This window comes from Pleuronectes platessa, chromosome 12 (assembly GCF_947347685.1).
Source record: "Pleuronectes platessa chromosome 12, fPlePla1.1, whole genome shotgun sequence".
NCBI classification, from domain to species: domain Eukaryota; kingdom Metazoa; phylum Chordata; class Actinopteri; order Pleuronectiformes; family Pleuronectidae; genus Pleuronectes; species Pleuronectes platessa.
The window spans coordinates 25,759,464-25,825,418 of record NC_070637.1 but is presented as its reverse complement, the minus strand read 5'-3'; the positions used below and the strand labels follow the sequence as shown (position 1 = coordinate 25,825,418).

At 45.0% G+C, this 65,955-nt stretch overlaps 4 protein-coding genes across 6 annotated transcripts in view; 3 read left to right on the top strand and 1 right to left on the bottom strand.

The window, feature by feature from the left end:
• Window positions 1–5,676: 5,676 nt before the first annotated feature.
• On the top strand, window positions 5,677–35,160 carry LOC128453063 (sodium/calcium exchanger 1; the record flags this gene model as incomplete). The annotated part of the gene is given in 7 exon segments (XM_053435703.1): window positions 5,677–5,786; window positions 15,046–15,194; window positions 17,592–17,691; window positions 24,075–24,260; window positions 24,561–24,650; window positions 28,348–28,451; window positions 28,573–35,160. Coding segments are annotated over 7 exon segments (1,012 nt in total), but the record flags the coding sequence as incomplete, so codon positions are not given.
• A 6,060-nt stretch (window positions 35,161–41,220) lies between these two features.
• Window positions 41,221–43,460, bottom strand: LOC128453059 (uncharacterized). The gene is made up of 4 exons (XM_053435700.1): window positions 43,246–43,460; window positions 43,009–43,158; window positions 42,006–42,178; window positions 41,221–41,929 (listed from the first exon to the last, which is right to left on the bottom strand). Exons 1-4 carry the CDS (start codon window positions 43,437–43,439, stop codon window positions 41,493–41,495), a joined length of 954 nt encoding a protein of 317 aa, XP_053291675.1. The 5' UTR covers window positions 43,440–43,460; the 3' UTR covers window positions 41,221–41,492.
• Window positions 43,461–50,801: 7,341 nt separating this feature from the next.
• Window positions 50,802–56,759, top strand: thumpd2 (THUMP domain containing 2). 2 transcript variants are annotated; one of them, XM_053435695.1, is made up of 11 exons: window positions 50,802–50,979; window positions 51,834–51,972; window positions 52,279–52,806; window positions 52,904–53,040; window positions 53,530–53,607; window positions 53,689–53,741; window positions 54,043–54,130; window positions 54,472–54,543; window positions 54,835–54,949; window positions 55,687–55,807; window positions 56,318–56,759. In XM_053435695.1, the coding sequence occupies exons 1-11, from the start codon at window positions 50,869–50,871 to the stop codon at window positions 56,634–56,636; spliced, it is 1,761 nt and encodes a 586-aa protein (XP_053291670.1). In that variant the 5' UTR covers window positions 50,802–50,868; the 3' UTR covers window positions 56,637–56,759. The 2 variants fall into 2 exon arrangements, with proteins under 2 accessions (XP_053291670.1, XP_053291671.1); XM_053435696.1 differs by having other exon boundaries at window positions 50,806–50,979; window positions 52,910–53,040; window positions 56,318–56,750.
• Window positions 56,760–57,837: 1,078 nt separating this feature from the next.
• The window catches only part of map4k3a (mitogen-activated protein kinase kinase kinase kinase 3a), a 34,229-nt gene continuing 26,111 nt past the window's right edge, over window positions 57,838–65,955 (top strand). For both annotated transcript variants that reach the window (XM_053435691.1, XM_053435690.1), the window contains exon 1: window positions 57,838–58,059. In XM_053435691.1, coding sequence (XP_053291666.1) covers window positions 57,964–58,059 — 96 coding nt within the window. In that variant the 5' untranslated portion in view covers window positions 57,838–57,963. The remainder of the gene's footprint in view (window positions 58,060–65,955) is intronic.

Here is a 65,955-nt window from a genome sequence, read left to right as displayed (position 1 = left end):
TTCCCAAACTTACATTTTCCAATCCAAATACGTCTCTAAGGCAGAGGAGTGACCGGCTGCTTCCTGTGTGTGTGTGTGTGTGTGTGTGTGTGTGTGTCTGTCATACCACTACACACTTTGTAACTATGTTTCTCTGCTGGACACTAGAAACAGAACACGTTCAAACAGATAAAGAACAAATTCAAATGACCAACAGAAAAAACAATCATTCAAAGAGACTTTTATTCTGAAATTCTCTCACAGCTGCAGTTGATTTAAGACTAAGAAAATAAGGAAGCTAAAGACGTTTATTTCTGGAGGCAATATGTTTTCAAATGCACAACAAAATTATTTAAAATTTGGGGAATTTTTGTATTTTGAGGTGCGTGGTCAATTTTTTTGGGGGGGGCCTCTTGAACATGATTTATCAAATCTGTCTTTATGGAATTTCTTCAAAATGATGCAGGAGGAGTGAGATGGAGGAGTGAGATGGAGGAGTGAGGTTGATGAGTGAGATGGAGGACTGAGAGGAAGGAGTGAGATGGAGGAGTGAGGTGGAGGACTGAGATGGAGGAGTGAGATGGAGGAGTGAGATGGAGGAGTGAGGTGGAGGAGTGAGATGAAGGAGTGAGATGAAGGAGTGAGATGGAGGAGTGAGATGGAGGAGTGAGATGGAGGAGTGAGGTGGAGGAGTGAGATGAAGGAGTGAGATGAAGGAGTGAGATGGAGGAGTGAGATGGAGGAGTGAGATGGAGGAGTGAGGTGGAGGAGTGAGATGAAGGAGTGAGATGAAGGAGTGAGATGAAGGAGTGAGGTGGAGGAGTGAGATGGAGGAGTGAGATGAAGGACTGAGATGGAGGAGTGAGATGAAGGAGTGAGATGAAGGAGTGAGGTGGAGGAGTGAGATGGAGGAGTGAGATGAAGGACTGAGATGGAGGAGTGAGATGAAGGAGTGAGGTGGAGGAGTGAGATGAAGGAGTGAGATGAAGGAGTGAGATGGAGGAGTGAGATGAAGGAGTGAGATGGAGGAGTGAGATGAAGGAGTGAGATGGAGGAGTGAGATGAAGGAGTGAGATGGAGGAGTGAGATGAAGGAGTGAGATGGAGGAGTGAGATGAAGGAGTGAGATGGAGGAGTGAGATGAAGGAGTGAGATGGAGGAGTGAGATGAAGGAGTGAGATGGAGGAGTGAGATGAAGGAGTGAGATGGAGGAGTGAGATGAAGGAGTGAGATGGAGGAGTGAGATGAAGGAGTGAGATGGAGGAGTGAGATGGAGGAGTGAGATGAAGGAGTGAGATGGAGGAGTGAGATGGAGGAGTGAGATGAAGGAGTGAGATGGAGGAGTGAGACGGAGGAGTGAGATGGAGGAGTGAGACGGAGGAGTGAGATGGAGGAGTGAGACGGAGGAGTGAGATGGAGGAGTGACAGCAGCAGATCTGTCACAGCTGCTCAGACTCACTTGTTTTTTACTCTTCAGCTCTAAGTCAGATGGAGGACATCTCTGTGGAGACAGATGAACACACACTGTGTGTGTGTGTGTGTGTGTGTGTGTGTGTGTGTGTGTGTGTGTGTGTGTGTGTGGGCGTGAGAGCGTGCTAGTGCGATACACTTGTGAACGCTGCCACGCAAGTGTGATACCACTTCTGTCTGGGCAGGTGTGTGCGGAGGTGTTTCCATCCCTGTGAGGACCGGGTCGACTTTCCTACAGGATTAATAAATAGAAAGGTCCTCACGAGTATAGGTGAACAAACACGCATGTGTAAATTTCACATTCAATGTGTCGCTGTCACATGTCAGACTGTGTGTGTGTGTATGTGTGTGTGTGTGTGTGTGTGTGTGTGTGTGTGCACGCAGTATATTAACATGTAATCTAACACAGACACACAAAGAGCCAACGCTTACTGCAAACAATGTAAGCTACTGTCTACACACAGACACACACACACCTACACACACAATTCATTAAAGTGTGTGTGCAGTATGTGAACCTTTACTCAAATACACACACACACACACACACACACACACACACACACACACACACACACATTGATCATTGGTCTGGAAACAATCTTCCGTGTTGGTGAACCCAAACATTGTGTTGCCGTGGCACCCGGAACGGCGCACTGTACAGCCAACATGTTTGTCATGTGGAGGGAAGTGTGTGTGTGTGTGTGTGTGTCTGTGTGTGTGTCTGTGTGTGTGTGTGTGTATTTGAGTAAAGGTTCACATACTGCACACACACTTTAATGAATTGTGTGTGTAGGTGTGTGTGTGTCTGTGTGTGTGTCTGTGTGTGTGTCTGTGTGTGTGTGTGTGTGTGCGTGTGCAGAGAGATGAGGGTTGAAACAAAGATGATGAATCCAGTTCATCATGGATAAATAATCTCTTCATCGTGGCACCGTCTGGAAAAGCGTGTTTGACGAGTGTGTGAAACTATGTGTGTGTGTGTGGTGTGTGTGTGTGTTGTGTGTGTTTTTCCAGCGAGTTGGTCATCTGTGGTGTTGGCCAGCTTTAACAGAGGAGTCATCATTCCTGAACTCAGGGAGAGGAAAGACCAACGAGCAGTTTCTATTCTCTTGCTTTGACAGGTTATTCATCTGGAGTCACACTCTCATGTTCAACCTGAAAACTCTAAAACAAACCTTCTTATCCTCGATACAAATATATTAATTTGTTTACTGGAGAATTAGGTCAGAGTTCAACTTGACCTGCGATATTCACGATGTGTGATTGTGGAAATACTCAAAATATATCTTTCATTATATGAAACTTGATTTTCTTTGGTGGCAGATTCAACTAAATGATGAATCAGGTTAACGCCCCTGAACCTTTGTTCTGAAACTGGTTTCCTGGATTTGTTTGAAGGGGAACTGGTCCCACAGCCGGACTGACATGTTGCTCCGGGTGCTTCTGTGATTTCTGCCGTGTGGTCGGACTCCTGCTAAACGATCGGTCACCTGAAGGTATCCGTGTCGTGGACGAGCTTCTGGTGTTTGTGTCTTTCGCAGCTCAGTTTCCTGTCATCAGCCTGAAGCTCCTCGGTTCAGGCTGATGGAGGCTGCAGTGGATTCTTAATGAGAGCTCGTGTGGGAGTGAAGAGCTGCAGGTAGCGACTCAGCATGAAGAGAAGCAGCCAATCAGCAGCTTGGTAAATATGAGACACAGACTTTGTTTATCTCGAACAAGTCGATAATTCAGAAGCTCTCAAATGTCCCTGCGTCCTCATTTCACACTGTGCGTGTACTCGAGTGTAGGCGTAGCCGTCCTCACCGTCTTATTAAAATAAACTCCATCAGCTGGGAGGATCCGCACTTTGCTCAAGGGCTCCACCACGAGGCAGGGGAGGGTTTCTCTCCGTCAGTTGTCGTGCTGCAGTGGGAGTTCACTGACAGTCTGTTGGTCGTTAGCGTCCTCAGGCCAGAGGGTGAAGCTCGTCTCCATCTGCTCTTATGAGTCACTGATAAATGGGCTAATCCCTGTAATGAGTTAACCCCTGATATGAACGTGTGTTCCACAAATTAATGGTTTCATCTCTACTGTGTGTGTGTTGTGCAGATTAACCTGTGATTCTCTGGTGTATCATTACATCATTAGCAGGCTGCTGTGTGCTGTGGCTCAATCTGTTTGTGTGTGTTTGTGGTGGAAAGTACAAATCCAGATTTACTCAAAAACAACTGAAATATAATTGTTACACTTTTTATAGCGACAAAAACGTATTTGAACCGTTTGGCATAATCTGTATTTATACATTTGACTCAATATATAGTCAATATTCAGCCATGTTTTCTACTTATGATACAAAAATGATACTTGTCCGTCCTAATCGTTTTTTTAAACTCGAAGTAACGTAAAATTTGGAGGAGAAGGGGGCGGAGCCTGACACATGATGTGTTGAAGAAGACTTGAAATAACAGAGTGAGACGATAAACTTGTTAGGAAAATGTTTACTGACGTTAAAAATAAGTAATTTTCTCAGAGACTTCTGTAGAAACTAAGCTATTAGTTAGAGTCGCCCTCCGCTGGTCGTTCAAGAGACTGCAGGTTTCAGGCTCTTCCACGTTGGCTTCACTTTCCGGATCCGTCCATTTACGTAAACAGTAGATTCATGATATAAGATATCTGATGATTCAATGCAGGTTGCAGGCCTGTGATTAGAGATAATGGTTTGTGTGTGTGTGTGTGTGTGTGTGTGTGTGTGTGTGTGTGTGTGTGTGTGTGTGTGTCTGTGTGTGTGTGTGTACTTCCCAGCCTCTAGGCCAGATTATGAGTTTTCTCTCTGCAGCTGTCTTTGCGATTGCCTGTAGTGGATTTGGATCAGAAATTGGGTTTTGTTCCAGACTGGGATCACAAGATAAACAGACACACGCACACACATGTGCACATATCCTTGGGCACTGACACACAAACACAAACACACACACACACACACACACACACACACACCATATCCCGCTCCATCGCCCTGTGACCTCAAATAGTAGCTTTCCTGCCAAATATGACAAAGGCCAACTGTGACAACAATCACACACACACACAAACACACACACACACACACACACACACACCCTTACTGGAGGATTAGTTTCTGTCTCTACACCTCATGGGTTTGGTTGTTGGTGAAAACTCTGCTTCAGATAAAGAAGTTGTTTTGTTCCATCGTCAGTTTAGTGTCTTGCTGATTATTCATATTTCATATTTCATATTTCACTGGGCTCTGAGGGTCGAGCTGTTATGTGTTGTTTCTCATGGAGCTGATTTCAGACCAGTTTCTCTCGGGCTGACCCACAAACCAGAGCTGGTTACGTGAATTTCTTCTCTGCGTCCGGTTGAGAGCGATGATTTGCTGCGGTTATTAATTATTGCAGCAGCAGATTTCATCGAGAGTCACTTCTTCCTTCATTCTTATTTCCATTGCTTCCGGTGTGGACTGATTTATTTTCCTTCTCAGATTCCTGACTTCTCTGTTTGCTGATCTTTTCAACAGTGTGTTCAGTTCATGGTCAATTCAGCCAAAATGTTAAACAAGACACAGTTTATGAGCTTTATTAAAACTGGATTCTTGGATTGGCTGAATTGACGATGAATTGTCCTGGTTTCCCACAAGACCAAAGAAACATGTTCTCCTCCAGTGAACGAGTGAAACCTGTTTTTTAATGTGACCTGATAACCAGACATTCAATCTGGAAAGAGGAGAACGTGTTGTGGGACAACCAGCTGCTGCTCTTCTCTTGTTTCCTCTTGATTTCCTGTCCGTCCTGTCCTCACTTTCTTCTCTTCTTCCCTTTTCCTCTTCCCCTTCTGCTCCTCCTCCTCCTCCTCCTCTTCCTCCTCCTCAGTAAAACCATCAAGGTGAGGGTCATCGACGACGAGGAGTACGAGAAGAACAAAACCTTCTACATAGAGATCGGAGAGCCGCGCCTGGTGGACGGCAACGACACCAAAGGTCAGGAGGCTGCATGCTCTGGACACCAGGGGGCGCTCAGGAGGACAGGATCTCTTTCTCCTGCTCCTCCTGACGTCTCCTTGAACATGCAGCAGCTTGTGGATCACCTCATCTCACCACGCCCGCCCCTCCACTTCCTGTGTGTGTGTGTGTGTGTGTGTTTTTTGTGGACATAATGCTGTGTTGTTTTGTTTACCATTGCATGCATTTACCACCCCCCTCTGTGTGTGTGTGTGTGTGTGTCCCATACAGGAAGACCCTAAGCGTTAGGATCTTAGACCGGGAGGTGTACAATAAGCAGTCCTCCTTCTACGTTCTGCTCGAAACCCCCCAATGGAGACGCAGCAGGAAGGAGCAGACAGGTGTGACAGCCAATCAGCACAGAGAACACACCCTAGTGATCCTGAGTCAACAGGCCGAGCCCAGAAATCACTGACACAACACATTCACCCTCACTGCAGCTCATGAAGTATTTAATCCTGGTTGATGCTGATGTGTATGTTCACGTATGCATCTGCATCTATAATTAATTATCATTCAGTATATATATATATATAATCTGTAGAAACAACTATCTCACCCATAATCCACAGCTCAAGATTTAATATTCATGGTCACAACACACAGAAAATAAGAACAGAACATTTAGGGTAAAAGTTTGTGGGTTTAAACATATAGATTATAGATTATAGATTGGAGATTATATATATTAGATTATAGATATTAGGTGTCAGTTAGGATGTAGAGAGCGACTGAAACACTGAAGGATGAAGTAAAGCATTAATATATAGAGAAGAGGGAGCGTGGACAGGTGGGTGAGATGCTGTGCTAACATGAATCATAATTTAATAAAACACCTGATAAGAAGCACAGGGCCTCGTCCACGAGGACACATCACACGTCTCAGGGGACACGACACAGAGCGTCTCAGGGGACACGACACAGAGCGTCTCCACAGGCCTGTTGATTCTGGATTCAGGAACACACCGGAGACTTTCTCCTTTCTCCACCTCTCTGGATTTCCTCCTTTGCTTCTCCTCAGACGTCTGCTCATTGGACTCACACCTGTCCTCTCCTGTCCTCTCCTTTCTTCTGCTCCGCCCTGTTCTCTCGTTTCCCCCTCGTCCTCTGATCTCTGCAGGTGAACATGTCTCTTCACGCTGTCCCCATGCAGCTGGAGGACGCTCACTGTGGGTGTGGCTGTGATCACTTCCTGCTAAAGAAACCTCGAAGCCCATAATACTAATGAGGAAGTAATAACCAGCAGCACAGAAATATCATTGTGTTGATGAAGAGTTTCAGGCAAATTGCATCACAGACATAATAAGAACTGAAGTGTTGTTACCCAGAGGCATCATCTGCTTCTGATTTGAATATAAAACCAAATTTCTGCTCAAATTAATCAAAACATGACTCGCAAATTAAATTTGTTAAGTTTAATTATAGTTCATAACTAAACAAAGAGTCGCTCAGGTTCAACGACTGGATGATTTGCAGATGAAAACTTGTGTCTCCTCTTTTTCCTCTTTCCTAAAAAACACCTCGAGCTCTAATCTCTGCTGATTCTCCCTGATGGACGATTATTAAAGAGCAGATTCAATTTAAAATGTGCTGATTAATTTATGATTTAAAAACCACTTCACAAACAATTCATAAAACCATAACAGACCATGAAACCCACCAATTATTACAGATCCTGGTTGTGTTGATAGTGTGTTAGTATCGGTCCAGATGTTGTGTGCAGCAGATTTACCCTCAAGTCTGTCTTCATCTTTCTTTAAACTGATTTTTACTTGTTTCTAATCTAAAAGATAAATACTCACATAGTGTCAGTGCATGATCAGGTTTAAATCTGTGTGTTTGAAAGGTTAAATGTGTGTGTGTGTGTGTGTGTGTGTGTGTCTGTGCATCAGTTTCCATTGTGTTTATCCATTATCTCGTTGGAGCCACTCATCCCCCTCCTCTTCTTCACGTGTGCATTTAGATCAATAACATAATAGTTTGGTACATTTTAAAGCAAATTGCCGTTTATGTTGAAAAAATGAATCAGAAAGGAAAACACTTTGATTTAAACTCTCACACACACACACACACACAAAAACACAAATACACACAAAGCCACACAGACACACACAGCAGTTTATATCTGCCAGCCATCAGCAGTGCTTTTAGTGATGAGGGGATGAGAGATAAGGACTGGACATCACATCATCACAGTCAGGAGATCAAACACACCTCCGGGAAACACAAACACACACAGACACACACACACACACAGTGTTGGGGCTAATGACTGGTTTATGAGCTGCTGTGGTGAGTCTCTCTCAGGTCGTAGCAGATCAGTCCAGCTTCAGATAAACACATGATATCAGATCTTATAGAAGCTCTCAAGTCTCGTTGTCTTTCCAAGTCCACGTCTCTGTCGTGTCTTCTTGTTTCCAGTGCTTGTCTGGGATCAGCTCTAATGACTCTGGTTCTACGTTAGTGTTCTACTGACGCTGTGCTTTCAGTTAATCACACTCTTGTCACACAGACCTGACGCACAGAGAGAATCATTCATGTAGAATCGATTTCTTTCCCTGACACAAACCAACACATTTCAAATGGGCCTTCAGGATCCTGCCCCAGAGACGGCAGCTGGAAACCAAGCAGCCTCGTTCCCTCTCCGTTGATTCACGTCCCAGTTGTGATTCCAGAGAGAAGCTGATTCCAGAAAAGCACTTTAACGTCCAGGAAGCGTAGGAACGGAGAGAAGAGGGTCGGCTCCGTGAGCTCCTGTTTCATCTTCTATCAAACCAGGACCTCAGATGTTAGGGAGGTTCCTCCGAGCCAGGATGAAGCCTCATGTTCGGTTCCTGTCTTGTCCTTGTTCCATTCAGCTGTTTGGCTGTTGATCAATGTTCTGACCAACATGAGGAGTGACACATTGTGGAGTGAGATGGAAAAGAACATGAAGTGTGGATCAGTAATTTGTCTTGTAGCTTTTTGACGTGAACGAGAACCGGAAATATGTGAATTTAATTGATAGCAGACTGTTTCAAAAGGACAGCCCCCCCCCCCCCCTAAAGTGAGGCCAAAGTGTCTTGATCGCCCCCTGATGGCGAGCAGCAGTCATAGGCCATCCTGCGCCTCCTCCATGTTAGTGGATGGGCCACGGATCAACATTAAAACTCTAAGTTCATAGGTAATTCTCATTGCTCCATGTTACTGACATTTATATGTATACTGTTCTGTATAAAATATGGTAGATAAATAGATCAATGGATAGATTGATAGATAGATAGATAGATAGATAGATAGATTGATTGATAGATAGATAGATAGATAGATAGATAGATTGATTGATAGATAGATAGATAGATAGTAGATAGTAGATAGGTAGGTACGTAGGTAGGTCGGTCGGTAGATAGATAAACAGATAGATAGATAGATAGATAGATAGATAGATAGATAGATAGTAGATAGGTAGATAGATAGATAGTAGATAGATAGATAGATAGATAGATAGATAGATAGATAGATAGATAGATAGATAGTAGATAGGTAGATAGTAGATAGGTAGGTACGTAGGTAGGTAGGTCGGTAGATAGATAGATAGATAGATAGATAGATAGATAGATAGTAGATAGATAGATAGATAGATAGATAGATAGATAGATAGATAGATAGATAGTAGATAGGTAGGTACGTAGGTAGGTAGGTCGGTAGATAGATAGATAGATAGATAGATAGATAGATAGATAGATAGATAGATAGATAGATAGATAGATTGATAGTAGATATATTGATAGTAGATAGATTGATAGTAGATATATTGATAGTAGATATATTGATAGTAGATAGATAGATAGATAGATAGATAGATAGATAGATAGATAGATAGATAGATAGTAGATAGATAGATAGATAGATATATTGATAGTAGATATATTGATAGTAGATAGATAGATAGATAGATAGATAGATAGATAGATAGATAGTAGATAGATGGATAGTAGATATATTGATAGTAGATATATTGACAGTAGATAGATAGATAGATAGATAGATAGATAGATAGATAGATAGATAGATAGATAAGCTTCACTAATATAAAACCCATGGCAGTCTCCCTCCTCCCTCACAGAGGATCCCTGGTAGCACCGTTTGTGGGGAGAGAAGAAGAAGAAGCTTGTGATTTTCTTTTCCATTAACCTATTTCATTCATGCTCTTCTATTTCTGTCCGAGTTCTCGTCCATGTCCTAGAATGTCTTTCAGCAGCCTCCGGAGAGCAGGTGTGAACTTGCTCTGGTGTGTTTGCGCAGCTGAAGCCTGATATCTGGTATTTGCAGTTGGAGACAGATCCTCGGTCTTTGGGCGGTTGTTGTTGTTGTTGTTGTTGTTGCTGAGTCGATTTCTCTTCTTTTAAGAAACAGAGATGCATCTTGGACTCACTTCCCCGTTTGTAGAAGCTCCTGCCTGTTGCAGAGTTTGTGTGATGTTGGTGCAGAGGAGCCTCGGGGGTCAGGGGAGTTCACTCGCAGCCGGGGGGGCGGGGGGTGCAGCGTGAGGAAGGAACAGCGCTGAGAGGGAAAGCAGCTAAAAACACACGCGCCCTGCAGAGGGTGACGACCCCCGTGTGTCCTCACACGCAGGACGACAGTGTCCAACACGCAGAGGCACGTCAATACAGCAACACACATCACAAAATGTGAGCACACGCATGAACTAACGTATCTGTGTGTGACAGATACTGTCTGGCAGCAGTGTCCTCTCCTCTTTCCTTGTGTCCTCTCGCTGTCCTTTGTGTGTCTGTGTGTGTGTGTGTGTGTGTGTGTGTGTGTGTGTGTGTGTGTGTGTGTGTGTGTGTGTGTGTGTGTATCACTACATAAACATGTGTGTTGGTTATGTAACAGTACAAACCTGCTCATTAAAGCTGTCATTACCCACGACTGTTATTTAGAGACATTGTGTGTTCATCACTCCAACAGACGTCACCATGTTCACCTCCAGTCTCTGCATCAGCTCCTATACACTGTATATACTGTGTAAATATATACTGTGTGTATATATATACATGCATATACACATATACATGATTATACAAGAGTAAACAACATTAGTGACATGTTTTAAAGACGAGTTGTGTAATGGTATCATTAACTTTCCCATTAAGCAAATCACCAAACATTGTAAATTATTGTTTTTATTATAGGAATATGCAGATGTCAGCATCACATTAGTCATGACTCATGATCTTTGGGAGTTAATATCCCTGTTGAGTGATTTTAGCAGTAAATAAATACAAAGATGATGAGACAGAGGAAGATTAGATCAGTTTGGATAAGATAACTTTTTATTAGATTATGTTGTGTTTAGATTTTCTAGAGCTGAACCAACACAATTTCCAATCACCTTTGTTGATATGACAATAAAGAGCGGGAATCTTCTCCTCCTCGTCTCGTCCACCTTTCCTTCCTCTTCATCCCTCCCCCCTCTTACCTCTGCTCCTCTTCCTCTCTCTTCTTTACCTTATTATCTTCTTTCCCTTTACTCATCCACCCTTCATCCTCATCATCCCCTCCTCATGCACATCTTGAGTTTGTGTAAATATTTCCTCTCCTCTCATCTACTGCCTCTTCATTTCCTCTTCACTCGTTACCTAACATCTTCCCTCTCTTCTCTGTCCTCACCCCTTTGTCTTCATTACGCCATCCTCTCCTCTTCCTCTCCTCTTCCTCCCCTCCCCTCTCCTCTCGTCTCCTCCCCTCTGGAGGACAAATAGGACGAGTTAAAAACCTGTCAAGTCTTTAAAAGTTCCCCTTGTCCTCTCTCCTCTTCCTCCTGTGAGACAGTGTAACAGCAGCTTCTTCCTCTTCCTCTCGTCTCCTGCTGTCCTGTTTAATCCTGTCAAAGGTCAGGTCGTCTCCTGTCTCCCCCCCTGTCTTCTTCCTCCCTCCATCTGCTCATCACCTCCTCTACACAGGGCAGAGGTTTATCCCTCCGCTCCTCCTCTTCTCTTTATTCATTGGCAGGCTGCAGAGACCCCCCCCCCCCCCCCCCCCCCTCTCTCCTCCCTCCTCTGATGGAGCCTGAATCCATCTTACATGTACGAATCCTCTGCTCCGTCCTCGTCTCTTCTCTGTTGGTAGTTCGCCGTCTTTCCTTCCTTCCTCCTCACCCTTTGTCCTCCACCTATGTCCTCCCTCCCTCCCCTCGTCTTTCTGTCACCTTCCATCCCCTCTGTGGAAATGGGGACTTTATCAAAAGCATGACAAGGTGTGAAATACCACACACACACTCACACACATCTGTCAGCTCGTATTGAAAGATGTTGGAACAGACGGAGATAAAGAAACAGTTTCCTGCAAACTGAGACTTCAACAAGGGACGAGTTGGAAAGACGTCCTGGGAATGAGAGAGAGGACAAGATGAAATACTTAAAACATGTTCCTAATTGAATTAAAACTAATGACGACTAATGGAGGAGAGACGCTACAGGTGCTCCTCATGAACTCACTTCACAAAGAACCACGGAGAATTAAATTGACTTATTATGTTGTGAAGTGAATAAACACTGAGCTTCCTTTGTTGTTGTTTGCTCATTAGAGCTGAAAGTGAATCAGTGAATAAGTGAAGAGGAATATGAGTCAGAGATTTAAAGAAAGAGGTTGAAATGAAAGCAGATGAAAGAGAAAATAAAAGATTGATAAAGGTTATGATACAAAACAACATGTAAAAGGACAGTGCACAGATTTTCAAAATAAATGCAGGAAGAAGGTCCCTGATATAAAAGCAAATTCAATTCTCCTGTGATGTTGGATTCTCAGACTTCAGTGATATTTCTCTGGATGATGAGCGGAGCTGCAAAGGAGAGAAGTTCACCAGAAGCAATCAGGATGATAAATGGTTCAGGGACTGACGGGATCCAGCTTCTTCCATCGTGACATTAACCTCTGTCAGGTCCATTTACACACACACATATTCTTCAGCCCCGTGATGTAACATTAACCATCTCAACTAAAGGCCTCAGTCCGACCTTTACCCTTTGAAAAGGTGAGGTCTGTACGCGTGCACAGTTCTGAGACGGATGATTAAGAACGTTTCACATCCGCACGCGACCATCTTGTCCTTTTGGAGCCTGAGTCTGCAAAGTTGAAATCAGGGGATTGAACCCACGGTGTCGTCAGTCTCAGCTGTCGATGTTTCACCAGTTTTATAATATCAAATTCGTTATTAATTAAAACCAGATTTGAAACCACCTAAAGAGACAGAAATCATCTTTAACATGTCCATGTCCCGACCACTAACACGGATGAGTGGGGTTTATGACCAACACTGCAGGCAGCCACCAGGGGCCCATAGTAAACGTCCAACACACACATACACACACATATGTACACACACAGGGGGGGGGGGGGGGGTGTAGCTAACAAGCACACTGCAGGGTCGTCCTCTTCCCACGTGAGGTTTGGTGCAGGCTGTTAATGGAGTTCATTAAATCACAATTACATGGTGTGTAATGGGCTGGGTTGTACTGGTGTGTGAATCCCATTCAGTGTTAATTGGAGTGAGTGAACGAGAGTGTTGAAGGGCGAGTGATGTGCGATTCCCAGCAGTCGGTCCAAGTGAACATGTGTGTGAGGTTTGTAAAACACGCAACAGGAAGTAGCTGCTCACTGTGGTTTTATTAGTGAATGAGTGAACCAGTTCACCACAGTCACACCAGTAGCTCAGTGCTACTGGACCTGAAGCTTCATGGGAAAGATCTTCACTTCATGTGGAAAATTTACATCGAACTCTATATGTGAAGTATGATTTATATATTTATAATTTGGCTAAACCTTTGGGGAGCCATTAGTCGTCCATCTTTATTTACAGTGTATGGTTTGATAATATTAGTTTGTATGTTAAAATACAAACATTACTTCAATAGAGGCTGTAGAAGGAAAAAACCTGCTATTAAATATCAGCTGGAGTTATTATCGACTCGTCTTAACAACGTCTCACCTACATGACGTTTGTCTCTGCTGCTGCAGCCTCTGGTGCTTTGTGTGTGTGTCTGTGTGTGTGTGTGTGTGTATGTGTGTGTGTGTGTGTGTGTGTGTGTGTGTGTGTGTGTGTGTGTGTGTGTGTGTGTGTGTGTGTGTGTGTGTGTGTGTGTGTGTGTGTGTGTGACCCATAAGCTCCACAAAGTAACTCAACTGAGGGGAACAAATGACCAATGAGCTGGTGCAGACCCACAATGCACTGCACTGTAATGAAAGGCAATAGCATGGATAACCATACCCCCCCCCCATGGATATTTTGATCTCGGCCTTTCTCCCTCTCACTCTCTCTCTCTTTGATCCCAGCAGTGAGTTCACACTCGACAGTGAATTTCAATCATGGACTCACACACACACACACACACAGACACACACACCATAAAGAAATGGAGAGAAGATGAGAAGAGGAGGGGAGGGGGGGTGGCTGTGGCAGATAGAGGGATATGAGGTGATGGAGGAACTGGAAGTATATTTTATTATAACACATATTAATACTCGTGGAAATGATTGAACTGTGTAAACTGAATTTAAGTAAATTGACAGATTAATTCACCAAGTGCCAAACGTCAGATTTACAAATATCTTCTTTTACTTTTACATTTCATCGTTTCATTTTTTAACCAGAGACTTTACTTAAAGATGTCAGATCTTCAAAAGTGAATCCAAAGCGTGTTGATCGCCACCTGGTGGCTGGCTGCAGTACAGGATCTAAACCCCGCCTCCACCGTGTTAGTGGACGTAGAATTTAGGTTTACTGTTATTTAAGGTGGTTCTTATCACAGGTGTCTTGTTTCTGGTAAGTTTGGTTTTAATTAGTTATTTTATACAAAAGAAACAGTGTGAAACGTGTTGATTGACAGCCGAGACTGAGTTACGATTGGTCGAACGCGTGTGTGGGCGGGACTTTGCTGAGGCTCCACCCCCTGATCAGACACGGCGTCTGTCTTTATAAACAAACTCTGCTTGACATGATTCTAATTAATCTGTTCACTTTAATAATCCACTGTGTTGACGTCCAAATACAATCAGACAAAATCTGGTGTGTTAAACACCAGTGGTTGGTTTAAAGAAAGGGGGGGGGGGGTCCCAGCACTGTAATACTAAGGTTATGAAACTACAGTGGGCAGATGGGAAACTGTCACTACACATAAAAATTAAAAATGAACCCACACTGCTGGGTCCACAGCACTCGACTCAAATTGACAGTTACTGTCCCAGCAGGACGGATGTCGTCTCCACATTTAGAACAAAGTCCCACCAGTCGGATTTTAATCAAATTTAACAAGACGACACACACACACACACACACACACACACACACACACACACTAACACACAGTGTGAGTGTGGCAGGAGATGTCTGCATGGTTTTCTCTGCTCTCACTGATCACTTCCACTGAACTAGCCTCAGTTTGCTCTGTCAGCTTCTCACACTTCATCCTCTGACGTTAAATCCCTCAAAGAAGCTGCAGCTCTGGAAACACTGAAGGTTTCTCTGCTGGAGCTTCAGTCCAATCAGATCTCAAACCTTCACCTGGCCCTGCCCGTCCGGCCGCTCTCCCCTGGTGACGCCGCTGCTTGTTGTGTTTTCAGAAGACAAGCCGAAGGAGGAGGAGGAGGAGGAGGAAGAAGCGCTGACAGGAAAAGACGATGAAGAGCGGCGCATCGCTGAGATGGGCCGGCCGATGCTGGGAGACCACGTGAAGCTGGAGATCATCATCGAGGAGTCGTACGAGTTCAAGGTGAGAGACCAGTTGAGCTGAGGAGGATCCACCAGGACAGATTGTTGTGCAGTCGAATTCATGTTAAAGTCGTATTGTTTATGTATTTTAATGACACTTTTACACCTTCATTACTGTGGATATTTAATTTCCCTAATGATCTCCATTTGAGTGGCTTCAAACTGTGTGTGTGTGTGTGTGTGTGTGTGTGTGTGTGTGTGTGTGTGTTGACGAGATCATTAGTGTGAACAGGAACTTATTAACGCTCCTGAAACACTGAATGAAGAACGACTCGACAAAAGGACGAATTCTCTCCCAAAACAAAATCAGCTCTCACTGATAATAAGCTTTAATTTGCATGTTACTGATGCAGAAATTAAAACAACACAACGACACAAAACCACCTCCTATCACACATTACACACTCGCAGGCTTTCTGATACATGATTGTGTAATTGTTGTGTGTCGTCTCCTCGCTTTTCCCCTCTCCCACGCAGTCTCTTAAGATCAGCGTGTACAGTAATTACCATCACTGCTACATTGTGTGTGTGTGTGTGTGTGTGTGTTTGTGTGTTAATGCATGTTCCTGGCTGCCACTCCACCTACACACTCACTGTAGACAGACAGTTAATAACACCCAGTAATAGCTCGCCACTTGACAGGACGCTGCACTTTGTCAAGTAGTTTTGTTCAATAAAGTTGGTGTGTGTGTGTGTGTGTATGTTTCTGTGTGTGTGTGTGTGTGTGTGTAGCGCTGTGAGAGTCTGATATAACAGATTGAGGGAGAAACAGAAAAGTATATTAAATTCATAAATGTGGCACTTTGAAGTTGAATCTTTTCCTTTCAAATTAAAATGAAAACACAAGTCAGTTCCTCTGAATGAAAGCAGACAGATGTGGAAACAGAAGAGAAGAGTGTGTGTGTGTGTGTGTGTGTGTGTGTGTGTGTGTGTCTGTTGGAGTCGAGTTGTAACGCCTCATTTTCATCTCACACGTTCACGTCTTCGCTCCAGTTCACGCGTCTCAGGGTCAATTCTCCTCAATCAGCGTCTTTCCACCGACTTAGAAAAGCTCTGCTTCTAAAATTCACCTCCCATTAGGTCTGAATACACCAGAGGGTTATAAGACAGACACACACAGACACACAGAGACACACACAGACACACACAGACACACACAGAAAGGAGTTATACGTCGATCACTGTCTCTGTCAGTGATGAAGTCAAAGAAACAGATTCTCCTCTGACTACGACACATGTATTAGACGTTGTGAGATTCTTAAGTTGTTATTTATCATTATGTATCTGTGTGTAAGAAGTGATGTTGACAGAACGAGCGTCTGTTCCCCACTCACACCTGATGTTTACGTCCTGATTGACCCACACTGTAAAAACAACACAATTTGAGCTTCACAAACAAAAAGGAGGATCATCTGCTGATGGAGCAGAGACGTGGGAGGGAGGTGTGTCCTCGGAGGAGATGTCACTCGAGTGAGAAAGATGGTTCCAGTGGAGGGAGAGAAGGAGATTTATCTTGGTGCATTGGATTATGGGTATTTATAGGGTCTGTGGCCCTCAGCCTGGGAACTATAGCACCACATACTGGTTGTACTGCAGAAACACGCCCACACCAGTCCATCTGAGTCTGAAGGGATGAACTCAGGGAGAAGAGGAGAGTTAACTAAACACTCCACGTTCAGGAGACAGTGTTTACACCCCCGAGCTCCACTCAACACAATTAGACCCAGTTCCCTCTGAAGTGGAGAGAAGACGAGGAGCAATCCCCCCCGCTTCACTAATTACACAGTGTGTGTGTGTGTGTGTGTGAATGTGAGTGTGTGTTCACGACTGAGTGTGTGTGTTATCTCAATCTTCATCGTTTCTTTTGAAGAAAACAACAAAGACTCTCAAATACTGGGAATGAAGGAGACAGGAAAGGAAACGAGGAATGAGGATTTGAGGTATCAGCGAGGGAGTTTAGGATGAAACCTCCAGAAGATGAATGGAACTGTCCTTCATTCATTCTGTAAAGTTATTTTATATTCACACACCTTATGATCAATTCTTTGCAGCCAAACATTCAAAACAGTTTGTGGAGATTGATAAGTTTCTGGATGGATTCTGGGAAATGCATATAAATGACTTTGATAGAATGGTTCAGTCATGAATTATAATGTAATTGAATATTTCAGTCAAATAGTTTCAGAGATGAGTTGGACCTGTGTGTGTGTGTGTGTGTGTGTGTGTGTGTGTGTGTGTGACTCTGAGTGGAACAAGATGCATTTCACCTACAATGTCATGTGAAGGGGGTTTTGTATTTGTCATTATTAAAGGTGACGTTATTAAACCATATTACATCTTGTTGTGAATAAACCGATGTCTCATATTTAACTGTTCTGATCCGTGTGTGTTTCGTCAGAACACCGTGGACAAGCTGATCAAGAAGACCAACCTGGCTCTGCTGGTGGGAACCAACAGCTGGAGAGACCAGTTCATAGAGGCCATCACTGTGAGCGCAGGTAAGGCCAGTGTGTGTCTGTGTGTGTGTGTCTGTGTGTGTGTGTTTACCCGAACGCATACTGGTTTGGTTTGATGCAGACCAATACTGACCAGATGTGATATTATATTGAAGGTGACTGTGTGTGTGTGTGTGTGGTTTGCTCAGCAACCACGTGACAAACAGGAGGTTTGGAAGAAGTGCTGATTATTAACTATTACAGAAAACTGTGTCTGGCTTATTTCTCACAGCTCATCAGAATATTAAGGACACTGTCATGAATCTCTCATGCAGGTGAAACGTTATAATCACCATTAAATCAGGACAAAAATGTTTGTTTGAATGGAAATAGAGAAGCAGATATTAATTATTAATTATTACCTGGACAAACAAAGTCTCCTCATTTGCTGCTGCTACCGTCTTTGAAACTGTATTTCTGTTAGAGCACTGTTTGTCTGTGGTCCGCTCAAACACTGCACCTTCATGTAACTTCATCCTGTGTGTGTCTGTGTGGGTGTGTGTACAGTGTGTGTGTCTGTTTGTGCTTCATCCTGTCAGCCAGCCTTTGTTGGCGAGCCGATGCCGTTAATGAAAAGGCCCGTCTCCACTCTCTTATCTGGGATTAGCTTGTCGAGGCTGACAGAGTGGTGTGTGTGTGTGTTTTTGTTTGTGTATGTGTGTGTGTGTGTGTGTGTGTGTGTGTGTGTGCGTGTGGTTAAAACGCAGAGTGTACAACTTCCACTGAAGAATAAGGTTTTATTGTAAGACACACTCTCAGTGATTGGAGGCTTACACATCCTGGTTGTTAGAAGAAGAAGGAGAGACGATGTTCCCCCCCCCCCACACACACACACACACACACACACACACACACACACACACACACACACTACTCCTTTAAGCTGCATTCACAAAGATAATGTTTATTAAATGAAAGACTCCACTATTCTCTCAACCTTGGTCCTTTCACTTTCTTTACTCTCTTTCACTCTGCCATTTATCGCACTAACTCGTTTTCTCCCACACAAACACACACACACACACACACACACACACACACACACACACACACACACACACACACACACACACACACACACACTCCCTCCATCTACCTCCCCCACTTAAAGGGAGGTCACAGACTAATTACATCTCCTGTGGATCACAAATGTGTTGAAACCATGATGGAGGCAAAGAGGAGGAGAATGACAGATCCAGGACGGATGGACGGATGGATGGATGGATGGATGGATGGATGGATGGATGGATGGATGGATGGATGGATGGATGGATGGATGGATGGATGGATGGACAGATGGATGGACGGATGGATGGATGGATGGATGGATGGATGGACGGATGGATGGATGGATGGATGGATGGATGGATGGATGGATGGATGGATGGACGGATGGATGGATGGATGGAGATAAAGACAATGGGTGAAAAAGAGGGACAAACAGCAGGAGAGGGGGAATGGAAAAGCAGAAAAAGAAATGAAACATTACACATGTGAAAAAACCATTTTAATCATTTTATTAAGAACAATTTGGCCAAATGGCTTCAACAGCTGGGACCTGGAAGGTGGGAGAAGAAAGAGAGGAAGAAAGAGGATGAGGAGCAAATCTCCTCTCCACAGATAAGACTGATAATCTCAGACATCTGTTCTCTGAGGTCTTTGGCGTTGTTGTGGACGCAGCATGTGGACTTGACACACACACACACACAGACACACACTTCTTTTGTTCAGACCAAGTGCACATGACGCCACACACACTCCTACACAATGAGCCCAAAAGGAGACATGCTGTCACTTCGCAGCTTAACCTCTCTGTGCTGGCTCCGGGGCCTGAACCAGTCCAGAGCCGGTGTCACTGGTACAGTCGTGGATTTAATACACTGTGATAAGCCAGCGCCAACTTATCTTAACTCTCTGTCCCTCTTCCTCTCCTCCCTCCTCTCCTCCCTCCCTCTGTCATCCTCCCTCTCTTATCTCCTCTCAAACGTATAAGATAAGAATCCAGATTTTAAATTCGAAGGAGCCTCAGATATTCCCTCGTCCTGACCGGAGACATTTAGAATCTCTCTTGTTGTGTCTCTCGTCCGTGTTCTGGTTCCTGAAGTGATCCAGATGTCAGTGTTTGGAAAAACCCTCCAGAGATGATTTCACCCTCACACATGTCCAAAGGTCTGTTGTTGTCTTATCGGTCCATCACTTCAATCAGTGGAAGATTGGACGCGTCCATGAGAGGACATTTAAGAGCTTCAGAGGCTCCTTGCCCACATCATAATACCAGTTTGGCACTGGTGCTGCTGTGACATTCATTTCAAAGTAAGAGACCTGCATTTAGTCTGCCACTGCAGCCCTCTGAAATGTCAGCGTGCGGTTGTGTTGCATATGCACACTGACCCATTTCCCTCTTGTGTGTCTTTTTGTGTTGGTTACGTGCCTGGTGTTGACTCGTCTCCAGCTATAACTCACAGAGAGGCAGGGAGGGATTGTGTGTTTGTCGATGTGTGGTCCTGCGCGTGTGTGTGACCTTCTCAAACACTGACGAGTTTACTGAGCAGATTGATGGAGTTGAATTCTGAATGTGTTTTATTCCTCAAGAGCATCACGTGTGTATCTTTCACTGAGTTTGACTTCGTGTGGTAGAAGAAGCTACGCACCTTAAAGGTTAACGCTGGAGGACGTGTTGTTATCATTGTACTTTATTTTGTATGAATAGAGAAACTACACAGAATGAGAAAACAGACCTGAGGTCAGATGGTGCAAACCTGCACATGATGACTTGGTAGTGACTATGGAGAATCCTCCACTATTACAATATTTTCATCTTTTGAGACAGAAACTGTGTCAGATTATTGATCTCATGGATCAAACTAACTAGTGCAGTGTCTTGTGCAAGGCGTCTGACGTCAGATGGTAGTGATGTGGAGGTCTCACAGCTCAGGCTGATGATTCTTCTAATGTGTCACAGATTCTCAGCGTGTCAGAGGATCATGACCAACCATTACCTAACACACATAGGTGACTGGGAATAGGAGACTGGGAATAGGTGACTGGGAAGGCGACGCCAGCGACCCTCCCAGTCACTGAGCTTATCGACGGGCTGATATCAGGTCTGATCCCAGGATTCAGGAGGAAGATGGTCGGCTGAGCAAAGCCCCTGAATAAGACACGGTAGACAGGCGTCAATTTCAATTTCTGTAAACCATAACGATCTCTCCCTGATCCTGAATCAGTTTGGAATCACACAACCTTATCTCAGGCTGATGATGAAATGTCGTGGTGTTTATTTAACACATAGAAATGGAATGAAAATAATACACAAGTGCACTCTGGGTAGATTTTTAATATATGTTTGTTTCAACTCTTTACAATAAAAAAGATTGTTTATTTGTGTGATTCTCGTGATGTGTCATTTTATTAGTTTAAAGCAATATCTGATATTTAAAGAACTTAGTGTAAGAGGACAGGCACAAACAATATGGAGAGAATAAAACTCAATGGAAAGGAAATCAAGAGAGAGAGAGAGAGAGAGAAAGAGAGAGAGAGAGATTGTTAGGATAGAGTGAGAGAAAATGTGAAGGAAAGAGAGAGAGATTGATGTTCAACCACTGCACACTCCACTGCCCTATAATTACTGAGACCACACAATGCTTCATCACCTGCTCCTCTGTGTGTGTGTGTGTGTGTGTGTGTGTGTGTGTGTGTGTGTGTGTGTGTGTGTGTGTGTGTGTGTGTGTGTGTGTGTGTGTGTGTGTGTGTGTGTGTGTGTGTGTGTGTGTGTGTGTGTGTGTGTGTGTTATTCATGGGGTTAGTAGTGCCGGTATGGACAGAACTGATGTCCCACACCGGGTCAGGTACCATGGAGGCGTGGATAAAGAGTATTGAGGACGGATTCAGCTCAGTGTGTGTGTGTGTGTGTGTGTGTGTGTGTGTGTGTGTGAGCCTGATCAGATTGTGGACTTGTTAGCAGGAGGGGGGGGGGGGGGAGGTTGATAAAAGACCAACCAGGCTCTGAAGATGTGACTCAGATTTATTTCTGAGGCTCATTCCTGTGACTCCGATGTGATTGTCTGTGTAAATAACTGCTGGAAGAAGCAGGGATGAGTGACAGGCTGCGTCCCTCCGCTGCGTGGGGGGGGTATTACCCACAGTGCACCGGGGGCGTCTGATGTTCCTGCCTCCGTTTGGGATTCAGAGTGTGTGCACATCAACAGTGGGTGTGTGTGTAGTGCACTAGAGTTCCCATAGGCTTGTATGCTCACTGTCCTGGTTACACTGTGGGTCAGGATATGTGTGTGTGTGTGTGTGTGTGTCTGTGTGTGTGTATGTGTGTGTGTGTGTGTGGGTCTGTGTGTGCTGCAGGGTTTTTATTTTGTAATATTTTGCATAGGAGCTTGTTTGACCTCATCGGTTTCATAACCCTGTGTGTGTGTTTGTGTGTCTGTGTGTGAGTCTTGATATGTGTGATGCAAGACTCCGCTCGTGCACGTGCACCTTGCTCGGCCGGCGGCCTGGAGAGAGAGAGCCTGACCTGAGAGCGCTCAGCGAGCAGATAACACACACTCACACTCCGGAGGGACAGGGAGGAGGTTCTGAGACGAGTGAGAGGAGACGTCTCTTCGTCTCTCAGTGGGAAACATGTTCGCAGCTGCAGATGAGAAACGTGCTTTTATTGTCTCTAGGGATTTTATTCTTTATTAATTACCCTTTGATTTGTGATATTATGTTTATGAGGCAGCGTTTGTTGATGTGTATTTAAATTGTTCTTTTATCTTATCTTTATCATTTTTGCGTGGAGACCAGCCACAGCTCATAAATACAAACTAGAATATTTCTCTCTCACACACACACACACACACACACACACACAGAATAAAGGGGTGACACTGACAATGGCCTTTAGAAAGTGACAGAAGGTTTTAGAGGGATGAGGAAGATTTAAAGGGAAGAAGCATGAAAGGTCTCGGAGAATATTCAGTTTCATAAAAGCCACATCAGCAAAATACGACGCAGGATGAAAAGGGAGAGAAGTAATAAATGACTTCTGGAGAATCACTTTATCAATGTGACGACTGAAGGACAATAAAGAGACCAGGAGGAGAGAGAGAGGGGGGGGGGGGGGAGAGAGAGAGAGAGAGAGAGAGGAGAGAGAGAGAGAGAGAGAGAGAGAGAGAGAGAGAGAGAGTCTCAGTTTGGTTCTTATTTAAGTTCCAGTTTCTACATTTTCAATTTCTTCACAGTAAACACGTTGAGGGTGAATTTACTTATAGGAAAGTTATCCAGTGAATAAAGATAAATGTGTTTACTGGTTTAATATAAAACCTAAAGATAAAGTAGGACACAAACTGGTCTTTGGACCCTCGTGGACCAGCTTCGAGTCGACTCATCGCTTGCCGTCCTAACGAGCTCCAGAATGTGCGTCTCCTCGTCTGGAGCCTCCTCAGTGGAGGAGCCTGGAGATCGTCAGATGGCTGCTGGGGGGGGGGGTCTCAGAGGCTGCTGGCGAAGACGAGGGATTCTATTAGAAACTTTGGAAAAACAACCGCAACTGGTTTGACAGGACAGAGAAGTTGCTCTTGGAGGAAACAAGCCGGAGCCAAACCCGTCCTGTTTGTCCTCTTCCTCTTCTTCACCTTCCTCCCGGAGCGTTGTGTATTTCTCAGCGGCCTAACGTTTAGAGGATGAATTCACAGAGTCACCTCAGGCCCCAGAAGGGGAAACATGGCCGCAGCTTCAGGGAGATAAACAGTCCTGCTGGTTGAAGGAGGTTCTTCAAACCAGGCCCAGTTCCCAGTGCAGATGCCTGTTGGGTCAGTGTGTGATTAGAATGCATCGCCTGTTCTCACAAGGTCAGACGCTGGGTGAAGTCAATAAGAGACCAGGGCTCTCACTGGTTTTCAGCCAGTCAGCGTGTTGCAGGTAATCTCCTTCACTCATTTAGAAACAGAGCAGAACCACAGCCGAGCACAGGAGCGCAGGGAATGCTAATGATGTGTGTGTGTGTGTGTGTGTGTGTGTGTGTGTCTGTATGTGTGTGTGTGTGTGTGTTGCACTTTCACTGAGTGAAAAAAGTCATTGGAAATTCATTATTCAACTATTCCCCCGTGTTCCGTAGACATACGAGAATCAACACACACACACACAAGCACATACACAACAAACCCATACAGGACGTTGTTGGCTGTTGTTCACGTCCTGAGGCTATGATTACACTTTGATACTGACATTACACACACACACACACACACACACACACACACACAACATCAGCTCTCACCATGAGCTCCTCTTTCCCAGCAGGGAGGGGCTGATCGGGTCAAATCGATGGCAGATTAACCAGCTGCTCGATCAGAACTCGACCTTTGACCTTTCCTTCCTCTTCTGACCTGCAGGTGAGGACGATGACGATGACGAGTGCGGCGAGGAGAAGCTGCCGTCCTGTTTCGACTACGTCATGCACTTCCTCACCGTGTTCTGGAAGGTTCTGTTCGCCTTCGTGCCGCCCACAGACTACTGGAACGGCTGGGCCTGCTTCGTGGTGTCCATATGCATGATCGGCCTGCTCACCGGCTTCATCGGTACGACCAGTTCACCAGTTCACCAGTTCACCAGTTCACCAGTTCACTTTGAAGACCATAGCAATCACATCTGTGTCGAGCACTTAGTAGATGTTGTAAAAACATAACCTCCTTGCTGGAGGACATTACAGAATTATTTAGATGTTGTAAAAACATTAGAAACTCCAGACGTGAGTTTGTAAAAGATGTTTTTCATTTGTCAAGTCTTCTATCGCTCACGCTCTCTCCTGCTCTCTCTCTCCTGCTCTCTCTCTCCTGCTCTCTCGCTCCTGCTCTCTCTCTCCTGCTCTCTCTCTCCAGGGGACCTCGCCTCCTCCTTCGGCTGCACCGTCGGCCTGAAGGACTCCGTCACGGCTGTGGTCTTTGTTGCATTGGGAACCTCTGTACCAGGTGAGTGTGTGAGCACAGACATTCATTGTTCATGGGATCTGATGATTCTGCTTTATATTAAATATCCAGCTGCGTTCTGCCAGATTCAATCGAAGACCTGTCTCTCTCCAAAAGGCCTTTATGAGCATGAGACACCCAGAGATGTTCACTCTACAGATGAATGTGCGTTACTCAATGATCCACTTCAGGGTTCACACTTTGACATTTTCAATTCTTTGCTTTGGTTTTTAGAAGCTTTATTCATCTCATTTCTTTTCTACAGTGTCTAAAGAGACTCACTGTTTATGAAATGCTCTTCAAAGTTAGTGTCCTTTTAAAAAACACTCAAATGAAATGAATCAGCCGTGGTTTATAATATATGATGTAGAAAGAAGAAAAGTTAAACTAAATGTAAACTTGTACTGAACATTGTGTGGCAGGGGCCAAGTTGCAGAAAAGAACTAAAGTGAAATGTTTTCAAAACTGACTTGATCATCAGATCTCTTGAATCGTGACAATATTCTAAATATGCTCTGGGTGTAATAATCCCTTAACTGTAGTTTAGTGGAGGTGAAGTCAAACGCTCCACAGCAGATGGAAGAAACAGAATCCTGTTTGCAGTGAGCCTCCTCTGGTCAGATTCAGACATTATACAGAACCAGTGGTTTCCAGTCTGTGTATTTGTATGTGTGGGATTGTGTTAGAGGAAGCAGCTCTGCAGACAGCAGCATGAATCATCCTCTGAACGTGGAGCAGGAACAACGACTGCAACAGCTGCTTAAATGGGTTTTAACCTTGGCCCCAGTCTCCTGACTAACACACACACACACACACACACACACACACACACACACACATACATAGGTGTCCCACACATGCTTATAATCACACACACAAACCTATACTGTGGCCACCGGGTGTTATTACCATAGGGCTGTTTGTCATGTCAGACTCCAGCGGAACACAGAAAGATGCCCACACACACACACACACAGACTCACAACCACAATGTGTGTAGCTGCCGGATGGAAACAAAGTGCTTCGGCCTTTCAGAGGCTCTCAGCCTTATTAACACAACCTCCCGCAGCCCACACACTCACACAAAGAATCCCACCTCCAGTTCTGTGTGTATTACAGTTAATAAAACCCATCCTGTGGTTCCATGATGATTAACCTCGTCTATCACAGTTACCCTGGTGAACGCACACACATGCACACGCGCGAGGGAAGAGGAGGAACACAACCCGGGTAGAGCTCGGTAGAAACTTCAGCTTCCAGGCAGAAGATCTGAGCTGCATCACTTCAAGTGTATTTAAAGAGTGACGAGGGAAAATCCATAAATACATTTAGACTCTTCAACCACCCAGGATCTGGAAGAACTGAAATGCACGAGTCAGATTCACGGATAAAAGTCCCAAACTATTCGTCTTTATTCAGAAACAAACAGAAGCTGTCGGTGCCGAGCGACAGGTGAAGTGTGGGCGAGGGGCCGTGCACTGTGGGCGAGGGGCCGTGCACTACAGACAGACACACAATCCACACAACACAGGCAGAGACAGGAACACAGCAAAGTGCATCAGGAGGTCTCAGGACAACAGGAACGTTTCCAGATCAGCAGGACAAGACGTTCAGGGATCAAAGTTTTATCAAAGACTGATGTCAGATCAAGACATCGTGGGTGGATTGATCAATAATCTAAATAACCACTCAACTCAATCATTATCAGAATATCCATTAACTATCAGATATGTTTTTATTAAACCTTCCTCAGATTCTGGTGACTGTAGTTTCTAACATAAATCTCTATCAATATCATTTGTGACTGTATCGTAGCATCTGCTGAATATTTGCCCTCTGACCAACATGTTGTTGTCACAAGAGCTAAAGGCCAAAACCGAAGATCCTCACATGTAGAAGGTCCGATTTCTATCAGTGGTGCACAGCAGGTCAAGCAACAGACAACAGAGGATGGAGAGAGTAGGAGAGAGAGAAGGAGAGAGAGAGAGAGAGAGAGAAGGAGAGAGAGAGAGAGAGAGAGAGAGAGAGAGAGAGAGAGAGAGAGAGAGAGAGAATGATTGACAGTGAAGCAGAAGAAAAGGGCAGTGAACTCTCGAGGGAGGCTGACATTCACATAAGGAGCTGCAGAGTGGAACCTGTTCCACACTTACACACACACACATGCACCAACCCACTCAATCAGACACACAAGCTCTCAAAGACTAATTGATGCACACACAAACACACACAGATACATATACACAAGTAGACACACAAACACACACCCAGTTCAGCCCAGCAGGCTGCTCCTCGGAGCTTTAAGGTGTTTTGGGAGATTTATCTTTTGGGGACTTGTTGGCACTTTGCCTCGTCCGTCCTCTCTGTCCTCCTCTCGTCCTCTTGTCCACGTCCAGATCGGCCTCCACTTCAACAAAGCTCCTCCACCTCCCGTCCTCCTCCACCTCCCGTCCTCCTCCACCTCCCGTCCTCCTCCACCTCCCGTCCTCCTCCACTCCAGGTTTTATCCTCCTTTAGCTGCGTCTGACAGCTAAAGGCAAGAGGACAGAAATCACTAATGGCGAGTGGACGGCCCGGACGTGAGCGAGGGAGAAGAGGACTAACTGTCCATTGTGCTCTCAGCTCACAGCCCATTGTTGGGCCTTGGCTCGGAGTCCAAAGCTCCTTTCAGCTCGGTCAGGAGGAGCCTCCCTTTGGAGCGGCTCAGCTTGGCAGACATGAAGCCGAGGGACATTTGGGGCCTGAAGTAGCACAATGCTGATTAGTCGTCAGGCCAAGATTTGTTTGCCCCTGCAGACCGAGGCTCATCCTCGTGAAGTAACTGATCTCGGACCAGCTCTGTCCCGTGCTGGCTGCCAGCGACGGAACTCTGAAACAGGATTAAAGATCCTGGGTTCTAATTTAAGGTTTTCAATCTAAATGTGGAAAACAGGATTTGCACAGTGTTGTGTATTAATAGTTCTAAGTGTTCTGTATTTATGAAGCGGGTCCTTCAGTCCCACTGTGGTTCCTCGTCACTGTAGATGTCAGCGTGCCGAGTTCTGGAGGTCAACAAGAGGGAATCTGTTTCAACTCTCACTCAGTTACACTGCACTGGTTTAATGAGAGTAATGTTAGAATAGTTTGGACTGATGGTGGCAGAGGCAGAAAGGCCAAGTTGTCCCCAGAGTCCAGATGTCTTGTTCCTCTTGTCATCAACTAAGTGGTCAGGACAGGTTCTTAATAAGAGTCTGGACTAATGTTGGTTCAGGAGAAAGGTCATTTTCTATTAGAGGATATTTTTCTGACACCTTTATTGAGTATAATAATGAAAATGAGCAGAGAGAATTAGAGAGGGTATGCACCACAGTGCTCGGAATTGAACCTGTGGATTAGAGACATTATTTTCCTGAGCAAATTTCATGCCAACATGTTTATTACTGCTAAAGTTATGTAATGTAAAAGTTAGAGGCATCGTGTTCGGATAAAACGTTGAGATGATATTTGGGTTCTGGTCGACCTCTGAGGTCGGGTGGGGACACAAAGAGGTGGAGCTCAGTTTGTTTCTTTGAGCCACAGTCTGCTGTAAAACATCCTTTAACACTTCAACCTTTAAAAGTCACTTAACAAAGACAGTGATGCTGCTGGTGATGTTTCTATGAGCTTTTGATCTGTGGAGTTTCATGTGTTGACTGACTGGTCTGATCTCCCTCTCTTCACTCAGATACCTTTGCCAGTAAGGTGGCTGCCATCCAGGACCAGTATGCAGACGCCTCCATCGGCAATGTGACGGGTTCGAATGCTGTCAACGTGTTCCTGGGCATCGGGGTGAGTAGCCCGCTCGTCCACAGATCCACTGACCGGTGTAAACACAGTGTTGATTGTCTTCCATGGACGTCATAAGTGTAAAAATATGTTGGTGCATGAATTCTGTGATGATGCTCCACAGGTGGCGTGGTCCATCGCAGCCATCTACCACCAAAGCAATGGGAACGAGTTCCGGGTGGACCCCGGCACGCTGGCCTTCTCCGTCACCCTCTTCACCATCTTTGCCTTTGTCGCCGTCGGCACCCTGATGTACCGACGGAGGCCGGAGATCGGTGGCGAGCTGGGCGGGCCCCGGACAGCGAAGGTCCTGACCACCATGCTGTTCTTCAGCCTGTGGCTCCTCTACATCCTCTTCTCCTCGCTGGAGGCCTACTGTCACATCACGGGCTTCTAAGACGACAAGGAGACGACAGAGGGAAGGAGAACATGGAAGGAGAAGCCAAGGGGAGGTGGGTGAAGAGATGGATTTGCAAATCAAGACTGTCTCATAGATCTATCACTCCCCCCCCTTTACGCAATAGATTGAATGAGGGATGAATGGATGTACAGATGAAGGAATGGAGGACGCATTAAAGCATCTTAAAGCAGAATCTAAAGGAGTAAGGAGACGTTGAAGGATGACAGCAGACAGGAGAACCTTGGGATCAAGAGAAATGGCTCAGAAGATGGAAAAATTGTTGGAAAATGAATAAACTAAGGAATACATGTTTTGTCTCAACCTATAAATCCAAACCAATCAAGCTGTCTTGAACCCGCCCCCGCTCGAGAGAGAAACACACAGCTGGTTCAACGCACTGAAATCAAAGTCTTAATAAAACGAGGAGCGAGAAGAATTACCGACGTAGTGACGCACCATCGCAGCTGCGAGGAGGCGTGGCTTCAACATTCATCCTCTGTCACATCCCGCTGCAGCGAGATGAGCCTGCATCAGTGTGCACATGCATGACCAGACCCAACTGAACACACAATCAGAAGAGGACGGACATATTGCCATAACTGTTTAATGACAACAAACTGTGAGCGTGCTGCTGTGTGACTGTGTGTGTCTGTGCTCGTGTGTCGTGGGAGAAGATGCTGAAGTACTGTGATGAAAAAATAACTCCTCGTTTCGCCGTCTCAGCATGAGACGAGCTTCTCGTGCTCGAGGACCTTTTTGACTCTAGCTGAAGAAACGCTGAGTAATGCTTTGTGGGGGGGGGGGGGGGGGGGACATCACTGAAGTTAGAAATGTAAATAAGAGCTGGACGCAGCTCCTCTACTTTCCATCTGAATGTCCTGGTTCCGCCCTGCGCTCCTGAATGGGCTCTTTTCTGTTGCTTTGTACTGTAGATGTGATTTAAGGTCTAATTTTAATCGAGGAGGGGTTAGTGTGCTTTTACCTTTAATAAGGCCGCGTCTGAGAAGACACAAAATGGCCGCTCTACCGTTTAAAACTGTTAGAGAAGCTATTATCATTGCATAAATATCTAGGTTAATATTACGTGTGTTGTTTTTTTATGTTTTTTTAAACTGTGGAATTCCGTTACCTGGTTTTCCACCAAGGAGATCGCCACCATCATCGTCATCCATCATAACATTGCAATAGACTTCTTAACGTTAAGTCCCGCCCTCAGTGAAACATCGTACTTGTCGTAGCCGCCTCTCGTCATCGTTTCTCTCACGTTGATGCTGATTTTCTATTGGTTCACTCGACAGCGTCGGTCATTATCCCAGTGTGTCTTAACCACCTCCCGCTGGCTGGTCAGTGGACCAATCAAAATCCTCAAGGGCTTTGTAAGAAACAACCACTGATTCCTTTTCCTGATTCCTGATTCATGATTCTTCGTACAGATCGACCCTCACTGGGCTACGTAACAGGGACTCGTATTCCCCCGACCGTATACATCACTCACTTCGTTGGGAGAAGTTTGCTTCGGTTTGGCTTTAAGAGAAAAATCTACAAAAAACAAGACGATAAAATAAGTAACACAGCTTCATTTAGTGCAGACATTATCCAGAGTTACACAGATCTCAGAGCAGCAGACAGAGCTTCTGGTGGGAGAGTTTCCCAGTTGATTACAAAGTCTGCTTATAAATCGCAATAAGCCTTATTCCAAATTACCACGACCTTTATATACAGGCCTTGGAAACCAACGGAGTATTGGCTTTGGGTGTGGAGGTAGTTTTACTAACCGCTAAGGGACAAATACCTTCTTCTTACAGTAGCCCACAGCAACATAGGGTACATCTAGTCTTTATTTATCTCTTTTTATAAACTCAGAGGTTCGACAACCACTCGTACACTGAAATCCTGGTACAATCATTTCAATTGGCTGCTTGTTGGAGAGTACCCGCCCTCTGTGACCTGTCTTACGAAGTGAGTTCACCCACTGTACGTCGGGCTCTCCTGATGTCTGACTCTTTATCCAGCTTCAGCAAGATCGTATGAAAGTGTCTTGACTTGTTCTGCTGTAGTTTAACGGCTCATTTATGCACAACATCACATTCAGAAGTAAATAGAGCGGCTATCCGTCCTATCCCTTCATTTAACACACATCTTCTGGATACAGACCAAACAGCAGTACTACAGGAAACCATGGGGGGGCAGTGTAGTCCATAGTTCCAGCGAGACGTGAGGGAGATACTTCTTCAGTTGTTCAGAAGGTTCCTGGTGATGAGAACATCTAGATTCTGCACTAGGCCCTCGAGTGTGGGCATCGACGGAACCTTGTTTAAAACAGACGCTTATCTCTTCTTACGTAAAAGTAGCATAAATGAGCCGTGATGCTAATTAGTTGTGTAGCCGTGGTTATCTACACTGCAGAAAGTTAACTAAAGTGTAACTCACTTTATAAGACAGACCCACACAGATTCTGAAATGAGTTCCACGTAGTGTAAGTTATTAATTTGAGGTTTTAACAACTAGCTCTGTTTGGGTGTTACAAACAGTTTGTGCATGAGGAGACAGGGTTCTTCTCCCTGATGTCTTGAAAGTCAACTTGAAAATACTCAGAGTTCTGTTTTAATACTAAAGATACCAAACAATGATCTCGAGCAACAGCCGGGTGTCTTTGAAAACCAATAAGTCCAACACTGGACGAGCTAGTAAACATGAATCAATACTGGAACACTGGCAACACCAGAATATTTAACTTTCCAAATCAACCACATTTTAGTCCAAACTTCACTAACTGTCATTATCACAGGCTCTGAGTCACTGGCAGAGAAATACAAACAATATTTCCACGTGCAGAACTTCAATCTTCAAGCCCACAGCGACTATCAGAGAGTTTACGCTTCAGACTGTTAACTGCTTTCCTCGTTCAGCCAAAATACCTAAATCTCAATGTTCTCTCACCTTACTGTATATGTAGGCATTCGAAAAGTCCATAGTTTAAATGGCACTACACTGTATGCATCTGAATTGGCCAGAATTTTCCTGCTGATGTTGTGTTTTTTTACTTGATGTATTATATGATAAGTAGTGTTTTAAAGGTCAATCTGTAGAGTCGGTGGTCTGGGCTCGATTCCCCAGACAGCTTCAGCCCCGGTGAGCGAGCCGAGCTGAGCAGAGTCCTGGACTGGAGCAGTTCGGTAACTCCCGACTAAGAGGAAGATAACGTTAAATTCTGACAACAAATTGTGCACTTGGGACTCGAGAACCACTCCAGGACGACCGAATAAAAATTGTCAGTGTCCCTGCAAAACATAAAATAAATTTGAAACATGGCCGATCTAAAAAATTCTAACGATAAATTTCTAAATGCTGCAAATGTCGAGCGTTTGTGGAGGAACTCTAGAACAAATTACCCTTTGGCAGTCGAACATTAAGAATAAGCGAGACGTCCGATTTGCTTGTATTTGCCAAACACTGCACAACGTGTGTCTCTCCGTTAGAGTAGCTGTTCCCATGTGAAGGCCTTGGAGTGGCAGTTTACCCCTGTTTTGCCAAAGGGAAATCTTTCTATCACAATCTTAATATTTGCAGTCCGACCTGTGAAGGGTTTTATAACCAGTGGAACTTTCTTAAAACACCAAATATTATTCATACTTCATATCCACTCTGAAAAGAGACAAACAGACGCCTTGCTATAGTTTAAGCACTAACTAGAAAATCTTTCTATTTAAATTTGTATGCATTTGTCTCTTCACTGGCATGGGGCTGAAGGTTTATACACTGTAAAAAGTTAATGCTAGCTTGCGCAAAAAAAAAAGAAGAAATAATGTTGTAGAAGCAGATTGCATCATTAGTAACTCTAACAGGGTAAATATTATCTTAAATATGAATAAATCATGTTGGATTTACTTAAAATTGCCTGCTGCCTAATTCGTCAGAGTGAACTTGTGGAGGAAGTAAAAAGCTTCGCAGTTACGTAGTTGTTAGCATTAAGCTAGTTTGCTGCATACGTTTTCAAGAAGCTAACTTTTCTTTTCCATTTATGGGAGTTAGCTCTTTCGCTACGCCAGCTTGGTTGCTCCACCTCTCTCTACCTTGACTTGAAGGCTAGTCTTACGCGATGCTAATGACAGGTTAGCCGTTCAAAGTGTTCGTACCAAGTTGGGAAGTTTGTCACAATTGCTACGTTTGTTTTTCTAACTCTTCAAGGAAAGGAATTGCAAATGCACTTCGATTTAGCTTCCTACCTTGGTTTGGACGGGTCAAAGGTCAGACAGGCCATCGCTGTACATACGTTTTTACACTAAGACCAAGCAAGTGTTTGACGAAGTGGGCGGGGTTTCAAATGAAGGAAAAGCATTGCACTGGTTCTTTTCGCTTGCGTGAAACGGCTGCTACGTCGTTTCCTTAACAAAAGTTGCTTCTGATGCTAACAGCAACAGAGATATTGTTGTTTTTTTGGACTCACAATAATAATGTTGTACCTGATGTAAGAAAAAAAAATACAATGGTGTTGAATCAGTTGTGTACCATTAGCGACGTTCTGATGTAAAGATTGATGATTGGTTCGTTGCTTCGTTCGCTTCTCGACCGACCGACTCGTCTGTGTGACAGACGGAGGAGCGACAGACAGAAGGACTGACAGAAGGACTGACAGAAGGACTGACAGAAGGACTGACAGAAGGACTGACAGAAGGACTGACAGAAGGACTGACGCCGGTGCAACTAACGTACTGTCGGGAAAAGAAAAAGAGAAAACTTTACCGGAGCTCTTCTCTCCCCTTAAAGTGAAGAGGAGGATGATAAAGAGAGGAAGAAGGAAGAAGATAAAAATTAAAGACAAAAAAAAAATGAAGTTACAGCCATACATTGATTTCTGGGTCAGCGAGACAGAAATGGACTCCTCCTGCCCAGCATGTGTATTGTTATGGTGTCTCTCTGTCCCTGTGTCTCTAACCCGTCTTTCTCTGCCGCCACATTAACCAATCGGGCGGCAAATCCTTTTTGTTCCGTCTTTCTCCTCCCAGATGCCCCTCCCCCTTTTCCTCCCTCCTTCTGCCATGTTTTCCATATTTTGGAATGTCGATGTGCTACTTGTTGATACTGTGCATGAATGATAACATGTCTGTATATAGTTATAGAGAATCGTATCCCATTCCCCCTGGAGTTGACAAAAAAAATGGTTTGAATGTTGTACAGATTCAGGCTTTTATTCTGTTCTCTGTTCTTTTATGTAAGTAGAGCTTAACGACCGTGTGTTTTTAATTTAAACGAAGACAATGACGTCTTCTCGTGTCGAGTAACTTGCACATGACTAATTAATTATGGTTATTTTTGGTAAAAAGGCAATATCTGCTGTTATTGATTGAGAGATGAGATCTTTGAGGAGTTATATATCTTAAATAAATATTCTATAGGGGAGTTGCATGGGTTGTTTGTACAAAAAAAATAATAATAGACACTGCTTGCTACTTCAAATACCGTGGCTGTATTCTCAGAGAGGGCGAGGAATACTGTATGTACATCTAAAGGTTATTTTGTCATTTAAGAGATAATAATGATGATGATGAATATTGTGTATATACTGTACAGTGTTTAATTGAGGTGGACTCCATGGCCATCTGACCGTAGAGAGTTGATTCTACATATTTATTTAAAGGAAACTAAAACACTCACTACACTCAAGAATGACATATATTGCCTTTTTTTTTTAGAAGTTGTTTGCTTGTTTCTCCCCCTCCTTTCAATCTGTTCATTTATCCGTCTCCTTTCTTCCCTCCATCACTGTCCGACAGCTTCACACCTTCTTGTCGTTTATCCCTCTTTTGTTTTTCCATCTTCATCCCTCCATACTGACTCAAAGTATATCTGCTCCAGCGTTTGTCTGCACTCGAGGCCCGTGTGTTCGATTCCGAACGTCCGTCATATTTCCAAACCAAATCCCCTCTTTCTTCTGAATCCTCTCTTCCACCTCCATCCCTCCTTCCCTCCATCCATCTCTCCCGTCTTTCTTTCCTCTCTCTCTCTTCTTCTCTCCGCTCTCACAGGGTGAAGTCGGGAGTTTCATGTTTGTCGATATGATTTTGTGTGTTTTCTTTTTGAATGGAACAATAACCACAAATTAAAATGTTGGGAATAATGAAGACTTTTTTTTTTTTTTGCCACTGTTGATTTTCTTTTTGTTTGTTGTGTTTTTTAATTGATTTGTGTTGATCAACATCTGACAGGAGGAACGTTGTGTGTGTGTTGCCACTAACTGTGACTGCTCTCCATGGTACATGGTACTTCTGATGAAACCAATAAAATAAAGTTTGGGATACCGTGTTTCAGAGACCTTGTGAGTCCACTGCCTTTCTACAGAGTGTGTGTGTCTGTGTGTGTGTGTATGATTGAATCTATAATGGAAAGCTTTAATGTAAAAGCTCAATTATTATGCAAATTTACAAGTTAAATCTTCATTTAGATGGGAACGGCCTCGAGCTCTCGTCTCATCCTCGTACAAACAAACAATTCATTGACTTCCATACGTTCAGGCTGATGGTGACAAAGACGTTTGTCTGAACGACATCTCATTTATTGTCGTCTTGTTCTGTCATCGTGTCGGAGACGCACCGAGTGAAGGCTGCATAGCTGCTGATTAATTGTCTATGAAAACATTAATATGTGCATTGCGGTTTTAACGGCTGCTTTCCCTCTTTAACTTATACAATCAAGCCGTCTTTGTCTAAGAACATTGGCTGGAGATGAATTATTTCATTTGTATTCATATAAAAGCTCATTTTAACCAGTCAAAGAGAAGAACATTAGAGAAAATATAATGTTTGACGAATGTTCTAATTAAATCTGCTATCTGCGTCGTGGCAGATTGAAGTCGTGGTAATGAAGATCTCAGATCTCAGATCTGCTGCTGCTGAGGTTCTGAGCGACTCGTCATGTTTTCAGTTTGATGAAGGTCATGTTCCTCTGCACCTCATGAGCACAATGTCACTGAAGGCTTTCCAAACAACACGTAGAGGATGAGTAAAGTTCCACAGCAGGTCAGAAGAAAGCTGTCACCTTCACGTCACAGCTGACTGACAGATGAGCGTCTCCTCCTCCTCCCATGATGCACTGGGACGGGTCGTGGTCGTTCTCTGTGTGCGGACTGATGGATTCTTCTGTTCCAGCTGGACCCTCTTCCTGTTCACAGGCAGGACTTTCTTCTTTAATTATGAACAGGTTTTGTATTCGTTCATTTGAAAAGAAGAAACTGTGATGAGTTGTTCTTTGGTTCTTTTATTTGCTGCAGCGTGTTTCATGCTGGTTGTTGACGCTCTCGTCTTCAGGTGCTCGACTCTTTTCATTACCGGCCTTCTGCCGTCTCTGTCTGAAATCCCATTATTCTGTCTCTTCTGGTTTCCAGACAGCTTGGTGTGTGGAGGGCCTCCGCTCGCAGCCGAGCATGCTGGGAAATTAGTGTGGATTTACGACTGTGTATGTGCATGGCTGCTCCTGACTGCTGAGTAAAGCTCCGACTGTCAGAGAGTCTGCGCCGACTGTCAAACTACACACAACCAGTTAGTGTTACACAACAGGAGCAGCCTGCCCACTGCTCTTTGTGTCAGCCGCCTGTCAGTGACGCTCTTTACAGTCAACACAAGTTCAGTGTAAACTTAAGAAACTTTTAAACTTGGCTTGCTCTTGTCTATATTCAATGAGTCATACAACCATACTTTAATGAGATGTCTCACTTGAAGACGGCAGTGGGAAGACATGTCTCTGCTCTTCAAACATTCATCACAAATCAGTTTTTCTTTGAAAGCAAAATGCGTAGAGTCCTAAAGGTTTTTCTTTTTCCCGATGAGCTCCCAGTACGAGTGCAGCTAGCGTGGGCGTGGCCTCTGGTTCCTGCTCCTCCCACCAGTCGCTCCACTCACCTGTTCCCATTCAACAACCCACTGCTCACCTGATGCCGAACTGGAGCCGTCACCAGTCGCCTCTTTGCCAGAACCTCGTCTCATATGAAATCTAAGAAACTAATGAACAACAGGTATTGTGTTCTCCACATCTGACACCTCCTCTGTGTGGGTGGATTCTCCCTTTGTCTTCATCTGTGTCTGTTTGTGTATTTGTCTTTATTCTGCACAACATGAATGACTCTACTCTCATTTCCTCTGGGCTCTTAGTGGGAAGGTTTCCCAAGTCTGCAACAAGGAACATTAGAGCGACTCTTTGTTGAATATGTCAAACTAACATTGTTTACTTCATCTCTGTTGTTATTGTTCATGCTTGAGTTCTGTCTCGGAGTCACACAGTTTTCCATCTTGTCTGGGAAGTGGTAGAGGATCTGGTATGGAAAGTTTTAATGTTCTAGATGGAAGAAAACCAGTCACACCAGGTTACTCTATTTTTATGATTGAGGATGCACAACTCGATATAGACTATGATTTAATCTGGAGAGGTTCAGAGGCTGTTTATTAATATCTGCATGATCTCATATCTGCATGATAAAAGATTCAGTGTCGATGGATGTTTATGTTTCTTAATCAGCCTTGTTAATGTGTGGTGTGCCTCAGGGCTCTTTTCTTGGTCCCTTCATGATCTGTGCAAACAAGAGAATATAATTTACTATTTGAAATCTATCAATTGTTATTGTAATGCTGATAATAAACACGTCTATCTCATCATTGTATATACATGATTATATTAACTAGATGCAACACAAAGCTTCTTGATAAAATAATGTCTCTGATATTCTGCTTCCTCTCTCCAGACCTGCTGCCCCACATCCAGCAGATCAATGACCTTTAAATGGTAGAAAGGTCGAGCATGTTGCAGAGAGAGAGGAGGAGGAGGAGGAGGAGGAAGTAGAGGAGGGAGAGGAGGAGGAGGAGGAGGAGGGAGAGGAGGAGGAGGAGGGAGATGAGGAGGAGGAGGAGGAGAAGGAGGAGGAGGAGGAGGAGGAGGAGGTCTGGGTGTCTGGCCAGAGGTTAGTTTCTAGTCATGAGACTTTTTCCTCCTGACACCAAAGGTTCACGTTGAGTAAACACACAACGTTCAGGCACAAACGCACAATCAGACACAAGGGAAGTGATTTTGTTATTTTACTTCTGAAAATTACAAACTGCAGGTTGTAAGTAGTGGGATTGAGTTTGTATATTATGTTGTGCATTTGTTGTGTGTTGTGTGGTGTGTGTGTGGTGTGTGGTGTGTGTTGCGTTGGAGCAGGTTTTTGACAACTATGGAACAGATTGAAATTAAATGTCAGGAAAATACCAGAGCATGAACTCCCCCCTACACCGTGTGTGTACTTCTACTTCTATATTTGTGAAGACCAGTTTGAGGACATATTTTGAAAGTGAGGATATTTTGTCCTCACGTGTAGAGTGTGTAGAGTCAGTGTGTGTAGAGTCAGTGTGTGTAGAGTCAGTGTGTGTAAAGTCAGTGTGTGTAGAGTCAGTGTGTGTAGAGACATTGTGTGTGTAGACTCAGTGTGTGTAGAGTCAGTGTGTGTAGAGACATTGTGTGTGTAGACTCAGTGTGTGTAGACTCAGTGTGTGTAGACTCAGTGTGTGTTTCACAAAAACAAGCAGCAGAATTGGTTTTGTAATCTACTTAAACAATACAGGTTTGTATGAATTACTTTTTTAGTTTCAGTGGATTGATATGTTGCAACATCCTTAAATTATTTTATATTAAACAATTATGACTTGAATAACTGATGTTATGTGCATGTGCATCATAATAAACTACAGACTCTTCCTGAAGAATTTTACCTGACGTGTAGCCTAATGTAGCTGAAAGAGACAAAATAATCCAGATTATATTTTATATTTGAAGTCTTCAGTGTCCTCCACTGCTGAAGCTGCACACGTCCATATTGTCTCATTAATAATGTGAAGCTGGACGCCACAGTTTGAACATTCAAACTTTGATCTGAAAATATTTAAGTTTTCAGTTTGCTCCATTGTTCCCGAGTTGGAAAGAAGGTTTAATGATGAATTAAAGGAGATTCCTCTAGAGGAGGTCAGTGAAAGGATGAAGAACGGGTTCATGGATCTTGATTGATTAAAACACGACATCTTCAGGGAACTGATATTTACGTGTGTTTGTAATTTGGTGCCATCGAGATATGAATCTAGATCTAGTGAAATGAAAAGTGGTTTCATAAGGAGGAGGCTCAGTGTCGTTCTTCTTCTCTTCAGACAGCTGCTGTGAACAGACCTGATTCAGCTGATTGATACGATAACTCAAAATTTAAAGTCTTTCCTCTCATCATTCTCTCCCTCCGCTGGTCTGTCACCTCCTCCCCCCTTCTTTCATCCCTTGTTCTTTCCTCTCTCCTCCTTTATTTCTCTCTCCCCTCACCTCCTTGTCTCTCTTTCACTCCCTCTCTGTTTCTTGTCTCCCTGAAATTTCCCTCCGTGGAAGTTGTTGACCGAGTCCTCCTCTGTTTGACGCAGACACATACACACAGACACACACACACACACAGACACACACACTCGACAGCAGGTTACTCACTGTGTGTGCGGTGGCTCCCTGCTGAGAGGCTGTGGGCGGCGTGATGTCCAGTTACTGTGGTGATTTTCTGTTGCCTCGCGACGCATTCACTACAATCAACTGCAGTATCCAGGCACACACACACAGACACACACACACAGACACACACAGACACACACAGACACACACAGAAACACACAGACACACAGATACACACACACTGTAACATGCTCTCGATTACACGTGCACACAGCTCCAGACACGCGGGCTCTTGACCTCACCCACAGGATCACAGGCCTTCAGGTAGTTAACCTTCTCTAAGGAGCTCGGAGCCTCGTCTCTACGTGGGAGACGCTCTCTGAACCTTTGTCCACGAACGTCCCCGAGGGAGGAAGACGGAGCGAGAGGACACCAGGAGGACGTAGAGAACTAGACGTCCTCCTGGTGTCCACAGAGGACGACCCTTCATTCAACCCCTCACTTCTATAAAAGCAGGTCACAGATCTATAAAAATCTCATCATCAAGTTTAAACACAGAACAAACTGAACCCTGTTGTGCTCACTGTGGTGTGTTCATGTTCATGTTGTGTAGACAAATTGGCAATAACATAAAAACTACGATAAATTTAAATCACTTATTTCATTATGACTTCATTTATCAGCTTGTTTCTGTTTAACTCGTGTTTATTTTGTGAAAACCCACAAAGAGACGTTCACATGTTTCCTCACAGCTCCAGTTGTATGTTTGTGTAGTTATAACTTTTCCTTTTGGATTCTTGTTATTCTGTATTTTTCAGTTTTGAAATGTTCTTTCTTGAGGTTTTTATTTTATTGATAAATCCATCTGAGTTTCTATACGAGTAATTGACCAGGACGAGTAATGGAGAGAGAGCAGTTTCGAAAGATCAGGAAGTAGATGAGCTGATTGTGTGTGTGTGTGTGTGTGTGTGTGTGTGTGTGTGTGTGTGTGTGTGTGTGTGTGTGTGTGTGTGTAAAGCCGGTCACATCTATGAAATAACAGTCAATTTAATCTTGACGGCCAGTGGGAGAGAACGGAGTGAGGGAGGAAGAGAATAAAAGAGTGAGAGAGTAATAACACCAATCAGACAGCATTAGCAGAGCAGAGACCAGTAATTGGAGCTGTGAAGTGTGACTCATCGACAGCAAGCGAGACCTCACACACACAGACACACACACACACACACACTAGTAACACACTTTCTTTCTGCACCATCTCTATCATGTCTTTTCTTTAAGTAACTCACACACAATATTTCCCGTCTCTTCACATGTTGTTCCTCACTTTTTTATTTCTCAAATTTAGACTCACATACACACTCTCTCTCTCTCTGACTCTTTCTCACACACTCACACCAACACACCCACGTGCAGAAGTCCACACACACACACTGGCTTGTTATCCACACATCGCTGCCAGCATCACTCTTCCTGTGCCGCTCGCCCACCTGCTGCAACACAACGCTGAGAGAGAAAGCATCTTTCAACCTTCCTGAGGGAGACGCACTCTAACAAGTGCAGACTCGCCTGTCACTCAAAATGTCCTTTCCCTCTCCACACGGGGACACGTGCAGGGGACGGACAGGTTGTTGTCCTGCTGGTGACCTTCTCCAGTCAGAGAAAAGTGTGATTGTCCAAATTAAATTCATTTTCTCAAAGATGTTTTTGTCGTTTTTCTCACTGTGTTCATGTTTTGGAGAAGTTTGGTTTTACAGTTATTTGATGTTATTAAAAACGGGGGGAAACATTATGATTGACAGCTGAGACTGACTCAAACCTGGTTGTGTCTGCAGGACCTCGATAAGCTTCTTCCATCTTTATTTACAGTCTATGGTTATAATTAGAAGAGTCTTGGTAAAATAGTTGTGAGCAAATGAGCGACTGAGTCGAGTATTAAGCTTCTTTACAAATAAATACTTTTATTATTAGATCTTCTAAAGATTTACCAGATATACTGATTTATTAAATATAGTTGTTTGGGTTCATATTTAGACAGAGCTGATCATCTTGCAGTCGAGCTGCTCTTCACCTCCTCTCAGCCTCACGTTCAGCCCCTCTACATCTTCCTCAGTCCTGTGCTTCACCAGTGATGAACGGTTTCTGAGTTCCTCTTCAGTGCTGAGCGGACATCTTGTAATATGGCTGCTGGCCGGTGTCCATTGCTTCTATGTGCTTGACGCTCCCTGATAGAGACTTTCCTCCGGCTGCGTCTCTCTGATGCTCAGTTGCAAACTTTCATCTCTTTGATCGAGTTCCTTCATCTCCTCTCCTCTTCCTCTTCCTCTCCTCTCAGTCTCGTCTTGTTTATCACCTCTGGCTCTGTCCACTCGCTGCTCTACATGTCCTCCCTCTGCCGGCTCTGTAGGACGCCTCCCGTCGCCTCCTTCCTCCTCGTGTCCCCCCCCCCCGGGCTGGTCTGTGGATCCTGGTTGAGATGTTAGCAGATGCTCGCTGGTCCTGTTGAAGTAGCTCTGCAGCTCGGCCACAGGTCCCTCATCAGAGAACAGACGCTCCAAATAGGCCTGGGCGTATTGATCTGAGGTGATCAGGTCCAGGTTCATGGAGGAGGTCACAGAGGAACCGTCAGCTCTCCTTCTTCTCCCTGGAAAGTTCAGCTCAGTTCAGTTAGATGCAACTTGACAGAGATTGTGAGAAGTTTTCTTTAAAACAACCTCCACCTGCTTCTGTCTCCAAGGTGGACAGAGGCAGCGTCACGCTCCTCCCTGTCTCTCTGTCCGTCACAGTGAGGCCCGTCATGGATCCCTCCTCTGGCATCTCGTTGGAGGGGTCACATGACGCAGACAGACCCCCCCGACATTTCACCACACACACTGTGTTGGACTTATACCTCCTGTAAGAAGAGATTCAAAACAGATCAGAAAACGTTTAGTTATTTTACTACAAATTCATATTTATGCATTGAGACAGAAACGTTGATCATTGCAATATCACGGTTATAACATGTTAGTCACACAGACAGTTTGTCCTTTATGAGGAGCCCACGATACACGTGCTCGACCAATCACAAGTGAGTCTCAGCTGTCAATCATGTTTCTCCTCTTTTTTGTAACTTCAAACCAAAATAGAACAAATACCAGTTTGATAAAAACGACCTGAAATGACAGAAACCAATCGTTAACAAAATGGATTTAACCTGTACTTTGACTTTGGCCCATGATGTTATACTGCAGCCAGCCACCAGGGGGCCATCAAGATGTTGTGGCTTCACTTTTGAGGAGCTGTCATATCGTCCATCTTTAAATAATGTTTGCATGGCTTCTGTGTGTCGGTCACAAAATGTAAACGCTCTCTGACTTTCATTTATTTCCCATTTCATTCCCACATTGTTGATTATTTCCCGTTTGCAGCCGTCTCCTGTTCGACAGGAAGTGTTCTCCGTCTGCAGCGAGTGGAGATCTGATCTGGAGACAGATCAACTTCCTGTGAGTTCTCTCTGTGATAACCGGAGCCGACAGGGAAGCTGGTGGAGCAGCAGACAGCCGGGTCCTGAGCGGCTGTTTGTATTTGTTCCTCCTACACACTGCAGAACAGAACGCACACTACCTGTTCTGTGAGTGGAATATAAATATATAAATATACATATATATATACACATAAACCCCACAAAGCCGTTATGCCGTGGACAAGCAGGCGGGGGAGGTGCTGCTGGCAGGATGTTACCTGTAAGCAGGGATGATCTGGGTGAGGTCCTCCTGGTACTGCTCCAGCGCCGCCCTCGCCGCCCGGGGCGCCCCCCCCCCTTCCAGTCCGGCCAGGTGAACCAGCATCTGGGTGTGGAACGCTGCTGCACTGGCCCAATGCCTCAGGGACCTGGAGGAGGAAGCAGCGTGAGGACTTGTCCTGCTACGTCCAACTATCAAGGACTTGACCCTCGTCTTCATCAACCCCCCCCCTTACCTGGAGTCACAGTCCCCCCCCAGCAGGCAGGTCTTCAGCTGGGTGAGGCTGAGGCTGAGCTGCCCCTCCAGGCGGACGGCGTCCTGGATCAGCTTGTCTCTGTCGCTCAGGTTGATCCTGCAGCGCTTCAGGTACTCCTCCATCACCTCCTGCAGCTCCCCCACCCTCTGCAGGAGGAACAAGCTCCAACACATCAACTGATGAAGAACCCTCCATCACCTCCTGCAGCTCCCCCACCCTCTGCAGGAGGAACAAGCTCCAACACATCAACTGAAGAAGAACCCTCCATCACCTCCTGCAGCTCCCCCACCCTCTGCAGGAGGAACAAGCTCCAACACATCAACTGATGAAGAACCCTCCATCACCTCCTGCTGCTCCCCCACCCTCTGCAGGAGGAACAAGCTCCAACACATCAACTGATGAAGAACCCTCCATCACCTCCTGCTGCTCCCCCACCCTCTGCAGGAGGAACAAGCTCCAACACATCAACTGATGAAGAACCCTCCATCGACTCCTGCAGCTCCCCCACCCTCTGCAGGAGGAACAAGCTCCAACACATCAACTGATGAAGAACCCTCCATCACCTCCTGCAGCTCCCCCACCCTCTGCAGGAGGAACAAGCTCCAACACATCAACTGAAGAAGAACCCTCCATCACCTCCTGCAGCTCCCCCACCCTCTGCAGGAGGAACAAGCTCCAATACATCAACTGAAGAAGAACCCTCCCCCACCTCCTGCAGCTCCCCCACCCTCTGCAGGAGGAACAAGCTCCAATACATCAACTGAAGAAGAACCCTCCATCACCTCCTGCAGCTCCCCCACCGTCTGCAGGAGGAACAAGCTCCAACACATCAACTGAAGAAGAACCCTCCATCACCTCCTGCAGCTCCCCCACCCTCTGCAGGAGGAACAAGCTCCAACACATCAACTGATGAAGAACCCTCCATCACCTCCTGCAGCTCCCCCACCCTCTGCAGGAGGAACAAGCTCCAACACATCAACTGATGAAGAACCCTCCATCACCTCCTGCAGCTCCCCCACCCTCTGCAGGAGGAACAAGCTCCAACACATCAACTGAAGAAGAACCCTCCATCACCTCCTGCAGCTCCCCCACCCTCTGCAGGAGGAACAAGCTCCAACACATCAACTGAAGAAGAACCCTCCATCACCTCCTGCAGCTCCCCCACCCTCTGCAGGAGGAACAAGCTCCAACACATCAACTGAAGAAGAACCCTCCATCACCTCCTGCAGCTCCCCCACCCTCTGCAGGAGGAACAAGCTCCAACACATCAACTGAAGAAGAACCCTCCATCACCTCCTGCAGCTCCCCCACCCTCTGCAGGAGGAACAAGTTCAACACATCAACTGAAGAAGAACCCTCCATCACCTCCTGTAGCTCCCCCACCCTCTGCAGGAGGAACAAGCTCCAACACATCAACTGAAGAAGAACCCTCCATCACCTCCTGCAGCTCCCCCACCCTCTGCAGGAGGAACAAGTTCAACACATCAACTGAAGAAGAACCCTCCATCACCTCCTGTAGCTCCCCCACCCTCTGCAGGAGGAACAAGCTCCAACACATCAACTGAAGAAGAACCCTCCATCACCTCCTGCAGCTCCCCCACCCTCTGCAGGAGGAACAAGCTCCAACACATCAACTGAAGAAGAACCCTCCATCACCTCCTGCAGCTCCCCCACCCTCTGCAGGAGGAACAAGCTCCAACACATCAACTGAAGAAGAACCCTCCATCACCTCCTGCAGCTCCCCCACCCTCTGCAGGAGGAACAAGCTCCAACACATCAACTGAAGAAGAACCCTCCATCACCTCCTGTCGCACTTCAGCACTTCCTGAATCTTTTTAAACACTTTTTTAATGACTTGGAGCAATAACTTGTTTTTTTATTACTGTTACAAACTCCCGTCTTTCTGTGACATCACAGTCTCACCTGGCCCGACCCGGCTGACTTCCCTTTCCCCCCCGACGCCCGTCTCGATGACGTGTAGGCCATGTCCATCACCATGGTGACCACCAGTCCCACCAACCCAGCCAGGCGCGGCTCATCGGAGAAGGTCGTCAATCGGCCAATCAGATCCCTCAGGTAGGCGGGCGCCCGGTTCCCAATGTCGCCCTGCAGCTGGGGGGGGGGGGCAGAAACATTCATGACTCCAGCTCAGTGAGGAGATTTCTCTTCCTTCACTTCTTCATCATCACGTTGGTCCATTGATTTCTTTACTTTAGTGAAACAGGTCGAAACATGAACCTGCTCAGGTGCTGATACTCTACATGTCCTGATGTGATTATTATTATGATTCCTGGTTCCATATTCTGGTAAATCACAAGATGATATTTACATGAAACTCTTCATCTGGTTAATATTCGTTTCAATGTACACGTGTTCTGTTTCTGTTCATAACCAGAATTATCACCGCTCACACGCCGTCATGCTTTTTGAAAAGATAATCTTATCAACCTCTCTCAGTTGCTGCTGGAGGCGGTCCTGGGGGTCGAACCTCTCGTGCTGATTGGCCAAGAGGAGCGGGTGCACCACTCCCAGGTCGGGCACAGCTCCGCCCTCCAGCATGGCGCTGAAGAGGAGGGAGCCGAGGGCGTCCTTCACCTGAGCACACTCTTCATCTGAGGAGAACAGCTGGCCCATGATGGGGGGTGTGTGTGTCTGTGTGTGTGTAGTTGTTTGTGTGTGTGTTGGTTGACAACCAGGAGAGAACTCTTCATCGATGGCAGCATCTGATGAAGAAGAGGAGTTAAACTGCAGTTAATACAGTGTGTAATCAAACCTCAGACATTGAGCTAATATTGAACCACACAAATTATATAATGAATATGACTAAACAAATGTAATTATGTGCTTTCCTCTTTATGCACAACACAGGATATTTAATAAATTAAAGGGATTAACACACGTGGTGAATCATGGTCTATCTGACACAGAGCAGGTCTTTAATTCATCACGTGAACATGAACCTTATGAATCCATAACAACACAACACGAGCCAACCTGCCACTTCTCAGTCTGAGTCTCTCTTCCTGCTGCTCTTCTTCTTCACCCCTCCTCTTCCTCCTCTTCCTCCCCTGCACATCCTGCTGCAGAGATGAATCAAGACGACACAGCAGCGGCACGAAGCTCAGCAGCAAAGCTACAGCTCCCCCTAGCGGCAGGGAGAAGCCAATGCAGCTGCTCTGAGAGAGGAGGAACCCTGAAGCTGCTTCCAGATCTGTTATTCAGATAAATGGAGCAGTGGCCTCGTGTGGTGTCGAGTTTCTTCACGTGGGGATCTGGGATTTAATAAGAGAGAGTTCTTTGTTAACTGGGACGAGGGCCTGTGCACCGTCAGGCCTCCGAGTGTCTTGGCTGAAGGAACCTGTTCCTCAGGTGAATGTGGAGGAAACGTCTGAGAGCTTCCTTCACATGGGAACCTGTCTCCCTCCTCTCCAGTGACCTCCAGCTTCCTCCACATGGGAACCTGTCTCCCTCCTCTCCAGTGACCTCCAGCTTCCTCCACATGGGAACCTGTCTCCCTCCTCTCCAGTGACCTCCAGCTGCTGGTGGCATCTTGTGTGGCATCTGTGCAAAGCTCTTCTGTGTCAGGAGGATGTAATGTTGCAACACAGATAAAGGTGGATGAGTGAAGTTTAAGATTAGATTAGATTAGATTGAACTTTATTTTCATTGCACAGTACAAGTTCATATTCAACGAAATGCAGTTTAGCATCTAACCAGAAGTGCAAAAAAAGGCAGTTAAAGTGCAGAGTATTGTGCATAGTGGAATATGAAAATAAATAGGAAGTACAGTTAGAAATATAAGTGGAATATGAACAGTATTAAGAGGTAAGTATGATATAAGAATGAAGTGGGTCACTTATTGTTAATCATTGTTTCCCTCATCAGTCTATCGTGAGTTTAGCATCTATCAGCTCATTGTTTGGGTTTTATTCAAATAAAGACGACAAAAGTTGAGCCAAAACATCTGGATCTGCCCCTGGTGGTTGGCAGAGGTAATGGTAATGAACTGTGCCTCCTCCTTGTTAGTGGATGGGACATGGAGCAAACTGAACAGTCATAGTTGGTTGTTAGGAAGTTGTTATTCAGTGAAGTAGCAGCAGCTCAGGTTGTTATGAAGGTGGAACTACTGCACTGAGATCAGCCGAGTGATGAATGGTTCCTCCTTCACGGCTCCACTTCCCTGCAGAGCGTCTTCCCAGCACCAGACGAGCCGCACTGGCTGAGAACCAGTCGACCGCTCCACGGAACCAGAAGGAGGACGATAACACGTTCTGACGCACGGCAGCAGAACAGATGTGTGGAGGTCACGACGGCTGGATTCCAAGTGGCTCACGGCTGCTTTAGAAAGAGTTTATCATTGAAATGAATTAAATGGATATTGAAAATCAGTGGATTATAAATTCGGTTAATTACATTTTTGGGAAGATGGATTAAAATAACACAAAATATGTTCTGAGATTTTCATGTAGGACAAAATCACATTAAAGGGGGAATTATACACATTTAAAAGTATAATTATGTGTGTTATGGGTGAGTTAGTGTTGATAATGATAAACTGACGTTAATCAAAAACTAAAAACCTTGATAAACCAAACACACATCTTTCCTGGTTTCTGTCTCTTCGTGCATCTTTCTCTCCAGTTTCCAGACGGCTGCTCTTTCCCATTTCTCTGGTTATTGTTGATTTTGATGGTTTCTGTCAGTTTGATGCAGTGTTAACTGGTTTGAGTTCTGCAGCTGGGAGAGGATCTGTCTCTCTCTCTCTCTCTCTCTCTCTCTCTCTCCCTCTCCCTCTCTCCCTCTCTCCCTCTCCCTCTCTCTCTCTCTCTCTCTCTCCCTCTCCCTCTCCCTCTCCCTCCCTCTATCTCTCTCCATGGATCCTGAGCCTGTCGACACACTTCACACTCCTCTGAGAGGCAGCAAATATTTCAATGTGCTCACGTTACCAACATACACACACACATCAACACACAGTGATGGTAATATTAACACACACACACATAGTTAAGTGGTGGAGTCTCCCTGCTCTCGCTCTTTCTCTCCCTCTCTCGATTGCTCAGATTTCCTCTTTTTTATGCTTCTTCTCTTTGTTAAGGTTTAATTTCCATCTGACAGTGAAGTGTAGATGAAAGGAAAGAAAGAGAGGAGAAGGAACTGATGAAGGAAGAGGAGAGGAGAAGGAGACAGTAAAATAAAATAATAGAAGAGATGAATATAGATGAGATGAGAAGAATGACCAACCCACCGTGAAGTCATTGGTTTATGAACTGTCTTTTCAAAGCCGTGAGGGGTTTTTTTTGGCCCTGTTTTGATTTATGGAAACCAGAAGTGACCATATTTGGTTTTTGTGTTTATCATTAACAGATCTTTACATTATTGTCTCATTTAAATCTCATCTGAAATCCACAGAAACTCAGTGAAGCCGACGCTGCACTGATCGGTCCGATGTGATGAAGTTGTAAAACAGAGCTTCTGTTTTTTGCCCTCCTCCATTAGATCTATTCATCCATTATTCTTCCCTCCCTCTCCCCCCCCCCCCCCCCCCCCCCCCCCCCTGTCTGCATTCATCCTCCTCTATCCGTTCATTTACGGGTGTGGAGGAGAATAAAAGCAAGTTTAATGTACAGTAATATATCATCTCATGGCCGGGCGCCAGACGGCATCCATTTTGTGCCTCTGTTGTGTTCACTTAGCAGCAGTGGGCCTAATTATTGCAAATGGCAGCTGTAGAAAGGAGTATTAATGTCTCCTTTCTACATGAATACATCCAATATTATGGGCTGATGAAAAGTGTAGTCGCAGGCGAAACTTTACACAGAGTGAACGAAGGGAAAGAGAAAAGCTGAAGTGCAAGGTAAGCCCCATAAATCCAACTTAATTTGTAATTAGATGTGTCCTGGACTAAAGGTGCAGTAATCACCATCCATCTCCCAGTGACACCATTCCTCTCCCAGTAAGACCATCTCTGGTCGGGATCATTATCTGACCCTGTTCTGACTGGAGATGAACAGAGAGAAGCAGAACTTTGTGGTTCTTTGAGTAATAACATGAGTTAAATGAACGATGAAGCCATTTCTCAAATGCATGTAATGTAGCGACGGATCATTTTCTTCTGTCAAACTCAGGAAACTAACGACGCATGAGTGAAACCAAATATGACTCACAAAAAACAATATCTTCACCGGAGCAACAACAGAAACATATTTATGATGGTTTCCACTTTAATCCATGTTCTGGATCTGAGGATTGAAAAGTTGATGGTTCACGACTTTGGTCCAGAATCAGTTTTCTCAGGAACCAGTGGATGAAATTTCATTGTCTCAACACGTGGTTAATGATGATGATATCATTTTTTTGACTTTTTAAAATGAACATCTGAATATGAAGAATCCATTTGGCAAAAAGTTCTAAACAAACATCTTCTTCTTAAAGGACATTTCTCTCATTTTTGGACTGGATGAAACGATTGTTGTGTGATTGTTGCTACTGTGAATATTGTATAATTAATATGTAAATGTTGTTGTGACTTCTGCTGGATTTGAAACTTGGATTCGTTAAGAACAAGTGGAATCGGGTGACTGCTGGTTTTCAGTTGTCAATTAGAGAAATGATTCGTTGATTCAAAGGAAATCAAATCCCCACTCACTGATGCAACATTACATCAATCCAAAGTAATATCTGTGTTTGCTGTCACATCAATATATTCTCTGATCATAATTCTTCATCATTACGATGGAGCTGCACAGACTTCAGGTCAGCGTCTGTCAGGTTCACAGCTCAGTGCAAGAGGCACAGGAACCTTCATCAACCAGGATGACGGGTCGTTAACGTGTGGGACTGAGGAAACACAAAGGTTTGAATGTGTCGGAGGAAAGATGGAGATTTAATGAGTGAAGTGTTGAGACAGAGAAGGAAGCGACTTCTCTGTGACTCCAACAAACAGGAAGTCAGAGTCGTGTAGAGGGACCTGTGCTGCTGGGCTTAGAACAGATCTCCTCCTGACTCTGAGGAACATCTGCTCCAAACAGCCTCCAGGTGTGTGTGTGTGTGTGTGTGTGTGTGTGTAAATGTGTGTGTGTGTGTGTGTGTGTGTGTGTGTGTGTGTGTGTGTGTGTGTGTGCGTGGGTGTAGGTGTGTGCGTGTGTGTAGGTGTGTGTCTCACTGAACCGGTGTGTATTAATATGCTCTGGCATTTATGCTGTTTTGCTGAAAGTTTAGTTGTTTGATATATGAATATATAACAAGAAATTATAATAAATACATATCCATCATAAAAATACAGTATTTAGTGAATTCATATGAGATCAAGTTATATAACTACTATTTGTATATAACTTGATGTCATATAATTTGACTATATACTGTAATATTTCTACATATATTTTATTTCATAATATTTTAATTGTATGTGTCAGATTGTTGCTGTTTATCAAAAATCACGTTTCCATCCAGTCGGTGGTCTGATGTTCTGGTGATAGAGCGCCCCCTGCTGGTCACAATGCGTTCCTGCACTCACCGGAGACCCACTTCCTGTTCCGGTGTAAACAAACGATCCAACATGGCGCCGCTCAGCAGCTCGCGGTGAGCACGTCGAGGATCGTGATGTCTGAGCCCGGTCGCGAGGCGGGGTGTGTTCGGTTCTTCTGCACCGCGGGCAGCGGGATGGAACCTTTCCTCACGGAGGAGCTGCGGAGGAAGCTGGAGGCGGAGGATGTGAGTGACGTCATGACAGCCTCCTCCACGAGCCCAGGGTGCTCAGCCTCTGATGATGATGTTTAATACTTTATAATACTTTATAATACTTTTAATACTTTATAATACTGATATGAAAACTAACTGTTCCAGGGTCTGTGAGCTGCTTGTTCCACTAGTTCAGGTTCAGAGAAAGTTTGAGAGCAACGACCTGTTCCAGATGTTTTCAGCTTCAAGATGATGATTGTAAAGAATGTTTTTAACTAATATTTATAAAAGTTTTTTCACTTCATAACCTTTTCATACAAACTACTACAGAGTACAAGGTGTAGATAATGTTCATACTCACAATTCACTCACAAAACTTGATCTGACCTGTGTGGATCAATAAAGTTTTATCTTATCTAATTAACTACTTGTAGCTAAACTTCAAAATGAAGTATTGACAGATATAGATATTGTGCAGAGTATAGAGTATAAATACATAAACATATGTGTATTTATAATTATAGAAGATTCTCTGTTGTGTGATATTCAGTTACATTAGTTAAATATCCAAATATTTGGCAGTAACATATTGAGCTGCAACAATTCCTTCATTGATTGATTAGTAGATTGACCATGAATTAACTTTTGGATCAATTGGCCTAACAAATCTATTAGTTTAGTCATTTTAAATATGTTTCCAGGTTCCTGTATGTGAGGATCAGTGCTGGACGATTATTATCTTCATAAATGTCAGATTGTATTTCTCTTCTCATGAGGTTAGGATGACTCTGCGTCTGTTACAGGCCTTTAATAATCCCATGTGACGGCCTGGTCCTGAAGCACGTGACCTGATGTGTTTCAGTTCTGACTGGTTGGACTCTGTGCAGGTGACTCAGCTCTCGGGGAAGGTGCTGTTCAGCTCGTCGGTGAGGATCCACAGCGTCGTGGAGCTGAAGGCTGCAGAGAGACTCTTCCTCCTGTTGAAGCACGAGTCTCCTCTGCAGCTCTCCTCCCTCAGCAGCTCAGGTACGAGCTCCACACATTCAAACACACACACATTCAAACACACACACACTCAAGTTAGTCTGGGATCTTAACACTCGTTTAATTTGAACCTGATTCTTCTTTTGGACATTTCAAAACACCACGGATTACTTGTTTTTCTAAATATAACCAGAAATATGTGATTCTAAGTAGATGAGCGTCCACAGATATCAATAATGAAGACGCTCTACATCACGTAAAGGAATCTCTCACAGTGAATCATAACTATCTTGCCGTTTAAGCCCTGATCATCTTTTTTAAGGTGACTTTTGATTTGTGATTTCACAGCCAAGGCCGCCGCTGAGCTGAAGTCCAGACTGCTGGGCGACCGGAAGCAGTGGAGCAGCGCCGCGTTGACGTGGAGTCGCCTGCAGGGGGAGCTCTCTCAAGGAAGAGGAGCCGCTGCCAACACGTCGAGCACCCCCAGGGGGAGAAGGAAAGAGGAGGGGAGAGGGAGTGAAGAACAGATGGAAGAGGAGAAATACTGCGATGGGAAGAGTGGAAAGAGTGGAAAGAGAGAAGGGGAACAGAGGGAAGAGGAAAGAGAGAGCAGGGGGCTGAGAGGAGGTGAAGAACAAGAGGAAGCACAGACTCTGGAGAAGAAGAGGAAACGAGAGATGAGCTGTGGAGTGGAAGAGCTGATACTGGAGAAAAGGATAAAGAGGAAGAACCACGAGGAGGCTGATGAGAAAGAGAGACAGGATGAAGATGATGAAGAGGAGAGGAGGATGATAAGTAGCAGAGGATCAGTGCAAAGTGGCAGCAGGAAGGAAAAGGACCGGGCAGAGGACGGCTCTGTGGAAAACATGGAACATGGTACAAATTACTTCATTGTTCATATCAGGATTAAAGTCCGACGTCTTTCAGTCTTTGCTGATTTCTCTGTTCCTCCTTTGTTCTCTGGTTCGTCTGGATTCAGTGAAACCAGCAGGAGAAGAAGATCAGAAACCAGCTCCGCTCAGCAGGATCCGTCCAGACATCACTTCCTCTGTCACGTTCCGGATCAGCTGCAAGTGCACGGGATCCGTGTCAAGACTCTTCAGCTCACAGGTGCAGGAAGTTACACACGCGTGACCAAGCCTGAGAAGACACAACCGGGGGAAAAACAAACCTCAAGATACAAATAATCCTCTGAGGCCATATCAATGATCATCACCATAAATGTTGTATTGATATTTCTTTTAATAACTCTAAAGCCTATTGCTCCTGAGTGAAGGTTGTGGTGTTATACTCACAAACAATCATTTGTTATATTGCTATTGATGAAAATAGTATTGGGATATTATTGGTAAATATTTTATTAGCCAGGCCTTGGTCAGATTATTGTCTCATTCAGATGAATGAACACAACAAAATACAGAAAACAGAGTTAGTTTGATGATTTGTGCAGAATTATGAGAATCTGTGGACAAACCATCAGATTATCGTTCCCACAGAGAACAGACCCACACACAGAAGCATCCTCATCAGCCAGAGGTTCAGAATCCATTAATAACTTTGTGTTAATGTAGATTCATATGAAACTTGTGTCTCACGCAGGAGGTGAGCAGAGTGATGGGAGTGGGATTGAGCCGAATGATGAACTGGAAGGTCGATCTGAAGAATCCACAGCTGGAGGTAGAACAGAACCATCCTGACTCTATGGATCATAGAATCATTATGGGATGGCTCAGATGGATGTGTTGTGTACTCCTGCAGGTGAATGTGTATCTGAGTGACGACCTGTGTCTGCTGGGGATTCCACTGAGCAGGTAACGCACTGGAACACTTCCCCTCCACTTCACACTGTGTTTACACCACGACACATTAATATCCTCTGTGTCTTTGTGTCTTTTCTCTGCTGCGAGTTCAGCTTTGTGTCTTTGTGTTGTTCCTCACTGCCGTGTGTCATCGCCAGTTTCTAGGATTCATTGAGGTTCTGTTGCCAGCCCGACTTGGCAGCCTGAACCCAGAATCCCTCCCCAGCAGAACCCTGACTCCCAGGAGAACCGTTGATTTACACAGGGTACTGGGAGACGGGTCTGTCCCTTATAGTGGTTTCCATTCCTGCAGGTTACCTCTGGCTCACCGCAGCTACATGAAGACCACGGGCCTGAGGTCCACGGTCGCCTGGGCCATGACGTCACTGGCTCAGATCCAGGTGCTGACTCTCACTCTGCTCTCTACTGTGGGACTGCTGCTCTATTATCTCTGTGCTTCTGATTATGTCTGAACATCTGGAGATATTAGTAACTTAGTGCTAGAGTTAAGGATCTTTATTTTGGTTATTGTAGCCATTTAAAGTTTGCATTAGTTTTATTAATCCATATTAAAAACCAAGGTGACTGTTCTGCCTTAAAGCTGCCCCCCCCGAAGCTTTCCTCATTCAACCTTTACTTTCTAAAAGTTTGTCGTCCACCACTCGACAGTCTGTGAAAGCATTTTGTTAAAGTCCCAGTGAAGCAGCTGAGTAACTGTAGTTGGTTCTGTCCGGTTCCTCAGCCGGGCTCCTGTGTCGTAGACCCGATGTGTGGAGTGGGAACCATCCTGATCGAAGCAGCACAGGAACACAGGGTGAGGACAGGAAACCACACGACACTGGGAAAAGGGAACTGTTGGATTGTGTTGTTGTTGACCTGGGTTGGATGTTAATGCAGAAAATTAAGATCAGTTCACTTTAGTTCAGTCTGTAGTTTATTTCCTCGTCACAGTTAGTGCATACTTTATATGATTTCATTCATCAGGGCCCAAGAACCTCCGGTGGGAGGCCCTACTGTATTTCCAAGGATTTGTATTTCTCAGAGGAGCTTGCAGGTGGAATAATAATATTATAAACTTACGTCTCGCTCTCCATGGGGTCCTCAGGCCGCCTGGTTCCTGGGCGTGGACATCGATGACAGACAGCTGCAGAAGGCCAATGAGAACATAGAGTTTGCAGAGTTGAGGACGAGGATTCAGCTGCTGAAAGCTTCGTCTATGGGTAAGACAACCTGCAACAAATAACCACCGGTATTATGTCAATTCTACGATGTAATGTAATGTAGTCATGTGTCATTAAATCATCTATATGTTGTTGAACAGACCTACAGTGTGTTTGGACTTGTACAGAACACGTGTGACTTTCTATGATGCTCCAAAGGTCAAAAGTCTGTGTCTGAAGTAGTTTAGTAAATCATATAGAATGACATCATTTAATGTTTGAAATATGAAATGCAGTAACTAAGAAAAAGACCGTCCCCTGTTTCCTCTTTATCTATTTTAACTATATTTCATATGAGAGGGAAAATGTGCAGATACACATACTAATAGCTCAAGTTAAAATGTGTTATTATTAAATTAGGAGCTGGAAAACGCTGACAGATCAAATCTTCAGTGTCTCAGAGAGATGGAGTTCAGGTGGAGATGCTCTTCACTCTGTGTGGAGCTGACGGTGGATTCTCAGTGTTGTGGACTCAGTGAGTGAGTGGTGAGAGTGAACCCTGCTGTCCTGTGTTAAATGACTTCTCTGCTCCTCGGCTCCTCTGCTCCTCTGCTCCTCGGCTCCTCGGCTCCTCGGCTCCTCGGCTCCTCTGCTTCTCTGCTCCTCGGCTCCTCGGCTCCTCGGCTCCTCGGCTCCTCTGCTCCTCGGCTCCTCGGCTCCTCGGCTCCTCGGCTCCTCTGCTCCTCGGCTCCTCGGCTCCTCGGCTCCTCGGCTCCTCGGCTCCTCTGCTCCTGCAGCGCTGCCTCTGCCCAGCGGCAGCGTCGATGCTCTGATCTGTGACCTCCCGTTCGGCAGGAAGTTTGGCACCAAAACCAACATGGCTGCCAACCTGCCAGTCATCGTCGCAGAGATGGAGAGGTGTGTTTCACCGTGTGTCGGTTTCTCTTGTTTCTCTCAGTGAATCAGAAGATGGAACCAGTTTGTGTGTGTGTGTTGCACGACACTATAGAAATACAATATTCTAAAGACTTAAAAAAAAGTCTGAAATTAGTTAAACATTACGTACCAGATGTTAAATACTTCTAGGTAGGTCCTTATAATGTTAACACTCATTAAACTCTACTATATCTATTAGCACCCAGTAATAAAACTACTAATAAAACCAGTATGGAACTGATGACTGTCCACAAACCAGTGTCAATAATTCTGGGACTCCATTATTCCTTCATATCTGTCGTACTTGACGTTGATCTTTAATTTCATTTGTTGTGTTCTAAAGAGGTCTTAAATTTAAACCCTGCTACTACAGTCCCAGTCTATCTGCTCGATGTGTTTGAGTATTTAATTTGATGTTGATATGTTTGTGTCGTTCTTCTTTCTTGTTTTAAATCAATAAGCACGTCTTTTATAAGTGTCCCATGTGTCCAGAGTCCTCCGTGTGGGTGGAGCTCTGGTTCTGCTCCTGAGTCCTCAGTTGTCCTTTCTCCTGAAAAAACTCCTGTCTCCAAAAGACCCGACGCCTCCGCCTGGATCCGAAGTCTGTCCATGTCCTCCACTGTCTTCTACAGAGCAGCAGACTGTCTCAACGCAGCCGGGAGTCAAACCCTCACCTCCCCAGGAGAGAGACACTCAGACTGGGCCGCAGCCGCCTCCCCCCCCCTCCTCTCTGAAGCACCACACTACTCTGAGAGTCAGTTTAGGAGCCATCGACGGACTCATCCACAAATATGTTAAAGTTGATGTTTGATCTGAGTTGATGGAAGTCTCTTTTTTTATACTTCTCTTTTTTACTTGCCAGGCTTTATTAAAACATGTGTATTTGATCCATGTTGTTTTTATTGTAAATTTCTTGAATAAATACACTTTTTTTTAAACAATGGTGAACTCTGATCTGTTTGAGTAAATCCTTCACCCATCTTCTTATTGTACATTTAACTTAACATTCATAACTTTATCTGGAAGTTGCTTGTGCTGCAGGTCTAAAGTTAAACAGACAGTTCCAGTTTGTCTCAGCCCTGTTTAACATCCTCATCCTGTCAGTGACACCTAGACCCAATAAATCCTATAAAGATGGAAAACAGCTCATAAATATATTACATTTTTAAAGGCTCAGTAATTTATAAAACACGGAGGCACTGTAGTTTTTAGTAAACATTACACAAAAATATGCAAATAAGGTTTTGATGCAAATGATGAAATGTTCTTTAGTTGGGGACCTTGAACCCGGCGCAGAGGGAACTACTTTCTCTTCCTGCTGCGTCGAGGGGAGTCACATGATAAATGTAAAGTTTCAGTTTATAGCAGGAGCCACTGGCTTCATCACAACGAGGCCATCTGCCCCAGTTCAGCCCCGCTTAGCCCAGTTTAGCATCCACAGGCCAGACAAGGCAACTGGGGGCTTAGTGGTTTCATTCAGTTCATTTATCCGCAGACCAGTGCTGCAAATCAAATCTCAATAACATAAACAAAACAGAAATATACACTCACATTCTATCCATCTATCTATCTATTGTGTGGTTTCCATCTGCACGAGTTTTAATAAACCTGATTCTATGTGTTTCCATTTGAAGTTATTACACAGGCAAGTAAAACATTTATAATAATTTATTCTTTGAAATATTCATTCCCCTCTATTCTCTATATCTATGAGGTGTGTTCAGCTGCAAAGTGACACTTCACCACTAGATGTCACTAAATCCTACACACTGAACCTTTAAAGCATCGTCAGTGAATTACATTAGTAGCTGCAAAAAACTGTCAGATACTAAATCTTTAATGTCTAAGAGAGGTGACACGTTATCAATATCATAAATTTATCTTACTAATGTTATTGTTGTTCATGTTGAATGCAGTTTTACCACACACACGCACACACACACAGTGGATCAGTTGAAGTGTCAGCCCCGGATCCAGTGCGCACCCTCCCTGCGCAGCGGCGGCCATGTTGGAGCCACAGTGGAGTCGGGCTGGGATCCTCTGACGTCGCGTATGTTTCTCCGCTCGGATCCGCTTCTCCTTCGTCGTCGGGCTTCGTCCAACGCGCGCGATCGGCGCCGCAGTCTCCAGAGGACACGATGAACTCCAGCGGGGACCTGTCGAGGCGGAACCCGCAGGAGGACTTCGAGCTGATCCAGCGGATCGGAAGCGGCACATACGGAGATGTGTACAAGGTAAGAGCTGCGCTGAGGGGTTCCATGATCGGACACCGAGGAGGGCGGGTGGGACGGTTGCGGCGGATTCACAGTTCGAGTCCCGCGGGTGTTGACACGACATGAGGGGACTCGAACTGGGACCACCGTCCGCTCGTTCCTACACTGATGCGTGTTGACGTTTCCTGATGCAGTGTGCAATCTGAACGAGTTCCATCGTCGGACACGCAGCCCGGGCAGCTCTGCTGTTTGGAGCCTGTTGTTGTGATTTCACGCGTTAGCAAAACGTTCCAACTGTTACACTGCTGCGGTGCAGACATACAACAACACACACACAACAAACACGCACAGCTAACGTTAGCTTTAGCGTCAACCTTCAGGTCGCAACGTCTGCTGCGTCAGAGGACTGTGATGAAAGAGAGAGCAGTCAGTGACGCGCGTGCACGGCTAGCATCGTGTTGTTATCGTGAGGCGCGTGCACAGCTAGCATCGTGTTGTTGTCGTTGCGATGAGGAGCCGCTGTTAGCATCGAGGAGGAAGGGCTCCCTCAGGCAGACGTGTCCGATAATGGACGTCTAGCCGTTAGCCGTCCGACAGCGCTTAGCACGGAGAAGCTAGCGGGGCTTTTGCATCGAGTCGCGGGCAGATGTCTGACCCGAGCAGAGTCAGTCGAGCTGAGGCAACATGGCGGGTTTATCTGTAATCCCGTTAAACGCAGCCGCTGCGGCGGGGCTCGTTAAACCTGTCTGCGTGCGGGACGCGGACTGACAGCTGCCCGGGACCGGGACCCGGGCTGATCCCGGTGGCTCCCAGTGGTTCCCAGCGGAACCCAGTGGCTCCCAGCGGAACCCAGCGGCTCCCAGTGGCTTCCTATGGTTCCCAGTGGTTCCCAGCGGCTCCCAGTGGCTCCACAGCCACAACAAGCCGCTCCACTCCTCCTGCTGGTCACGTCCCAGCACCAGTAAGAAGCTGGAGGTGCACATGGGGCAGCTGGGGTCCTGTCATGTCATGTTACAGACAGGTGAGGTCCCCCTGCAGGAGAACACGAGCACTACAGTTAGGTCCCACGATCATCAGAGGTGCTTCCATACTGTTATTGTTATTATTGTGATGAAGTTTCGATACCTGGGCTTTGCGTAACGCTCAGTGTGGTACTTATACCTTTTGAAAAGCACGTATTTTAAAGGTTCAGTGTGTAGGATTTAGTGACACCTAGTGGTGAAGTGTCGTTTTGCAGAAATTACCCTTCACCTCGTTAGGGGTGATCATTATTTTCATGAATTATTCTCTGTCCTGACCCCCCCCACATCCTTCCACCAAGTTCTGTGGGGACTTGTCGAGTAGTTTTTACGTTATCCTTCTCACCAAGACACAGATAGTCGTGAGAGCGTAAGTTCTCCGGTGGAGGTGAAGCTCTGTATGGAGGTGAAGATGGTTTTATGTTCTAATAAACGTGTTATGATTAGCGACACTAGTCCACTGTTTGAATCAGAAGTCTAACATACGATACACGTCACTGTTTTACTTGTGTGACTTTGATTGATGAGATTCTAGCTCTGGTTCACGCTCCACTTCTTTGTTGCTGCTCCATAACACCAGTGGCCCACTCACCTGTTTGAACTGGTATGCTCTGAAGTCCTGGTTTCAGATTGGGACACGCGTAGATCTGCCTTCTCCCTGACGTCCGACCGACACCTCCCCAAGCTGGACTTTCTACTTTGTCTCATGTAATATTCATAATATTGCAGAAAGCTGTGGAGTGATGCTGCAGGATTCCGGCTGCTCGGGTCCCACTTAATATCATTTAAGAACCATATGGTTGAAAAATACATCAAGTATGTTAAGTTCAGGAGAAGCAGAAGTTTGATAAACAAACACTTATTGGAATATTAAAGTGATTTTTCTTTCTGGATCATGATTGAGACATTTTATCCTCATCACACCAGCTCTCTGTGTGTATCAGTCGGGTTAAGTGAGTTACACATCCTCCCTCTTTGCTCTGTGGCTGTTTGTGTAGCAATCACCCTGTTGTGGAATTTAATTTGCAGAGAGAGACACACACACACACACACGCACACCCACACACACACACACACACACACACACACACACACACACACACACACACACACACACACACACGTAGAGAGATTTTCGCACTGTGGAGATTCATTAAACCCTTAAATGGGACTAGATGATGTTTGGTTAACCTCCAGACTCTTTGTGGTAATTACAGGGATTTGAAAGATCCTAAAGAGCGGAGATGATTCTTGAACACATTGCTGCAATAAGTTTCCAAACTAACTTTCCACATACGACCCCGTTTGTCATTGTTTCTGCATTTTGTGTCTTTTTTCCATATATGCCGTGTTTGTTTCTAATTCTGGTTCAGTATCTTGCCTGGTTGAGACGACAGATCTGAGGTCAGCAGCTCCGAGTGTGAGCGCCTGCTCGCTCTGTCACAGTGTGCAGCTGATCACCGGGGCTCTTATTAACTGTTGCAACGCACACAACTCGTGTAACATAAACACAACAGAGTTATAACAGGTATAGCACAGGCACCCATTGACACAGGCTGAAGAACTGTAGATGAAATGATGATGTAACCGATGTTCACACAGTAAAGAGAGTTTGTCTGAAGGACACTGGAGGGGCTCAAACCTGTGACCTCTGGATTAAAGGATGTGCCTCTGAGGACCAGGGCACTTTTTAAACCTCAATGATGCCTATATTTGGTTCCACCGCTGTGTGAAAGTCTGTGGCTCGTACAGGAATGTGTGAGCAGGAAACAAAGTGTGAACTCAGGGAGCTTGTTTTGTGTTTGTGGGCCTGCCTCTGTGTGCTGCACGGGTTCCACTCTGGAGGAGGTGGATTGGCTGGAGGTGCGACAGGCCTCTGGATTCCAGGAACACAGGTTTAATCCTCCTAAGAGGGCGTCAACATGATATCTTTGGGTTTTTGTGAAAGAGCTGCTGATATGATTTCATGCTGCCAAGAGCAAACGCTGATAATCTCCATCAACTGGTCCATTGAGTTATTTAGTGATTTCCAGCAGGAATGTTTCCCGAGCAGTGAAATACCTTTTCACGAGGTCGTTCAGGAGCGTCACAAGTTCAGGTCTAAACTCAGACTAATGAAGGTCTCCAGCAGCTCCAGGGTTGATTTGGACAAACACCCCACAGGTGGTGGAGGGGGTAACAGAAGAGTGAGCATCTAGGGCTGTGCAATATATAACTAATATTATTATTTATTGTTATTTTCAACTCAAATGAAGACAAATATAAAACCGGTTTCCAAGTGTCTCCTCCAGGATTATTTGACAGAACACCAACTACACATGTGATTTAATATTAGAAAGAAAAACAACTTTCCTTGACAGAACCCAGTGATGCTTCACTTCACTCTTCCTCTCACCGTAGCTGTAGCACAATGACAAAACACACAGACGCTCATGTTTACCATCGGACTCGTCTGTGTGATTTAAACCAAACCGTCTGCAGAGAAGTCCCCCCCCCCCCCCCCGGCGCTGAAGATACGATTTGTATTGATTTGTCACTTTCTCTTGGCGGAGCGGGGAAGCTGCAGCACTCTTTCTTTTCCAGTCCTGCTTTGTCAGGGTTTGCCACAAGACATAAAACACAAAGTATTGGCTCAATTTATCACTCTGGAAACCTGCTCCATGGGTGTAACTGTAAAAACTGCAGTAGCTGAGGTTACTCTTGTACTTCTACACTCTCTACCTTGAAAAAGGCTTTTAGGTCAATGAGATGTTTGGCCCGTCTTACAAGCACCTGAGGTCTGTCCACAGATGTTCACTGATGAGTAGTTTGGGGGACTGTTAGTTTCAAGAAGCTCTTCTACTGGTGAATGTTCCCCACACCACCACCTGGTCCATTCACCTCCGTGCTTCACAGGAACCGATGCACCTGCTTCCCCTCAAACCTTCTCTTGTTGGTCGGAGCCCAGTCGTTCTCCTTTAACCTCAGCAGTCGACTGGACGGGCTTGTTTCACTGCTGCTTTGCAAATGTCCTGGTTTTTGTGCTGATGTAGCAGGAAAGGATTTCTTGTGGTGACTCTTCCATGAAGGTCATATTTGTGCAGGTGTGGCTGCACAGTGCACCCCCCCTCCAGTGTCTGCCAATTCTTCCTTACGCTCTTTTCCAGTACAAGTGGGTTTAGTACAAACTGTACAACGAGTCCTCTCGGAGGGTTTCCCTGGTCCTCAGGATCTCACTGTGACCTCCTGTCCACTGCCGGGTCGGAGCCCTCTGCGGAATGTGGGTTCCAATCCATTTATTGCTTTTATATACATTAGTCCTTTTGTCCTTCATCTTCTGACCACTTAACAACTAACAGTAATAAATATTTTCTAACGTTGACATACCTCTGTTTTACCAGCACACAGTAATTTGCTTGCTTTGTCGAGTTGACAGTGCTTGTGTCCTCGGATCGAGGCGGCAGAGGAAGACGACTGTCCTCCCTGGGGACAGAGATCAGTTCATGACAAATCAATACCAGTGGCCTTGTTGTGTCCTCTTGAAACACTCCAGGCAGCGGGGTATTTCTGGACTTTACGTCAGGGGCAAATACTGCCACCCTTCCCTTTGTGTCTTTTCTTTGTGTAATCAGTTTAACATCACAGACGTCCAAATATCCCCGAGCTGACCCGGCTGCTGGAGGCTTGTGATCAACATTAATACAGATATCGTGATCAGACGGCACATTTGGCCGAATGTGTTGGATGAGTTTCATGTTAGAATCTCCTGACACAGCATCAACATGTTAGCTGTCTCACTTTTGAAGAGGATGATACTCTTGTGAGTTTGGGTTTGATACCAAGACAAACATGAAGGTGAGGATGAAGACCATCGACAGCAGATCGTGGTCAACGTGTTTTTATAATAATAATCTATTAGTTTCTAATGATTCTTTACAGTAGGACACTTAGTGATGGTAATTGTTTCCTCTGGTGAGACCTGTGTGTGGTGGGGGGGGGGGGGGGGGGGCAGCTGGGCAGCCATGGTCCAGGAATGCACGAATCCTCACTTCCTCCCTGTGTGATTGTGTGTGTGTGTGTGTGTGTGTGTTCATGCCCTATTGTTTCCCACATGCTCCAGCAGAGGAAGACGATGGAGCAGAGCGCTGCGGCACAACACACACACAAAACCAGATGATTGCATCGTCACACACAAACACACACACGGACAGATGGCGGTGCAGTGGCAGTAGAATCTGCGGACCCACAATCATCCTGTTTTCGTCGCTGGTCTTCCAGTTGTTTGTCTGTCCGAGGTGGACACGCAGACCTCGGCCTGTAGTCAGGATCCAGAGATCCTCACTGGCCTGGACTCAAGAGGGGACATTTAGTCCTGGTCCTGGTCCTGGCACTCAGGGCTCCTGTCTGACAAGTACAAGTAATGTGCTGTGCGGGGTTTTGTGTGTGTTCCTTTGGTGCAGTGACATATTGATAACTTGCCTAGTTACACAGTAGTTAGTGACACACTGTACTGGCATGGGACAAAACCAGAAGTACCAGTGAAAACAAACTTCTGAAGCCACTCTACATCCAGTCACACGGCTCTCATCGTGTAGGTTTCTGTTAACATAACAAAAGAATACTCAACACTATTACTTTTTAAAAGTGCAGAACAGTTTTCTGTTTTTAATTTAGCTCTAAATGTGTCAGATCATGTCGCAGTTAATTTTGAATATTTAATGTTCATTAGTCTGAATTTAATGTCCTAGCCGACTTGTTTATCTCCTGCTCTGAGCACTTAGTGTGTTTAACAATGTCAACACATGACCGGTGCAGAGTGGGTCACATTATTTAGAGCCAGGGTGTGAGCAGCTATTTAAAGCACCATGTTAATAAAGCTGGTCCACATCCTGTCGCTTGTATTTGCTCACGTACGAAATACAATTAACAAAACATGTGCAATATGATGTTGCTTTGGAAAAAGTCTCCTGGACAGACGGTGCTGGTATGTGTGTCCTCTGCATGCTGGGTCAACACAAAAGAAATAATGGTGTGAAGGAGTCTGTGGCCTTCGCCCGCAGACACACACAGACACATAAAACACACACACACACATATTTACAGCATTGTGCGTCTGCTCAGCAGGTTTAACACTCCTAGGTTACAGAAGCTGCTGCTGTCAATCACCTCACTCACCTCATCTAACAAATGATTTACTCTTTTAACAGGGAACATTAAAGCTCTCGGTCACATTAATACCTTTTTAATATGCACCTGTTCATATTTTAAACTTGTTTGCGTTATGCTGACATTCAAACGTAAACTCAACACAATCTGTTCCCACACTTTAACCAGATACCTTTAAGATATGGGTCATTCCACTGGTTCTGCTGCTCTGTAATGGTTCAGCTGTGAGCAGTGTCTTCACCGTTCTCACTGAAACACATTGAATCCTGCTCGTTCAACTCAGTTCTAACAGTTACAGGATGTGTTTAGGTTCCACGCTGTGATAGAGAGCAAGTGTTGATCCCTCGCTTCCTACAAAGGATTGATAAGATGATGAATTAAAGAAGAGAGAGTTCCCTGCCCTGATCTGATGAAGAGTCGGCAGCATGTGAACTCATCAGGCTGTGGGGGGGGCAGTTTGCTTCTAGAGCCCAATCGGAAAAGCTTCATTCTCTTGTTAAGTCAGAAACTGGTCGTGGTTCAATGCTCTGCTCTGAAAGGTCAGAGGAGTGTGGCTGTGTCTGGAAAGTCACCTGTTTGAAACCTCAGATCTCCTGGAACAATCTCATGAGAAGCAGTGAACAGCCGAGCTCTGTGGAGTCGAGGCCCCGGGCGACGCCTTCACACCCACTCTCACCACAGCCACACCACATGTGCTTCATTTTGAGTCGACCTTTGCAAAGTACTTGTGGAGGTCAGCCACCACTGGCACACTTGGTGGGGGGGGGTGTGTTGGTTCAGTGCTGGAACTTACTGGGACAAACCTATTGTGAGGTGAATGAAGGAGAGATTCAAGATTTCTTAACTTAAAACTCATTGTTTTGCATCTTTAATTAACAGGTACTTTCCATACATGATATTATTCAAAGGGATATTAATCTATTTTACAGTGATGGGTGGAGAGAGCAGCACCCGCCCTTATTCTAATTTATACAAATACAAAGGCGCTCTTTCAATATCATTAAATTTACTCTGTATGATAAAGTCAAATTAAGTTGAATTATAGAGTACTCAAATTCAAATCAGTCCAGTAAATGTTAACATAATCTGGTGGTATTTGCTGACTCACATCACCAGTAGGACCCTCACCAGTATGACCATCACCAGTACGACCACCACACTAACATGACCTCTGACCTCATGTGAGTTAGCTCATCACTGACTGTTGTCAGTTGGATTAACTGTAAATCATACAAGTCAGAGCTGCTATGAAAACAACAACAACAACAATTCACTTTGAATGAAATAAAATGGAAAACATGCTAAAATGAAATCACACTTATTCACGTATGTATTTATTTCTCTATTGGTTCAGTTGTGAATCGTTCCTGAGCAACTGCAGCTGAGTGGGATGATGATTATATGCTGAGGTCACTCCTGTTTGTTTTCATGGTCAGAGAGAGTAGAGAGTGAAATGCCACACTGATCCTCCACTGAGCTGACCATATGCTGAGTGCCACACACACACACACACACACACACACACACACACACACACACACACACACACACACACACACTGCCTGATGGAGGTGTTAATGTCAGCTAAGTTTCTCCATTACCTCGGCTCTTCACCAGCACTGTTCACTGAAGCAACTCCTCCCCCACAGTTTCTCACTTTGTGTACATTTCTTTATTAATTGACCACTTTTGTTGTTATGTCAAATTTCATAAGTTCTGCTGAGTGTCAAACACTGTTAATCAGTTCGTGGTT

Excerpts from the sequence above, each read along its gene's own strand:
- LOC128453059 (XM_053435700.1), bottom strand. The coding sequence starts at position 43,439 with ATGTGTTGGAGCTTGTTCCTCCTGCAGAGGGTGGGGGAGCTGCAGGAG. Across the intron at positions 42,179-43,008 it reads CAGATCATCCCTGCTTACAG|GAGGTATAAGTCCAACACAG; the intron begins GTAACATCCTGC and ends CTCTTCTTACAG. Across the intron at positions 41,930-42,005 it reads CACCTTGGAGACAGAAGCAG|GGAGAAGAAGGAGAGCTGAC; the intron begins GTGGAGGTTGTT and ends TGAACTTTCCAG.
- thumpd2 (XM_053435695.1), top strand. The coding sequence starts at position 50,869 with ATGTCTGAGCCCGGTCGCGAGGCGGGGTGTGTTCGGTTCTTCTGCACC. Across the intron at positions 50,980-51,833 it reads GGAAGCTGGAGGCGGAGGAT|GTGACTCAGCTCTCGGGGAA; the intron begins GTGAGTGACGTC and ends GACTCTGTGCAG. Across the intron at positions 51,973-52,278 it reads CTCCTCCCTCAGCAGCTCAG|CCAAGGCCGCCGCTGAGCTG; the intron begins GTACGAGCTCCA and ends GTGATTTCACAG.